General features: G+C 44.0%; 1 protein-coding gene across 1 annotated transcript; it reads right to left on the bottom strand.

Moving 5' to 3' along the window:
• Nucleotides 1–56,399: 56,399 nt before the first annotated feature.
• On the bottom strand, nt 56,400–68,879 carry FUNDC1 (FUN14 domain containing 1). Its single transcript, XM_039251908.1, has 5 exons — nt 68,695–68,879; nt 67,845–68,001; nt 63,734–63,809; nt 59,021–59,149; nt 56,400–56,920 (listed from the first exon to the last, which is right to left on the bottom strand). Exons 1-5 carry the CDS (start codon nt 68,720–68,722, stop codon nt 56,843–56,845), a joined length of 468 nt encoding a protein of 155 aa, XP_039107839.1. The 5' UTR covers nt 68,723–68,879; the 3' UTR covers nt 56,400–56,842.
• Between the last annotated feature and the right edge of the window lie 3,210 nt (nt 68,880–72,089).

Genomic DNA, 72,089 nt, shown 5'->3' with positions numbered 1-72,089 from the left:
ACTGAATACCATTCCATTTTTATCGAGTCACCTACTGAAGGACATTTTGGTGGTTTCCAAGTTTGAGCCATTATGAACAATTATGCCATAAACATCCACAGGCAGGCTTTTGTGTAGATGTAAGTTTTTGACTCCTTTGGATAAATACTAAGGAGTGTGATTGCCGGATGGTATGACAAGAGCGTATGGGGTTGGTTTTAGCTTTGTAAAGAACTGCCAAACTATCCAAAATGGCTGTACCATTCTGCATTCCCACCAGCCATGAATGAGAGTTCCTGTTGCTCCACCTCCCTGCCAACATTTGGTGTTGTCAGTGTTCTGGATTTTGGCCATTCTAATGGCTGTGCAGTGGGAGCTCATTTTTATTTGCATTTCCTTAATGACATATGATGCTGAGCATCTTTTCATATGTTTGCTTGCCATCTGTAGATCTTCTGTGGTGAGGTGCCTGTTCAGGTCTTTTGCTCATTTTGTAACTGGGTTGTTTGTTTCCTTATTGTTGAGTTTTCAGTGAGTGGTCTTCTTAACTACTGGTTTTTCTTTTCTTTTCTTTTTAAAAAATTTTTTTAATGTTTTATTTATTTTTGAGAGAGAGAGACAGCGAGAGAGAAAGAGAGACAGCGTGAGCAGGGAGGGTCAGAGAGAGGGAGACACAGAATCTGAAGCAGGCTCCAGGCTCTGAGCTGTCAGCACAGAGCTCAAGGTGGGGCTCGAACCCACAAACCATGAGATCATGACCTGAGCCGAAGTTGGACACTTAACCAACTGAGCCACCCAGGTGCCCCAACAATTGGTTTTTCAAAAAGCCAGATCTCCAAGTTCTCCCAGGGCATTAGCTACAAGCCACCACGCCATCCCTTTACGTGTTTCACAGACCTTCAGCTGGGATTTTTCCGTGTCTTTTCTGACTCTCATGGAAGTTTTGTGATCTGTGGGCATGGACTATGGAAATGCATGGGGCACCATGGGCGAACTTGCTTCTGGGTCCAGCTGATAACAAGAGCTGCAGCCAGTGCATCTGCTCAAGCCTGCTGGCAAAGGAACATTCACAGCCCACCGTGCTGTTGCACTTGGGACAAAGAAGCCAAACAGTAACAACTGCCAACACTTGTTTGTAGTCACATCAGGACCCCCCAGGATCCTGTTCACCTCTTTCCCAGACCCTCTGAATCTCATGTTTTTATTTACTTTCATTTATTTTTAATTTTTTTTCCCAGAGAATGAAAGTGCAAACAGGGAAGGGGCAGAGAGAAAGTGAGAGAGGGAATCTGAAGCAGGCTTCATATTCGGCACGGAGCCTGATGTGGGGCTCAATCCCACAACATTGGGATCATGACTTGAGCCGAAATCAAGAGTCCATCATGTAACCAACTGAGCCACCCAAGGGACTCCAGATTCTCACATTTTTAAAGACACTTGGGCAAGAGGAAGTTGGGAGAGCAGAAGAGCATTGAGACTCTAAGCTGGATCCAGCAACAGTTGAGATTGCATTCGTGTCTTTGACCCAGATAGTGAGTGTGCCCAGAGTTCTACCCAGGGCTTGTGAAGAATGTGGGGGGAAAAAAAAAAGGCAGAAGGTCTTCAATCCAGAAAGGAGGGTAGAAAGAATCAAAGAAAAGACCAAATATGGGACTCGATTGGTATGGGGATGAGTGTGTGGAGTCTGATTCTTCTACTTGCTGATCTGGACTTGAAGTATATAATGAGCTTCTTTCTGCTTTTCTGACTATGAAGTATGGAGCACTTTACATCAGCCTGACCACCTGCAGTTATGACAAGCATCAGACTCTGATGAGGACTTCATTAAAGAAAAGAGAGATAATTACCAAAGAAGCTGAAGGAAGGTAGTAAGAAGAGAAAAAAAATAATAAAGAAAGAAAAAAGATGACACTTTCAACAGGGAATTGAACAAGAAGTGAACAAAGCCCAGTTTTGCCTAAACTGGTTTTACAGGTCTCAGTCTTGGGAGGAAGAAGAAGATGAAGAAGAAGGAGGAGGAGGAGGAGGAAGAGAGGGGGGAGGGGGAAGGGGAGAGGAAGAAATGCTCATGGGGCACTAAGTGATAGAGAGATGGTAAAGATATTTCAGAAAAAAAAATACAGTAAAACTGTGGATTGCATGTAACTTGTCGTGCGAGTGTTCCACGAGATGAGCAAACATTTCTAAAAAATTTTAACTTGGTAAGTGAGCGATGTCTTGCCATATGAGTCGCATGTGACACTGACCATCACATGATCACGACTGAGCCAACGGTTCTTGAAATTCACTTTGATATAGAGTGCTTTGGATCATAAGCCTGTTTCTGGAACGAATTATGCTCGCAAACCAAGATTTTATGGTAGGCTCCCCCCAAAACAGGCCTGAGGAGTGTCTCCCACCCCTTGCTCTCAATCTTCTGCTCTGCTTCTGACAACAATGTGTCCAGGAGGTCACTGCCATGGTCTCTCTCACCGATTACGTCAACTTCAATGAGTCTCCATAGGGAAGACCCCTCCATGGTATGGATGATGAAAGAGATTCCAAAGGGGGTGGGATTGGGCCAGAAATTCAAATCATTCCTTCCTTCCTCAGAGGCCTGCTGGTGCCCTGGAGAGGTGCACTGAGGAGCCGGTTCAGGCTTCCAGAACTGCTGAAGGAGAGTACAAATGAAGCTCTTCACCCAGGATACTAATGCCATCCTATTGGGCATGGAAGTATTGAGCGGGGAACTGGGCAGCAGGGTCCATTCTGAGGCACATGGCCATGGGACTTCATCCCTGCCCTGCAGCAAGGACGTCCTGCTCCTAATTGCTCCAAAACTTCTCTGGGAACCAGGGGGATGGGGTGTATCTGAAGGAGCCTCTAACAGAAACTTCAAGAAGTTATTGGCAGGGCAATGCCAGAGCAGATGGCCAAGTACCAGGATGAATGCCAGGCACACACATAAGCAAAGCTTGCAAAGATGCTGGAAGAGGGGGAAGACAAGGGGCAGAGAGAACAGATGTGTTCTGGTGAAGAAGAAGAAAAGGGGAACGGAGCCTGGAAGAAATTCCGAGAGAATGCTAAAATCGGGGAGGTGCCCTGTCAGGCGGTGGTTGGGGGGGGGGGGGGGAGACAAGCACCATTCTGTGGAGTACTGTGTGCAAGCTTTTCTGGATGCTGAGGTCCAAACTCTCTGGCCCCGAGGTTGGGCGCAGGCCAGGTCTCTGTGTAAGGAGAGCAGACCACACCTCGGGCCACTGACGTCCATACTGCTCAAGAAGAAAACAATGGCTGCTTCAGAGTCAAGGTGAAGGAATCACAGACTAAGCCTCATAAAATGGTTCTCGGTCCTACTGGCCAAAAATGGCAGCCGCCTTGCTTTGCACAGGAATCTCAGGTCATTATGGACAAAGGTAAATAAGGAATTTTCCAAAGCCCAGCTCTCGGAACCCTCACTCTCTAGCTCTCTGTAATCACCCTCAGTTTTCTGGCAGAACGGACACTGATACCGGGGCAGTGTGAGGAGAAAAGTCCCAAGAGTTCTGGCTGCAAATAGTGCTCCTGCCGGGTGCCAGTCAGTAAAGCTTTCCAGAAGGATGGCCGTCTAGAAACGTCTCAGCACCGCGAAGCCTGGACCCAAGGTGGTCTGGTATGCGGCGGTGGACAGCACGGAAGCCTCACTCCCGCACCCCCACCAAGTTCCATTTGGCAACAGCCTCCCCGGTTCCAAGCCCGGCCTCATCCTCCACCTCCCTGAGTCACAAGGCAAGACGACATTACAACTCTTCAGGGTTAGCCTACAAGTCTGTCCTTGCTGGCTCTGGTGCCCAACGTGGGGTTTCTTTTAGCTGCTTCCCTCTGGAGGAATGGCAATCCAGAGAGTTCCATTCCCTCCGGAAAATGTGCTCCTGTGTGCTCCCACCCCCCTCCACGGGACCGTCTGCCAATGAACATGTCCCAAGCCCACAGTGACCAAACCTCGACTCCCCAGAAACTGGCCTTGGTGGTCCACGTGGGGATTCTGGTGATAGAAGCCAGGGAGGAACAGAGGTACTGACTTCATCCAGGAAGCCCACCGTGGTTAGCAGCCTGTGCTCCTCGAAAGGAGCTTAGCTGGTGCTCTGGGCACGATCTGTGTCACTGGGTGGGTAATGGGGAGACACAGATCTCGGGAGGGAGAGAGTTCTGGGTTTGGAATATAGGAGCCTATGTGTATCTGCGTTTCAGCTCTCTGGTACCTCAGCTGACAAAAGCCTGGACTAAAGCCATAACAGAGAGAAGTAGCTTTGTTTTTTTTTAAGTTTATTTATTTTGAGAAAGAGAGAGAGAGCAGGGAGAGGGGGAGAGGCAGAGAGAGAGAAAATCCCAAGCAGGCTCCGTGCTATTAGCGCGGAACCCAACGCGGGGCTCGATCCCACAAACTGTGAGATCACCACCTGAGCCGAAGTCGAGAGTCAGAGACTTAACCGACGGAGCCACCCAGGCAGACTGAAGCTTGGTGTTTTTGAAAATCTATTAGGAGCACTTAATTCATATTTGTTGTGGGGAACCAATTTCTCCTCCGGACTTGACAATGAAGCTCTTTTGAACTACTTACACATCGATCAATTGCAAGACAATTGTGATCGAATTTGTAAAGGCACTTATTTGGGGCTCCGATTCGTCACCATGAAATGCACTGGATAACATAGCACTGTTCCTGGCCTGTCATGTGTTAGAAAGACATAATTCCAGTGCCTTTGTTGGGGGGGGGGGAAGAATTATTCACATCCATTCCAGGCCCCTGACCACTTCTCTTGGAGCTTTCTAAGCGACAGACTATACATTAACATGAGGGTAACGTGCAGTGAAGCGTGTTGGAGCAAGGACAGACCAGGACAGATATTCCAGACTCCCCAGGTCACCAAGCTGTTCACCAAACAAGTGACGTTTTCACAAGGGTCTTTAAGATGCTTGCTTGTGCCTGTGAGGTTTGTAGCACAAGGTGCATTTGAACTGTCTGTTCTAAGTGATTTCAAATGTGTCACATGGAAACAGTATTTTATGGTTATGTAATTTATGCAAAATCTTGAACATGGTAGACTCTATAGAACAAATGACTCATTTTCTTCTACAAATAAATTGCAAGGGTGGGGAGGGGGGAGAAGAGGAACCTATAAGCTAAAAGAAACCGAAGACACATGTCAACCAAGTGCCATGTGTAAAGTTTGTTAGGATACGGACTTATAGGAATCGACTTAAAAAAAAAGTAGGCAGTGGGGAAAATTGGAACACTTATTGGGTATTGGATGACAATGGGGAATTGTTTTAAGTTTTTAGGTGTGGTAATGGTATTGTGGGAAGGAAGGAAGGAAGGAAGGAAGGAAGGAAGGAAGGAAGGAAGGAACAAACGAACGAACAATAGATGGATTTAGCTGGCCTTTGCTCTTAGTTCCTGGGAGCTAACCTCTAAACCCCTGAAATTTCCTAAGTGATTGGAGAGTCTTGACTATTCACAGTGGGTGCTTCAGGTTTTTCACCCTGATAGTTTATGCTAATGAGATGACTCAGGGCAGGGGCTGGCCATGACAGAAAGGCCAGCCATGTAATTAGAGACTTGGGGCTGTGAGTCACATGTAGCAGCTCGACCTCTGGAGCAGAGGGGGCCTAGAGATTGAGTTCAACCACACGGGTGATGATGCAATCAATCGTGCCTACATAAGGAGACCCCAATAAAAAGTCTAGACGCCAAAGCTTGGGTGAGCTTTCTGGGTTGGCAGTACTCCATATACATATGGCCACATGTCAGTGCTGGGAGGGTAATATATCCTTGACGACATGGAAGGTTTACCTTTGGATTCTCCCAGACCAAGTTTCCGTCCTATGTGTGTCTTCTAATTTGCATCCTTTGCCTATAATACATGTGACTGTGAATATACTAGGTTTCTGTGAGTTCCCTGCATCTTCCTAGCAAATTATCAAACCTGAGAGTGTTTCTGGGAAATCTCTGAACTTGCATGTGGTGTCAGAAGTCTTGGGAAGACTTGGCAGTCTGAGAACGGTGTCCTTAACCTTGAATTTGGCTAATCCCAGGCAGAAAGAAAAGAAGTCATTGCCTTTCAAGATACACGTGTAAAGATTTACAGACAAACTGGGATGGCTTGGATTTGCTGAAAAATAATCGGCAGGAGGGAGTGGGAAGAAGGCAGTTGGGATATAGTTGTGACAAGATTAGCCATGTGAAACCACAGAAGTAGGGTACTGGGAACACAGGAGTTCATGAGATCATTTTCTCTACTTTTGCATATGTTGTAAATGTTTCCAAAATGAAAGTAGTGATCCATTTGGGAAAAAAATACAGATCCTTACCTAATATCGTGCGGTAGACAGAATTCTAAGCTGGCCCCCAAGATTACAGAGCCTATGGTACACCCACAGCTTCTCCTAGTTATTTAATCAAACACAAACCTAGGTGCTGTTGTATAGGAAAGTTGCAGATGCAGTTAAGGTCCCAAATCAGTTGGCCTTAAAATAGGGAGATTGTTCTGGGTGGGTCTGACCTAATCAGGTGAGCCCTTAAAAGGGACAGGGCTCTTCCTAAAGAAGAGATTCTCCGTCAGAGAGATTTGAAGCATGTAGAGGGATTTCACACGAGAGAGTTTCCTTGCAGATGGCTTTGGAGACGGGGGAGGGGGGAAGGCAAGGGATGTGGATGGCCTCTAGATCAAGCATCCTCTGGCTAACAGCCAGCAAGGAAATGAGAACCTCAGTCCTACAGCTGCAAGGAACTAAATTTTGCCACAACCAGGTGAACTTGGAAGGTGAGCACCCAGATGGCCAACAATTAGATTTCAGCCTGGTAACATCAGCAGCAGAGAACTCAACTATTTTGTACTGGACTTTGGACCTCCAGAACTGTGAGCGGATACGTGGCTTCTATTCTCAGCTGCCGTTCAGAGCACCTTGTGCAACAGCCGTAGAGAACAAAAAGACACGATCAACAAAAAGACATTCCAGTGGTGAAAAAGGAAGCTTTACAAAGCTTTGAGCCACATTTAGGAGAATATATCTGTGAGCATGGTAGATATAGGGAAGGACTTAAGAAACAGGCAAAAGGCAAGATCAATAAATTCAACTAGACTAAAAGTACATACTTCTGATCTATAAAACGCTCCAAAAGATAACACAAAAAGAAAATCCATGGACTAGAAGATGCAATTTGCAAGACATAAACCTCCAAAGAGCGTTTTAAAACATTTTTTTAATGTTTTAAAAATTTATTTCTGAGAGAGAGAGACAGCATGAGCAGGGGAGGGTCAGAGAGAGAGGGAGCCACAGAATCTGAAGCAGGCTCCAGGCTCTGAGCTGTCAGCACAGAGCCCGTCGCGGGGCTCCAACCCATGAACCATGAGATCATGACCTGAGCTGAAGTTGGACACTTAACCAACTGAGCCACCCAGGCGCCCCAGAAAGAGTGTTTTTTAAAGAAGACAAATCAATAGGAGAAAAAACCCAAATAAGCCAATAGAACAGAAATTGGTAACTCACAGAAAAGGAAGCTAAAAGGCCAAAGGATACATGGGAAGCTATCTATTATGACTATTCATCAGACAAATACAAATGAAAACAGTAAGGGAGTGCAATTTTACCCCCATTGGACCATGAAAAATTAAACGTTCAGATACTCCTGAATTTCAGTGAGGATGTAGAATAACCAAAAATCTCCTGTCCTGCTGATAGAGGTGTAAATGGGTACAGGCATTTTGGAGAACCATGTGATAATACCTAGTGAAATCAAAGATGTATATACCCTTTGACCCAGCAATTCTAGTTATGGAAATATATGCTAGAGGAAATCTTTTTTTTTTTTTAATGTTTATTTATTTTTGAGAGACAGAGACAGAGCACGAGCAGAGGAGGAACAGAGAGAGAGGGAGACACAGAATCCAAAGCAGACTCCAGGCTCTGAGCTGTTAGCACAGAGCCCAAGGTGGGTCTCAAACCCGTGAACCGTGAGATCATGACCTGAGCCGAAGCTGGACGCTTAACCGACACAGCCACCCAGGGGCCCCTCTAGAGGAAATCTTATACAGCTATGAGTATCAGTGCAACATTATTTGTAATATGGAAAAACTGCAGACCACTTAAAATGTCCATGGGCAGGAGAAGGAAGTTAATTACGTTTTCATTTTTTTTTTCAATCCTCAATATGCTACTTTAATCTTGACTGCCAAGCCATCTGCTAATCTGTGAGAGAACCACACCAATTGAAAACGAATTTCACTGGTTCTAAGAATTACCCGTAATTCTCACAATTGTTGTCATCCACAGAAAAATGTTTTTACCGACTGTGATCTTCAAAGAAGGCCTCTGAGCCGACAGAGATCAAAAGTGCCCGATATATCTGGAAATGCACTTCCGCCCAAGGATGAAATGACTTTCTACAGAGAGCTGGAAATTGCTGAGCTGAAAGAGAATATGGGTAATCCAAGTGAGGCAAATAAAATGCTTCTAAGTTACTGAAAAAGGAATATTCTTTTGAAAGCTACTCCCCTGGACCACGTGAGAATTAATTTCATTTCATGAGAAACGCGTTAAGCTGAGGTTAGCGTCTAAAAATCAGTCTGTGGATTCCTCCAGACACCCCAGCATGGGGTATCACGTATCTGCTATTTAGGACACTTCTAGCTTTTTAAGTTACCTTCAAACTTTCCATCTTCATCTGGGTTTTATTTATACCTTCCTATCTCAGATGGCAAATGTCTGAATAAGATACCGGCTGGTAAAAGCGTTAGATACCCTCCAAAAGTCCTTTTGTATGGACTTAACAATGTAAAGAAAATAGAGAAAGGGGTTTTGGTTCCTTAACCGCCCATGACAAACTTTTATTTTTAAAGGGTTTTTGTTTTTTCTTTTTTCTTTTTTCTTTTTTTAATATCCATTCCAGACCAGATGTATATTCCTTTGCTTACATTGGATGTTTATCAGGGAGTACACGCACAAGAAACACGCACACATCGTATTACTTATAATTGTATGTCTTGGACACTATCCAACACCTTCCATTATAATAATTGACGGAACAGAACTAGACAAGAGATATCTTTCCATTTTGGTGATAAATTGCTACAATGGAGTGATAGTTTTGAATTCAAAGACTATATATTTCCTGAGAGATTTCCATCGCAGAGTCATGTATGAGACGCTACAAAATGTATGTGAGTTTGATGAACAGTTTTGTGAATAATCTTATCCCATAATTACCCAGCTTTATCACTTTAAGTTAAATGAAAACGCTTTGTGGCAGAAGGTCTGTATGAATAGGGGAGTGTTGATTTTTTGTGGTCATTTGCTCAGTGTGAATCGTTGCCACATTGTGACTTGCAAAGCCATTTTCTTTGTGCTGATTATCCAAAAGCGAGTTCAAAGTGCTTTTCCGTTTACCTGAGTGTGCAAAATCAAACACTTGATTGCTAAGTCAAAGTGCTGAGCAAAGGCTCTAGATTCTTTCAATTCCAACTGTCATGACTCAACATGATGACTGTTTTATCAGGCTAAAGAAGACTCTACCGTTTAAAGCAAATACGGAGCTCAAGGCAATAGAGCGCGTCAATAGAATAAACTGACGAGAGAGTAGAATAATATATAAGAGCCTATCTTAGTATCTTTAGTGCTGCTGTGACAAAATACCATACACTATATGGCTTATAAACAACAGATATTTATTTCTCACAGTTTTGGAAGCTGGAAGTCCCAGATGAAGGTGCCAGGTGATTTGGTGTCTGGTGAGAGCCCACTTCCTGGTTCATAGGCGGCCATCTTCCTGCTGTGTCATGTGGTAGGAAAAAGCCAGGAAGTTCTCTGGGCTTAATAAGGGCACTAATCCCATTCTTGACAATTCCACTCTGATGACCTAATCACTTCCCAAAGGCCTCATCTCCTAATACCATCATCTTGGGGATTAGGTTTCAACATATGAATTTGGAGAGGATACAAACATTCGTCTACGGTAGACCCTTTAAACAAATATTCAGGAGGAGAATGGGGGCAGTACCATAGCCTAAGAAGTCAGTACAAGAATGAGTGGGCTTGCTCACTGTAGCCCCGCTTTCTGGGCCAGAGCCTCGTTCCTACTAACCTGAGCTCTCCTTCCCCCATCATGTGGCCAGGACGTTGCCTCCCTTTTGGCAGCCTTCACACAGGGTTTATATTGCTTTCTGTTCTCCTGAGAGAATTCAGCGGGGGCAAAGCAGTCAGAAGCAACTTGGATTTTCTGAAGTAGATGTAGGGAGGGATCACGTCACGCCTGGCAGAACAAATTCAATGACTCGATTCTTCTTTCCCATGCCCCGCTTCTTGGGAAAGTGGGCCACAACACTTGCCTCTTCTTGACTTGACTTCCCCGGCCCGCCACCTCTTGCGCTTCTCTCACTGAGTAGGGAAAGGGTTACATTAGGCAGAGAGAGAGAGAGACCTTCGGGAGGCCGGATGTGGCTACAGCTGGGAGGCTGAGGAAGTGGCAGCAGCACCTGAGTTTGGGGAAGAGGGTGAGACACACGTGTTCTGGACCCATCCGGGCTAGGTGCCATGCGTGGAGTCTCACACGCTTTCTGACAAGGTCCCCGGAAAAAGCCAGGGACAGAAATCTCCAGCACTACCCACTCAGGACCCCTCTCCCTCCTGAGAGCTCTGTACTTTCTCTCAATAAACTCTACGGCTTTGCTCAGTCTCTGTTGTCATCCATCCACGAGATTCATTCTTCGACTCCGTGAGACAAGGACCAAGGTCCCTTCCACCCTCCTGTAATGTTTGGGTGTCGAAACCCGGGAACCCGTCAGAGAGTGAGTAACAGAGAACTCTTTCCTTTCCTTTTCTGAATGGAGGATCTCCTTACCAAGACTCAAAATCAGGCACCTGTTGGCCAGTTAAAAGCTGGTAGCACAGCTGCTGGTCCTTAGTCTGAGGTGAAGGCTTCTGGGTAGAGGTTTGGTCAATCCCCTGTTGTGAAAGGCAAACGTTGGCCTAACCCTAACCAGTTCCCCTTTCTTCTCTTGGCTTAGTCTTTCTTCCCCTGTCCTTTTTAGATGCCTTCTAAAGCCTCTCCAACCCCTGATAATCAACATGCTCCAGCAATTAGGGACTTGTTTGGTGAGACATAGGTTTTCCTGCCAGATACAACTCAGGCTTCAATGTGGCCAGGACTCTAGGCTTCGAACATCAGCAGACAATATTAAAGTCATCTCTTGGTAGCCCCTGGGTTTTGAACATTAAGAATGGGAACACGGATCTACCACCAATACCTGCTTTCTGCGCAATAGCAGTGGGAACCTTAATAAGAAACGTTGTTGAAGCTCTCTGGTTTCAGCAACAAAAAGATAGAAACCATAATGTTGCTAGGTGTTGAGACTTATACCCTTCAACCGGGACCCGCCGGCTGATAGGACCTGAGGCACACAGGAAGGAAGGATGCTTGAGGGTGAGGCGAGGAAATAACTGACTGTGTGGACTAGATTCCATGGGTTAGGGGTGCAAGCAAATTGGTACGACCAAGAAAGGAGGGCCCAGTCAAGAAGGCTCTGAAGAATGAGGTCGTCAGGGACCATCTCAGTTACAGGAAAGCTTCATCCGGGGGACGCACATAAGGACCGGCAATCCAGCACTCGGAACCTGCCCTATGGTTCCCATCGGGCACCCGAGACACATAAAAGGATGGAGATCGGCCCTGGGGGTCACGGCCCGGGGAAGCCTCCTCCATACACAGCACATGCCTCCCGTAATCGCCCCAGCTGTTTGCTTGCACCCATAACCTTTACAAATAACAAATCTTGAATCACTACCCTCACCAGCCCCTTAAGAGATTTAGAAGGATCCAGAGGCAGGAAGGAAGGGTTGAGTGGGAGCTAAAGCAGTGGGTCAGAATTGCTACCCCCCACTCACCCAATCCTTCTTTGACCCAGGCCATCCTCTCAGCTTGGAGAAGGAGGATCAGGGACGCCTCAATTGTAAAGGGGAGAGCTGATATGCTGGGACGCCTTCATAGTCACCTCTCTAATATAACAGGTACGGAGGTCCTTGAGGTTGTTGACTCCTACCGGGATCACGAGATGGGTAACACACCCTTCTCCGTGGGGACTCCTCTGGAATGTGTTCTGAGAAGCTGCGAAAGATTTGATGCACAAATGCTCCAAAAGAAGAGCATGAAGTTCTTTCTGCTCCCAGGCTTGGCCTCAATATCGCCTGGGGGTTGGAGAGTCCCGGCCCCCTGAGGGAAGTACTCAGTACAGCACTATCTTACAGTTAGAGCTGTCTTGTAGAAGAGAGGGGGGATGGTCAGTAGTTCCCGATGTAAGACCTGTAAGTCAGGTGCCCACCTCCGGCCCCTTCTAGAGGCCTAGAAGGGCAGGTACTGGCAGACTTGCCCCCTGAGGCCTCTTCTCAGGAAAGGCCATATGTTAGACCCTCATGTCCTCCTGATCCAGGATGGCCAGGGACGAGAAATCCTCCCCCCGAAAGGAAGGCACATTCAATGTATCCATTGACCGAAATGCCTCATGGGGAATTTGGCCCCGTGAGGCTTCCATTTTCCTTGCAAGATTCTAACCAAATAAAAAGGACCTGGGCACATTTGCAGACAATCCTGGTCAATATACAGAAGTGTTCTAAAACCCAACCCAGGTTGCTGGAGAAAAACATAGGCCATCCCTAATGACGGGGACTCTGACACACTCTTTCACTCTTTCTCCTAATAGACTCCGGTGACCCCAACCATATGTGGGGGCTCCTTTCTCATTCATTTCCCAGGTCAATGACTATGATGATTAGAGCCAACCATCTCTGGTTACTCTACCTCGGATGGGAGACCTTAAGGAATATTCCCAAGCAGCTGCCAAAACTCCTTTTGTTTCGGGGAAATTCCCTGTCTTCTCTAGCCAAACATGGACTGCCTAATTCCACTTATTGGTGGGGAAAAAAAAAATCTGTATCTGCTCCTCTGTCTGAGCTGACAAGCTCTGGGACCAGGAGACCTCTCTCTCTGCCCTCTGGCCTTTTATCAGCCTCCAGGCTTCTAGGTGACACCACACATCTTCTGTCTCCTCCTCCCTCTCCACCTGTTTCTGCACCACCTGGGTGCGGCTCGTAACTGGCTCCTACCCCGTCTTCCACGCCTCTGGCACCATAGTCTCCTCGTCCGCTTGCTCTCAGGGTGCGAGGAACACCCCCTTAGATTCACACCATCCAATTCAGTCTCCTCATTGGTAAAAAATGACAATGGGGAAGTTTTAAGTGGACACGGGTGGAACGTAATTAAGATGGACATGTCTTTCAGGGCGCCTGGGTGGCTCAGTGGGTTAAGCGTCCAACTGCGGCTCAGATCACAATCTCGACGTTCACGAGTTCAAGCCCCACATCGGGCTCTGTGCTGACAGCTCAGAGCCTGGAGCCTGCTTCGGATTCGGTGTCTCCCTCTCTCTCTGTGCCCCTCTCCCACTCATACTCTGTCTCTCTCTCTCTCTCTCTCAAAAATAAGTAAAACATCAAAAGAAATTTAAGATAGACATGCCTTTAGCGTTATCGCAGTACATATATGAAAATTTTCTACTTAGTTTGCTGAAGGTCAAATAAGCTCATGAATACCACTGCAGCAAAAGGTGTCAATAAAAAATGGCTTAAAGTGGTGGTTAATTGTGTCTGTCTCAACGTTTTCACGGGTCTCATTGATAAGATAGCTTTCAGGGTCTTTGGTAGCCTGAAACTTAAGCACTTTGCTTGGATGATAACCTGGGCCAAATTCATTGGACATTTAGGCCCTTTCCAAATCAGATGAAGTACTGAAGCATTGCTTGCTAAACATAGGTTTGTGCTTTTGGCTTCTCATGGCAAAAAAAAAAAAACTAAGGATATTTAAATCTGCTGAAAAACATGCTTTGTGCTTAACTGATTCATTAAGTTTGCCATCTTAAAAAACTCTGATATAACAGTCTACAATTGGTTACTACTTAGTTTTTACTGGAGACTAAGGTTTCTAAGAGTTAAAATTTGGGTAACTGTCGTTAAGACTGATGGAAATAAGGAAAGTAACTCTGTAGGTAGAGAAGTAGGAGATGTGTGAGAAAGATATAAGGATTGGGAATACATTTTTTTTAATTTTTAAAAAAATTTTAATGTTTTATTTATTTCTGAGAGAGAAAGAGAGAGCATGAACAGGGGAGGGTCAGAGAGAGAGGGAGACACAGAATCCGAAGCAGGCTCCAGGCTCTGAGCTAGCTGTCAGCACAGAGCCCGACGCGGGGCTGGAACCCACGAACTGTGAGATCATGACCTGAGCTGAAGTCAGACGCTTAACCGACTGAGCCACCCAGGTGCCCCGGGAATACATTTTTATTGAAGGTAAAAGAAAGTAATTTTATCCTAAATGAGACTAGTTGGAGAAAAATGGCTTCGGTGAAAATCTGAAAGCAAAGGAAAGTTGTAGAAGGTTTGTAAAGGGAAATCCTTTTTTTTTTAATTGATTAATTTTTAAAAATTTACATCCAAAGTAGCTAGCATTTAGTGCAATAATGATTTCAGGAGCAGAATCCAGTGATTCATCCCCTACATATAATGCCCAGTGATCATCCCAAGTGTCCTTCTTAATGCCCATCATCCATTTAGCCCATCCCCCACCAAAACCCTGCCAGCAACTCTGTTTGTTCTCTGTACTTAAGAGTCTCTTATGTTTTGTCCCCCTCCCTGTTTTTATATTAGTTTTGCTTCCTTTCCCTTATGTTCATCCGTTTTATATCTTAAATTCCAAATATGGGTCAAGTCATATGATATTTGTCTTTCTCTGACTAATTTCACTTAGCATAACACACTCTAGTTCCATCCACATTGTTGCAAATGGCAAGATTTCATTCTTTTTGATGGCCGAGTAATACTCCATTGTATATATATATTCCACATTTTCTTAATCCATTCATCCGTCGATGGACATTTGGGCTCTTTCCATACTTTGGCTATTGTCTATGGTGCTGCTATAAACATCGGGGTACATGTGCCCCTTTGAAACAGCACACCTGTATCCCTTGGACAAGTACCTAGCAATGCTATTGCTGGGTCGTAGGGTAGCTCTACTTTTAATTTTTCGAGGACCCTCCATACTGTTCTCCAGAGTGGCTGCATCAGTTTGCATCTCCACCAGCAGAGCCAAAGGATTTGCCTTTCTCCGCATTCTCGCCAACATCTGTTGTTGCCTGAGTTGTTGCTGTTAGCCATCCTGACAGGTGTGAAGTGGTATCCCGTTGTGGTTTTCATTTGTATTTCCCTGATGATCAGTGACGTTGAGCATTTTTTCACGTGTGTGTTAGCCATCTGGATGTGGGAAGGGAAATCTTTGGAAAGGAATTTTATATGTGGTCAGGATGGACTAAGGTTAAAATGAATGGATGTTGGGGCTCCTGGGTGGCTTAGTCGGTTAAGCGTCCGACTTTCGCTTAGGTCATGATCTCGCGGTTCGTGGGTTCGAGCCCCACGTTGGGCTTTGTGCTGACTGCCAGCTCGGAGCCTGGAGCCTGTTTCAGTCTGTGACTCCCTCTCTCTCTGACCCTCCCCTGCTCATGCTGTCTCTCTCTCTCCTAGAAAAAAAAAAAAATGAATGGATGTTAAAAGCACACTGGTGTAAGATTAAAATTCTGCTTTACTCTCTGTTAAAAAGGCAGAGTTTTCTTGGATTGTTGGTCTGCTTTTGATTAAAAAAAAAAAGTAAACAAAGGGTTTTATTCTTTTTTGTCTGCCCCCAAAGATGGAAAGAACCATAATTTTAACCAAAAGGGCAGGACAGCATACCCTTCGGAGTTGCTTTGCTCATACCTTGGTTAAACTGCCCTTCCTTTGGATCCAAAGGCTGGAGAGATGGTGGCAATGGCCTCCCTACTGGCCTCCAAATGCTTCACATTTGTGTTGTTTCTGTTTAGCAAAGGAATGGGTGTCTGTGCCGTATGAGGGATGGATGACTACGACATATGAAGCGCTTTTACCGGGATACGTGGAGGCCATTTTGCTACACTGAGCCCAGTGTATGTCAATTTGCAGCAACCTAGATACTATAAAATGGATATCCACACGGCTGGGCTATATTAATGTGGGCGTTGATGAAAAACGCAGGGGAATAAACCTCAACTTTGGCTCTTTTAGCCTCCCTCAATGGCTGATTTTATCCTTACAAAAAACTGGTTTGCGCCGTTATTTTGAAATATGTTTGTAAAGAGGATTACTGCTGGGCCAAAATAAAACGAGTGCATTCTTCTACACCCAGGAAAGTCTTGCTTGGTCACAGTCAATGCTCCCAAAGTCCTGCAAGTGGGAAACGGAGGGGTAGGCGAAATCGAGGAAGACAGGTCACCTCTTGGAGACAGGGTCAAGCCTGGGTAAGAGCGACTACTCCCAGCACCACATGAGACTGACAAAGCTTTTGGCTGCCAGTCGCATAGCCAGCCAAACCATGGGGTCAAGAGATGAGACTTCTCCTGGCCAGCTATCGTAAACTAAGATAAGGGATGCCTTTTCCTTCTTTTCCCTATAGATGGGCAATTCCCCAAGCAAGGCCAATATTCCTTTGGGATGCATTCTGGAAAATTGGGATGATTTTGATCCCCAAACCTGGAAGAAAAAGCAACTCATTTTCTTTTGCACTGAGGCTTGGCCCCAGTACAAATTGGCGGTGGAAACTTGGCTTCCAGAGGGGAATATCATTTCTGACACTATCCTACAACTGGACTTGCTTTGCAGTCGTGAGGGGTTATGGGGAGAAGTCTCCTATGTTCAATGTTTGGGGACCTTAAGAAAAAAATCAAGATATGTGTAAGCAATGTCAGGTTGATCTTGACTCAATGGCAACCCTGTCCAAAGTCTAGCAAACTAGCGAGGGGAAACAATTCAGGGCCCCTCGCCTGTACCCAAACCAGACCTAGAGAAGGAGGAAGGGAAGTCTTTCCCCTCATGCTTTTCCACCTCGGGTCCTTGATCTATATATCCAGACTTAAGAACGTGAACTTCTGCTCCCTGCGGCCCACCTTTCCGGGCCCTCCCCCATGATGTGACAGGTGTGTTTCCCCTACAAGAAGCTGGAATGGTGGGAGGAGGGATCCAGGGAGGCACCACCATGATAAGATTACAAGTACTTTTTTCATTACAAGATTTATGGCAGATAAAAAGAAATCTAGGTACAATTTCTGATGATGTGGGTAAGTATATAGAGGCTTTTCAAAATATTACGTATGTTTTTGAGTTGACCTGGGAAGATATGATATCTTGGTTGAAACAGACTCTTAATGAGACAGAGAAGAGAAGCATGGTGTTCTTGGCAGCAGCTGAGTGATGGGGATGAGGAACTTATTAATTATCACCGGGCTGCAGGTCCTATAGGGAATTTCCCGTTTCCTACTGGGGCCCAGGCAGTTCCATCCCAAGATCCTAACTGGGACTATGACCTTCCCATTGAGGAAGGATATCACCACTACTTCCAAGCTTGTGCTTTGGAGAAATAAGGAGGTCTAAGGTTAAGCCCTTAAGTTATGCTAAATTATCCCCTATTTTACAAACACAGAATGAGAGCCCAATAGCCTTCCTGGAGAGGTTGAGGGAGGATCTCATTAAAGATATAACTGTCTTCCCGGACACCCCCCGAGGCTGAGACAATTCCAAAGGACAAACCTGTCATTCAATCGACTACAGATATTTAGAGGAAGCTGCAAAAATTGGCTGTTGCCCCAGAAGGGACCCTGGAAGAGCTCTTATGAGCCTGAGAAAGGAAGCCTGAGAAAAAATCCGAAGCCTTAACCGTGGCCTTACACACTACGTCAGACCAGACTTCCCGAGGTCCTGCCACCAAATGCCACTTCTGTGGCCGTTCAAGGCACTGGAAACGAGACTGTCCTCTGAAGGGACAGTAGAAGTCAAAGCCCCGCAAGCCACGCCCCTTGTGTGGAGACAATCACTGGACGTCCCTCTCTCTTTTTTTTAATAGTTTATTGTCCAGTTGGTTTCCATATAACACCCAGTGCTCATCCCCACAAGTGCCCTCCTCCATGCCCTTCTCCCCCCTCCCCCCTCTCTCCCATCTGCCCTCAGTTTGTTCTCAGCATTCAAGAGTCTCTCATGGTTTGTCTCCCTCCCTCTCCCCCACCATTTCCCCCCTTCTTCTCCCCCATGGTCCTCGTTAAGTTCCTCCTAATCCTCCTATACGTGCAAACATATGATATTTGTCCTTTTCTGCCTGACTTATTTCGCTCAGCATAACACCCTCAAGGTCCATCCATGTTGCTACACATGGCCAGATTTCATTCTTTCTCATTGCCATGTAGTATTCCATGGTATAGATAAACCACATCTTCTTGATCCATTCGTCTGTTGAAGGACACTTAGGCTCTTTCCATGTTTTGGCTATTGTGGAGAGTGCTGCTCTGAACATTGGGGTCCATGTGCCCCTATGCATCAGCACTCCTGGATCCCTTGGGTAAATTCCTAGCAGTGCTATTGCTGGGTCATAGGGGAGTTCTATTGTTAATTTTTTGAGGAATCTCCACACTGTTTTCCAGAGATGCCTGCCTGGTGACCATAAAGAATCACTGGATGTCTCAATGCCCTCTGGGACCTCCACCTGTGAGGGCTCAGATAACCAGTTTCCCTGAAAGGGACTGATGGCGACTGAGGCTCTCTGGGGTGGCTCCCAGGAACCATTTGTCTCTTGGAAGCCCAGAGCCTCAAGTAACTCTGGAAAACTCCAGTAACTGACAAGCCAGTTGACTTCCTTCTTTTTTTTTTTTAATATTTTTTATTTATTTCTAGGAGAGAGAGAGGGAGACAGTGTGAGCAGGGGAGGGTCAGAGAGAGAGGGAGATACAGACTCCGAAATTGGCTCCAGGCTCTGAGCTGGCAGTCAGCACAGAGCCCGACGCGAGGCTCAAACCCACGAACCATGAGATCATGACCTAAGCGAAAGTCGGATGCTTAACCGACTAAGCCACCCAGGGGCCCCCAGTTGACTTCCTTCTTGATACCGGAGCCACGTTCTCTGTCCTCCTTTCCACTCCCGGCCAACTGTCCAAACCAAGCCTTGATAGTTAGAGGCTTCTTTAGAAAACTTACGATAAAATTTTTCTCTCAGCTCCTGGGATGCCTATGGGGGAAACCTAATTTTTTTCTCATTGCTTCTTGATAATGCCAGAGACCCTTACTCCCTTGCTAGGAAGGGACATCGTAACTCAATGAGAGACTGTAGCGCTACTAACTCCAGGACAGGTCAACAATTGTGTGAGTCTGGGGGAATTACTGGATATTGTAGGCTGTGGATACCAGGGTTCAGAAAAGAGCTCACCCGCCATATCAATTATTATTTATTTTTATTTTTATTTTTTAAATTTTATTTATTTTTGAGAGAGAGATAGAGACAGCGTGAGCAGGGGAGGGTCAGAGAGAGAGGGAGACGCAGAATCCGAAGCAGCCTCCAGGCTCTGAGCTAGTTGTCAGCACAGAGCCTGATGCGGGGCTCGAACCCACAAACCGTGAGATCATGACCTGAGCTGAAGCCGGATGCCCAACCAACTGAGCCACCCAGGCACCCCGCCATATCAACTATTAAAGGAGACTCAATCCCACCTACTCTCCCAAGGAAATGAACTGGGGTCTGACTCATGGACACTGTTCCTAGCCCTCGGAATGGTTACAAAAGCAGGGCAAATACTATTACTGAGCTCACAGAGCTAAAAGATCATTAAAGCACTGCATCAGGCCTTTCATTTAGGGAGGGATAACACTTATCAAATGGCCCAAAGGATGTTTACTGGGAAAAATTTGTCAAGGACAGTTCAGCAAGTAGTATCAGCCTGTGAAGTCTGTCTTAGAAACAAGCCGCTCTTGAGGTGCCCGGGTGGCTCAGTCGGTTAAGCGTCCGACTACGGCTCAGGTCATGATCTCACGTTCGTGGGTTCGAGCCCCACGTCGGGCTCTGTACTGACAGCTAGCTCAGAGCCTGGAATCTGCTTTGGATTCTGTAACTCACTCTCTCTCCGACCTTCCCCTGCTTGCGCTGTCTCTGTCTCTCTCTCTCTCTCAGAAAAAAAAGAAAAAAAAAAGAAGAAACAAGACTCTCAACCACAGACTTGCTCTCCCAGGCAATCAAGGACCTGGAGGCGCTCCAGGGAAGACTGACAATTAGATGTCACTCAGATGCCAAGGTCAAAGGGGTCCCAACATCTGTTGGTATGGGTTGATAATTTTACTAACTGGGTAGAGGCCTTCCCCTGAAGAATGGAAAAGGCACAAGAAATAATGAAAGCTCTGCCTTATAAAATAATACCCAGGTTCAGCTTACCTAACAATTTACGAAGTAAAAATGGTAAACGGCTGCCTTGGCTCTTTCTCTGCTTGGACTCCCAGCTGTTGAAAAAGTTTTACGCCATGAAATAAAGCAATCTGCTGACGCAGCAGGACTCTAAATGAAACCTCACAAGTATTAGATGCCTTAAATCAAAAATTAAGTAGGGGGACCTGGGTGGCTCAGTGGGTTAGACATTCGACTTTGGCTCAGATCATGATCTCTCGGTCTGTGAGTTCGAGCCCCGCGATGGGCTCTGTGCTGACAGCTGGGAGCCTAGAGCCTGCTTCGGATTCTGTGTCTCCCTCCCTCTCTGCCCCTTCCCCACTCGTGCTCTGTCTTTCTCTCAAAAATAAAAATAAACATTTAAAAAAATTAAGTAAAGTTAGGTAGGGCTGGACTCCTGGAAAATGGAGCCACCATTAATTACTTGCTGCTCCTCCATCACCTGGGTTGGGAGAGATTCCCTGACATGTGTTATTTCAATATGTCTGATAATCCCCATAATCTCACAACTGATAGATGACATTTGGGGGCAACTGGACAAAGTCAAGGTCTCTCTTGGATTGTTTGACTGGGATTGGGAACTGGGGGCATTGTCTTAGAGATGCCATCTTGGTGGTCGGTGTAATCTTTAGTTTGTGTTTTATCTCTTTGCGTCTGCCAATGTTTGTGCCGCATCATGCCTGTCACCCTTCTGGTGGAGCCATCCTATGGGCCACTCGACCGACCCTTGGGTAGACTCCGACTGCTGTGCCCCCACACTGTCCGTCAGCTTGAAGAAGCCAGAACGGTCATCTTCCCTGTTCCCTAACGGCAGTTAGGGGGCCTGTTCTAGGGGGAGGAGTGAGTAGGGAAAGGGTTACATCAGGCAGGGGGAGAGAGTGACCTTCAGGGAGGCAGGGTGCAGCTACAGGTGGGAGGCTGAGGAGGCGGCAGCCGCAACGGAGTTTGGGGAAGAAGACGATGATATAAATGTGCCATGCATGGAGTCTCACAAGCTTTCTGATAAGGTCCCAATAAAAAGCCAGGGACAGGGGCACCTGGGTGGCTCAGTCAGTTGAGCATCTGACTTCGGCTCAGGTCATGATCTCGTGGTTCGTGGGTTCGAGCCCCGCGTCGGGCTCTGTGCTGACAGATCAGAGCCTGGAGCCTGCTTCACATTCTGTGTCTCCCTCTCTCTCTGACCCTCCCTCACGCTTTGTCTCTTTCTCTCAAAAATAGATAAACATTAAACTTTTTTTTTTTTTTAAAGCCAGGGACAAAAATCCTTAGTGACTGCCCAGTCGGGACCCCTCTTGCTCTTGAGAGCTTTATACTTTCTTTCAATAAATTCCATCACTTTGCTCACTGTTGTCCGTGAGATTCATTCTTCAACTCCGTGAGACAAGGACCATCATCTCTCCTGCTCTCTGATAACACCCTGGGCTCCAGCTCCTTGCCTCGTCTTCGGCATCTCAGCTAATTCTTATATAAAACAGTTTAGGGGCGCCTGGGTGCCTCAGTCAGTTAAGCGTCCAACTCTTGATTTTTGCTCAGGTCAGGATCTCATGGTTCGTGGGATCAAGCCCTGCATCCCACTCTGTGCTGACAGTGCAGAGCCTGCTTGGGATTCTCTGTCTCTCCCTCTCTCTGTGCCCTTCCCCCACTCTCTCTCTCTGCCCTTCCCCTGCTCTCTCTCTCTCTCAAAAATAAATAAATAAACTTAAAAAAAGTTTTTTTAACCCCAGAAAACAGTTTAACCCTCTTGCGAGTCCAATTTCGTCTCCTGCTCAGCAAACAAAGCGTCCTGCATTTAGGGGACCCAAGCTCCTTAGACTCCAGTGAGGGCTTATAATTAACAACAAATACAAAAAAGGTTTTGCGTCCCCTCACGTCTACGGACCTGCCCGGGCTCCTTCACAATTTTCAAAGATAATGCAAGTAAAAAAAAAAAAAAAAAAGTTTTTAAACCATACGGTGCTACAGACTTTTTTTCAGTGATTATTAATTCTAACGCGTCCATTTTACAGATGATACAATTGAAGCCCAGAGACGTTAAATGACTGGCCCAAACAGTTAGTGGTAAAAGACCAATTTTAAACCGGGTATACAGCCCATGATCCCAGGATTCCTTGCACTAATCAGAACTGCCCCGGGTCATTTGTGGGTTTCTGGAGGCTGTGCTTCCTCGGACTCCATTAATTTGCAATTCAATGGGACCTTTTTCTTTGGGCCCTTCCACCATACCACACCCACGCACGCCCAGGTGACCACGCACACAGATCTCACGGTTGAAGAAACGGAACAGGAAACACTATTTACTCTTTTACTAATCCATTGATTCAACAGATATGTATTGACTACCTACTAGGTTGCAGGCACTATTCTAAACTCTGAGGCTAGAGCAGTAAACAAAATAGATGGAAAATCCATGCTCTTGGGAACTTTGCATTCCCGTGGGGAGAAGATATGATAAACAAATATCTAAAATGTTGTAACACAGAGGGTGGTGGAAAACACTCTGTCGAAACATAAACCAGGAAAGGGGCATAGGGAGTGTCGCGGGGGGGGGGGACGTTTGAAATTTTAAATAGAAGGATCAGAGAAGTCTTCGGGGGTGGGGGGGTGACATTGGAGCGAAGACCGAAAAGAGATGAAGTGTCAAATGATTCCTGGGAGAAGAACAGTCTTGGCAGAAAGACCAGCCAGTAAGAAGGCCTTTCATGGGAAGCAGGTCTGGTGTGTTCAAGGAGCAGCCAGGGGCCAGAGTGGTGAGAACAGAATGAACAAGGGGAAGATCAGCAGAGGAGGGCAGAGAGGGGACAGGAATATCATTGTGTAGCCCCTTACAGGCCACAGTAAGCTCTTCAGCTTTAATCTGAAGGACAGGGAAGGTTACTGGAGGGGGTTGAGCTGAGGAATGACTTCTACCTTCCCTATCACTCCAGCTACCTTCTCCCTCCAACACCACCCACTCAAAGGTTCAGGATGAGGGTGTCACATCAGTAGGTCCTGGCGGGAAACTGAGGAGCCCCTTCTGCTTTCACTGAGACACCTGCTCTTTAAAGCTGTTTTTATTGGGGGGTGGGGGCGGCTGGGTGGCTCAGGTGGTTAAGCGTCTGACTCTTGATCTCAGCTCAGGTCACCATCTCATGGTTCGTGGGTTGAAGCCCCGCATCAGGGGCACAGAGCCTGCTTGGGATTCTCTCTCCCCCTCTCTGCTCCTCCCCCACTCTCTCACTCTCTCTAGCTCTCAAAAAAATAAATAAACATTTTTTAAAAATCTGAAATCTGTCTTTCTTGGCAGGAAAAAAAAAGAGGAATTGGAGAATGTTCGAGAATCTGGGGGAAGTGCTTTCCAAGACCTCCGTGGGTTACCTAAAATCTCTTTGCAGAACAGGAGATAGAGAAAAGTAGGAGATATGAAGTTAGGAGAGAGAGCTGACCCAGGTGGGTTGGAGGAAGTTAAGAAACAGTGGGCTATCACACAGGTACAGTAAGAGGTAGGGCTAGACCACAAGGAGAGACTCCTCGCCCAGTGCTCCCAGTGCCACTGCATACTGTTTATATAGCATACACAAAATATGTAGAAAACCCAAAAGAGATAAGTGGGGCTACATCAAACTAAAAAGTTTCTGCACAAAATGAAAGGCAACCTACAGAACGGGAGACAATATTGGCAAATCGTGTATTTCATAGAGGGTTAATATCCCAAAATGCCCCAAATATACTCAAGAGCAAAAACAAAGAATCTGATTAAAACATGGGCAGAGGAAACAAATAGATATTTTTCCAAAGAAGACCTACGGATGACCCAACAGCTACATGAAAAGGCTTAGTTACCAAGGGAGATGCACATCAAACCACGCTATCACCTCACACCTGTCAGGATGGCTGAAATCAAAAAGATAAGAAATGGCAGGTGTGGGTGAGGATGCAGAGGAAAGGGAACCCCGGGGCACTGTTGGTGGGAGAGTAAATTGGTGCAGCCATGATGGCAAACAGTATGGAAGTTCCTACACAAATTAAAGGTGGAACTATTGTATGATCCCGCAATCCCACTTCTGGGTACACAGGTGAAGGAAACAAAATCGAAGAGATATCCGCACCCCCATGTTCACTGCAGCATTACTTACAATAGCCAAGACGTGAAAACAACCTAACTGCCCAGTGGTGGACAAATGGAGAAAGGCAATGTGGTGCATATATATATACAACAGAATAGTATTCCGCCATTAAGAAGGAAGTCCTCCCATTTGTAACAACGTCGATGAAACGTGAGCGCGTTACGCTAAGTGAAATAAGTCAGACAGAGAACGGCAAAAACTGTATGATCTCACATATGTGTGAAATCTTAAGAATCCAAGCTCATAGATAAAGAGAACAGATAGATGGTTGTCAGAGCATAGGAGTCGGAGGTGGGGGAAATGGGTGAAAGTGGTCAAAAGGTACAAACTTTCAACGATAAGATAAGTAGGTTCTAGGGATGCAATATACAGCATGGTGACTATAGTTAACAATATTGTATAGTTAAAAGTTACTAAGAGAGTCAATCTTAAAAGTTCTCATCATAACAAAAAAATTGTAACTATGTGAGGTGATGGGCGTCAATTGAATTTATTGTGGTCATCATTTCACAATATATACAAATATCGAATCGTTACGTTGTACACCTGAAACTAATAAAATGCTATATATCAATGATATCTCGCTGAAACGAGGGGAAAAGTAAAATTTCAGTTTGTGGAAAGGAAAGGAAAGGAAAGGAAAGGAAAGGAAAGGAAAGGAAAGGAAAGGAAAGGAAAGGAAGAAAGAAAGAGAGAGAGAAGTGATGAAGGAAAGAAAGGGAGAAAAAGAAGGAAGAAAGAAAAAAGAAGGAAAGAAGGAAAGGAAGGAAGGAAGGAAGGAAGGAAGGAAGACAGGTGAAGCCTGTACAACACAGGGGATGTATTCCAGAAGAGAAATTCCAACCTCAAGGAGCCCAAATCTCTTATAATAGGCAGTAAAACTGCCTGACCTTTGCTCCAGGAAGAGACATTTCTTTTATGACACAGGACAGCAAACAAATCTGCCCTCTGCTTTGGAGGGAGACACGATCTTTCGAAGTGGTTTGCTATCCAAACACCCTTGGAAACATTCTGGACCAAAAGCTCTCTGTTTTTGTGAGCAGCCCTTCCGCTCCGAAGATGGGCAGACGTACAAGAGACTCATGGTGAATTGTCTCCCAACCACGTTAGTCCATTTGAGCTGAAATAGGCATTGTTTCCTGCATTCTTCACACGAGGAAGAGCGAGGCCCAGAAGTTCATTTGTCTAGGAGTTTACGAGGCAAGGTCTGTGTGAGCCCTATGCCCGGGCCACACCCTTAGGGACGTAGAGCAGATAACAGGGACTCACTGTCACACACAGAAGATACAAACACCTGAAAGGCACAGCCGTGGCCCGGAAGGACTTGCAACTGGGGAGACAGAACGTGTCCTCCACGTCCCTGACAAGTGCAGGTGGCACGGGTCAAGGGGCCCAGGGTCACCTCTCACCTCTAACCAACTCCACCAGGGATGGCCTTTCCTCACTTCTTTCTCTCCCTCTCTTTCTCACTCTGTCTGCCTGTCTCTGTCTCTCGCTTACATAAGCACGCACATGCACGAACAAGTTAACAGATATAATGTCTTATAATTTGCTCTCTCTTTGGTGTTTATCTGCCAAAAGTGAGTAAAATAAATGAAATATTAAGGAAAATGGCTGTCTTTCCTCAGAGACGTGTTTGCTCCTGGCTGTGTGTGTGTTTTAATATTGCATACTTACAACATAATCTTATTTTTGGTAAATATAATCGTTCTGGGTTGCTGTGAGGTAAACATCCCAATATTTTGGATCGTTCCATAAAAACCACCCTGATCCAGGACGCCTGGGTGCCTCAGTCAGGTAAGCGTCAGACTCTGGATTTCAGCTCAGGTCATGATCTCGCGGTTCCTGGGTTCGAGCCCTGCATTGGGCTCTGTGCTACCAATGCAGAGCCTGCTTGGGATTCTCTGTCTCCCCTCTCTCTGCCTCCTTCCTGCTCGAGTGGGCAAGTGCTCACTCTCTCAAAATAAATAAATAAGCTTAAAAAGAAAAAAGCACTCTGATCCTAGGGACCCCCCCCCTCCTCAGCCAGCCACAGAATCTTTGGTAGGAGCTCAGGCTGAAATGTGGTTTGTCCCGTCTGAGGTTTTAAAAACCGAGAATTAAACCAGTTTTCCTGAGGCGGAGCAGCTATGGAAGGAGAAATATGGTGACCACACAAACAGCTATGCAATGGGGAGTGTGGCCCTGGCACTTTTTTTTTTTTTTTTTTTTGTCAAAGCTCCCCAGAAGAACCATAACGGGTATGGGATTTCTTTTGGGAGGTGATGAAAGTATTCTGGAATTAGATAGTGGTGATGGCTGGACAACTTTGGAGATATGCTACAAACCACAGTGGGGGAGGAGTCAACATGGCAGAGAAGTAGGGGGACCTGAAATTCCTTTGTCCCTCTAACACAGCACCATTGAGGCCAGAAGACTGAGAGTTCCAAGAATCCAGGCTACAGAGCGTCAGAAACCCCTCCAGGGGCCCACGGGGACAATTGGGAGGGCCATAGGTGGGTGACTGCAAATTGGAAGAGATAAAATGGGCCGCATAGGCATGGAGGGAAGGGATCCCCTTCTGCGGGGAGACAAAAGGAAGAGAAAGAGGCTGGGGGAGTGTAGGATTGAATTTGGACCAGAGAAAAACCACACACTGGAGAATGGAAAAAATGGAGAAAGAAACCAATTTCTAATTGGATCCAGGGTCGTGGGGCTTTCTCCGGCTGGGGCTGGCCGCCCTGTGCGCGTGCCTGGGGAGGAGGGAAGCCTGCCCCGGGCTGGGTAGTGAGGTCAGAGGCACAGTCGGAGAGAGCAGTCCCCTCCCTTGAGTGCTCTGGAAAGAAGGCTAATAGCCTCTCCAAGGACAAAAGACCCCGCAGGTGCCTGTCAGCCAGAGGCCTTTTGTCAACTGGGCGGAGTGGCTCTATCCCGGAACTGGGGCACATGGAATGCATCCTTTAAGACATCAGGGTTTGAATCCCAGCTGAGCGCCTGGGGGGCATGGGAGACTGTGGAGCAGGACAAAGTGGCCCGTTCGCACCCATGAGGGTGCATGTCCGTGAGGACAGCCTGAACAGAGTAGTCTGGGGCACCTGGTCCAGGGAGGAGAGACTGGGGTGTGGCCATTTTTCTTCCCATCACCAACAAGGCGGCGTTTCAGTTTCAGGGAATGGACAGCGGCCCACAGTGGAAGCGGAACCTGCCTACACCAAACCCCACCCCTCCACACCTGGTAACTGCCTATCTACGGGAGAGAGATTGACACTGACGGAACCAGACAGTCTCTTCTCCAGACCAGCATAGGCACCAGTTCCAAGCTACCATCAGAAATCGGCCCAGTGGTTGTGCATTTTCTGATTTGATTCTTGGTCAATTCTTATTGACCTTATCATTCATATATATATATATATACATACACACACACACACACACACACACATACATATATATATTTTTTTTTCTTTTTCTTCCTCTTAGTTATCCCCTTCTCCATTCTGGTTATTCTGGTTGCTGGTTTGTTTAAGCAGACATTTTTAATCTATTCTTTTTATGCCTCTTCTATATCTCCTTCTTTATTTTCCTCTCTTTCTCTCTCCATCTCTGGATTAAGCTGAATAGTTTCTCTGATTCTCTGCCTGTCAATTTTTTTTTCTTTTCCTTTCCCCCCACCCCTGTCAATTCTATCTCTGTATGGAATAAGGTTTCTTCCACCACCACCACCTTTTTAAAATTTTTTCTAGGGTTACTTCAACAAACAAATCAAAGGACACCTAATGGAAGGTCCAAACCATCACTAGGAGTAGGGAGACAAGGCACCCAGAGTCACAACAGAGAGCACGCAACACACTTCGAAAACACTTTGTGAAGGGCCAGGCCTTGGACAGTGTATGACCCTTTTCTAATACAGTAGTGCCAAAAGGTGCAAGACACATAACAAGCTATTAAAACACATAAAGGACAGAAAACTAGCCAAAATGATGAAACGGAAGAATTCTCCTCAAAAGAAATGAAAGAGAATTGCTCAAAACAGATATAAACATTATATATGATCAAGAATTTAGAATAATAGCCATAAGATTAATAGCTGGGCTTGAAAAAAAAAAAAGCATAGAAGACAGCAGAGAAACTATTGCTGCAGAGATCAAAGACCTAAGGAATAGTCACAACGAATTAAGAAATGCTGTAAATGAGGTGCAAAATAAACTAGATGCAGTGACAACAGGATGGAGGAAGCAGAGGGGAGAATAAATGAAATAGAAGATAAAATTATGGAAATAATGAAGCCGAGAAAAAGAAAGATAAGAAAATACTAGACCATGAGAGGAGAATTAGAGAACTAAGTGATTCAATGAAACATCATCATCATCATCATCATCATCATCATCATCATCATAATTGTATGATAGGGGTTCTAGAAGAAGACAGAGAAAGGGGCAAAAGGTTTACTTGAACAAATTAAAGCTGAGTACTTCCCTAATCTAGGGAAGGAAGCAGACATCCAAATCCAGGAGGCACAGAGAACTCCCTTTAGATTCAACGAGTAGGTCTTCCCCACGGCGTATCATAGTGAAACTGAAAAAATACCAAGGTAAAGAGAGAATTCTGAAAGCCGCTAGGAACTAACAGGCCTTAACTCACAAGGGTAGACACATAAGGTAATAGTAGACCTGTCCAGTGAAACTTAGCAGGCCAGAAGGGAGTGGCAGGAAATATTCAATGTGCTGAATAGGAAAAATATGTAGCCAAGAATCTATTATACAGCAAGGCTGTCATTCAGAATAGAAGGAGAGACAAAGGCTTTCCCAGACAAACAAAAACTGAAGAAGTTCATGACCACTACATCAGCCCTGCAAGAGATCCTAAGGGGGACTCTGTGAGTGGAACACTGCAAAGACTATAAAGGACCAGAGACATCACCACAAACATGAAACCTACAGATAACACAATGACACTAAATCCATATCTTTCATTAATAAATCTGAATATAAATGGACTAAATGCTCTGATCAAAAGACACAAGGTATCAGAATGGATTAAAAAAAAACAATATCCATCTATATGCTGTCTATAAGAGACTCATATTAGACCTGAGGACACCTTCAGATTGAAAGTGAGGGGATGGAGAACCATCTATCATGCTATTGGATGTCAAAGGAAAGCTGGAGTAACCATACTTATATCACACAAACAAGATTTTATTTTTTTATTTTTTTAATGTTTATTTAATTTTGAGAGCACGCGAGAGAGACAGAGTGCTAATGGGAGAGGGGCAGACAGAGAAGGAGACACAGAACTCGAAGCAGGCTCCAGGCTCCGAGCTGCCAGCACAGACCCCGACGCAGGGCTCAAACTCATGAACGGCACGATCACGACCTGAACCAAAGTCAAACACCCAACCAACTGAGCCACTAAGGTGCCCTAGACAAACTAGATTTTAAATTAAAGGCTGTGACAGGAGAAGAAGGGCATTATATCATAATTTTGAGGTCTATCCATCAAGAAGAGCTAACAATTGTAAATGTTTTTTTTTTTTATTTTTTAATATTTTATTTCTGAGAGACAGAGAGAGACAGTGTGAGCAGAGGAGGGTCAGGGAGAGAGGGAGATACAGAATCTGAAGCAGGCTCCAGGCTCTGATCTAGCTGTCAGCACAGAGCCCGATGCGGGGCTGGAACCCACAAACCGTGAGATCATGACCTGAGCCGAAGTCAGATGCTTAACCGACTGAGCCACCCAGGCGCCCCAACAATTGTAAATGTTTATACCTCCAACTTGAAATATCCAAATATATAAATCAATTAATCACAAACATAACCAATCTTATTGATAACAATACAGAAATTGCAGAGGACTTTAATACTCCACTTACAGCAATGAACAGATCTCTAGGCAGAAAATCAATAAAGAAACAATGGCCTTGAATGATACACTGGACCAGATGAACTTGACAGATATATTCAGAATTTTTCATCCATAAGCAACAGAATACACATTCTTCTTGAGTGCACACAGAACATTCTCCAAGATAGATCACATACTGGGTCACAAAACAGTCCTCAAATATAAAAGAACTGAGATCACACCACGCATATTTTCAGATCACAATGCTATGAAACTTGAAATCAACCACAGGAAAAAATTTGGAAAGCCTCCAAATGCAAGGAGGTTAAGGAGCATCCTACTAAGAATGAATGGGTCAACCAGGCAGTTACAGAAGAAATTGAAAAATATATGGAAGCAAATGAAAATGAAAACGCAACAGTCCAAACCCTTTGGGATGCCACAAAGACAGTCATGAGAGGAAAATACATTGCAATTGAGGCCTCTCTCAAGAAACAAGAAAAACCTCAAATACAAAACCTAACCACACATCTAAAGGAACTAGAAGCAGAACAGCAAAGAAACCCCAAGGCCAGCGGAAGAAGAGAAATAATAAAGATTACAGCCAAAATAAACAATATAGAGTCCAAAAATAAGTAGAACAGATCAATGAATCTAAGAGCTGTTTAAAAAATAATAATAAACAGAATCGATAAGCTCTTAGCCAGACTTCTCAAAAAGCAAAGAGAGAGAACCCAAAATAGATAAAATCACGAATTAAAGAGGAGAGATCACAACCCACATCATAGAAATATAAACAGTTATTAGAGAATATTATGAAAAATTATATGCCAACAAGCTTGACAATCTGGAAGAAATGGACAAATTCCTAGACACCCACACACTACCAAAACTCAAACAGGAAGAAATGGAAAATTTCAACAGACCCATAACCAGCGAAGAAATTGAATAAAAAAACTCCAACAAATAAGAGTTCTGGGCCAGATGGCTTCCCAGGGGGAATTCTACCAGGCATTTAAAGCAGAGTTAATACCTAGCCTTCTCAAGCTGTTCCAAAAAATAGAAACGGAAGGAAAGCTTCTGGACTCATTCTATGAAGCCAGCATTACCCCGATTCCCAAACCAGACAGAGACCCCCCCCTAAAAAGGAGAATTACAGGCCAGTATCCCTGATGGACATGGATGCAAAAATTCTCAACAAGATACTAGCAATTGAATTGAACAGTATATTAAGAATTATTCACCATGATCAAGTGGGATTCATTCCTGGGCTGCAGGGCTGGTTCAATATTTGCAAAACAATCAGTGTGATCCATCACATTAATAGAAGAAAGGATAAGAACCATATGATCCTGTCAATAGATGCAGAAAAAGCATTTGACAAAATACAGCATCCTTTCTTAATAAAAACCCTCAAGAACGTCAGGATAGAAGGATCATACCTTAACATAACATAAAAGCCATATATGAAAAGACCACAGCTGATATCATCCTCAGTGGGGGAAAAACTGAGAGCTTTTCCCCCTGAGATCAGGAACACGACAGGGATGTCTACTCTCACCACTGCTGTTTAATATAGTGTTAGAAGTCCTAGCCTCAGCAATCAGACAACAAAATCAGATAAAGGCATCCAAGTTGGCAAAGAAGTCAAACTTTCACTTTTCGTAGATGACATGATACTCTACATGGAAAACCCAACAGACTCCTCCAAAAAACTTCTAGAAATGATACATCAATTCAGCCAAGTCGCAGGAAACAAAATCAATGTACAGAAATCGGTTGCACTTCCATACACCAATAATGAAGCAACAGAAAGAGAAATCGAGAAATTGATCCATTCACAATTGCACCAAGAACCATAAAATACCTAGGGATAAACCTAACCAAAAGTGTGAAAGAGCTATATGCTGAAAACTATAGAACACTTATGAAAGAAATTGAAGAAGACACAAAGAAATGGAAACACATTCCATGCTCATGGATTGGAAGAACAAATATTGTCAAAAGGTCAATACTACCCAAAGCAATCTACACATTCAATACAATCCCGTTAAAAATTGCAATGGCATTCTTCTCAAAGCTAGAACAAATAATCCTAAAATTTGTATGGAACCACAAAAGAGCCCGAATAGCCAAAGTAATGTTGAAAAAGAAAACCAAAGTGGGAGGCATCACGGTCCCAGACTTTAGCCTCTACTACAAAGCTGTCATCATTAAGACAGTATGATATTGGCACAAAAACAGACACACAGACCAATGAAATAGAACAGAGAACCCAGAATTGGACCCACAAATGTACAGCCAACTAATCTTTGACAAAGCAGAAAAGAGTATCCAAAGGATAAAAGCACCATCTTTAACAGATGGTCCTGGGAGAACTAGACAGCAATATGCAGAAGAATGAAACTAGATAATTTTCTCACACCATACACAAAAATAAACTCAAAATGGATGAAGGACCTGAATGTGAGACAGGAAACCATAAAAACCCTAGAGGATAAGACAGTCAACAACCTCTTTGATCTCGGCCACAGCAACTTCTTACTTGACACATCTCCGAAGGCAAGGGAAATAAAAGCAAAAAAGAACGATTGGGACCCCATCAATATAAAAGGCTTCTGCACGGCAAAGGAAACAATCAACAAAATTAAAAGTCAACCGACCAAAAGGGAGAAGATATTTGCAAATGACATATCGGATAAAGGGTTAGTATCCAAAATCTATAAAGGACTTACCAAATTCAACACCTGAAAAACAAATAATCCCGTGAAGAAATGGGCAGAAGACATGAATAGACACTTCTCCAAAGAGGACATCCAGACGGCCAACAGACACATGAAAGGATGCTCAACATCCCTCCTCATCAGGGAAATACAAATCAAAACCACATCGAGATACCAACTCACATGGGTCTGAGTGGCTAAAATTAACAACTCAGCAGATGTTGGTGAAAATGTGGAGAAATGGGATACCTCTTGCACTGTTGGTGGGAATGTAAACTGGTGCATCCCCTCTGGAAAACAGGGTCGAAATTCCTCAAAAAATTAAAAATAGAACTCCCCTGTGACCCAGCAATAGCATTACTAGGAATTTACCCAAGGGATACAGGAGTGCTGATGCATAGGGGCACATGGACCCCAATGTTCATAGCAGCACTTTCAACAATAGTCAAATTAATTAAGGAAAGAGGCCAAATGTCCATCAACTGATGAATGGATAAAGAGGACGCGGTTTATCTATACAATGGAATACTACATGGCAATGAGAAGGAATGAAATCTGGCCATTTACAGCAATGTGGATGGAACTGGCAGGTACTATGCTGAGTGATAAGTCAGTCAGAGAAAGACAGATATCATATGTTTTCACTCATATGTGGAACATGAGAAAATTAACAGAAGACCATAGGGGAAGGGAAGGGGAAAAATAGTTACAAACAGAGAGGGAGGGAGGCAAACCATAAGAGACACTTAAATACAGAGAACAAACTGAGGGTTGATGGGGGAGCAGGGGAAAATGGATGATGGGCATTGAGGGGGGCGCTTGTTGGGATGAGCACTGGGTGTTGTATGTAAGCGATGAATCATGGGAATCTACCCCCAAAACCAAGAGCACACTGTATACACTACATGTTAGCCAACTTGACAATAAATTGTATTTAAAAAAAAAACAACACAGTGTTGTATACCTTAAAGGGTGGGTTTTATGCTATATGAATTCTATCTCAGAAAGAAAGAAAGAAAGAAAGAAAGAAAGAAAGAAAGAAAGAAAGAAAGAAAGAAAGAGAGAGAACAAAGAAGAAAGAAAGAGATCATGGGATTGGGCTCCACATTGGGCTTTGTGCTGACAGCGTGGAGCCAGCTTGGGATTCTCTCTCTCCCTCTCTCTCTGCCCCTCCTCCCCTCACTCTCTCTCTCCCAACATAAATAAATAAACACTAAAAAAAATGGGGGAAAAAAAAGCCATCCATGGTGACCACCACATGGGAAGTACAATATACAGTGAGGGTAGGGTGATGGCTCAGAGACTATATGTTATCCTGTCTGTCACTTATAGCCATGGGAGTCTAAACAAGCCACGTAACCTCTGTGGATCTGTTTCCATATATGAGAAATGTGGTTCGTAATACTTGCCCTACCTACCGCACAAACTTGTATGAACAAAACAAACGTCAAAGAGCTTTGAAAACTATAAAGTACTATACAACTGTAAGGTGTAGGACATAGAGAGGCACATGATTTTCAACAAAGGCACAAAAGCCATTCTACAGGGAAAAAAAGGAGTCAGTAAATGCTGATGGGGCAACTGGGGGAAAAGAAATTAACCCTGACCCCCCACCTCACGCCATACAAATGTAAGATGTGACCTTTTTCACTTGTAGAAACATTAAACACTCTTGAATAAATAAAATGAATCATTCATTAGTAAATAATGTTATGATTTGATTTTGCTGAGCTACGTCAACTGTAAACCACTGACTCCACAAATCACTGCAATTACTACCATTCTCTAAGAGGGTCATTCAAATGATGTCTTAACATTGTTACCAAGGACGTTTTTTAATTTTTTTTACATTTATTTATTTTTGAGAGAGAGACAGACAGAGCACAAATGGGGGAGGGGCAGAGAGAGAAGGAGACACAGCATGCGAAACAGGCTTCAGGCTTTGGCCTGTTAGCACAGAGCCCGATGCCGGGCTTGACCCCACAAACCACAAGATCATGACCCGAGCTGAAGTCCCATGCTTAACCGACTGAGCCACCCAGGATTTTTCTTTTTAAGTTTACTTAATTATTTTGAAAGAAAGAGAGAGTATAAGCAGGGGAGAGGCAGAGCGAGAGAAGCCCAAGCAGGCTCCACACTGTCTGCGCAGAGCCCTATGCAGGGATCAGGACCTGAGCTGAAATCAAGAGTCAGACGCTTAACCGACTGAGTCCCCCAGGCTCCCCTGTCACCAAGGATCTTAAACATTTCTTTCTTTGCCTGACTCCTCAGGCTAACCAAATATGAAATAGCAGATCAAAGATGTAGCTCTTCCTGGGGCGCCTGGGTGGCTTAGTCGGTTGAGCGTCCGACTTTCGCTTAGGTCATGATCTCGCGGTTCGTGGGTTTGAGCCCCGCGTCGGGCTTTGTGCTGACTGCCAGTTCTGAGCCTGGAGCCTGTTTCAGTCTGTGACTCCCTCTCTCTCTGACCCTCCCCTGCTCACGCTGTCTTTCTCTCTCTCTCCTAGAAATAAATAAAAATCTTTAAAAAAAAAAATGTAGCTCTTCCTTATCAAACAGATAAGATTAGTTTTCTGTACCTTAGCTAGGTGGGGCAGGAGTAGGGTCAAGGGGAAGGGAAATCATCCTACAGGTGGAGCCACTCAAGTGAAGGACATGAACTCTGGGTTCACATCTTGATAGAATCAGGGGGTAAAAATACGTTAGTGGTTTGGCTGCAGATGACACTTTCTGAAGCCCAGTGTTGGAAATGCACTCAGATTTTGAGGAGGAGAGCAGCCTTCCAGCCCCTGTGATAGCTAGAGCTCCTTATCAAGAACAGAAGTACGAAGAGTTATAGAAATTCCCTACATATAAGACGCTAATTAGAGGGGCGCCTGGGTGGCTCAGTCAGTGGAGCGTCCGACTGCAGCTCAAGTCATGATCTCGCAGTCCACGGGTTCGAGTCCCGCGTCGGGCTCTGTGCTGACAGCTCAGAGCTTGGAGCCTGCTTCACATTCTGTGTCTCCCTCTCTCTCTGCCCCTCCCCCACTCACTCTCTGTCTCTGTCTCTCAAAATAAAATAAAGACATAAAAAAAATTAAAAGAAAAGACGCTAATTAGAGTAGATACTCGAAGTTAAGGCGTTTGCATTCTCCTCATCTCTGGATAAGATTCCCCTCTCAGAGAGAGCAAGGAAGGAGAGGGGGCAGAAAAAGGCAGGAAACTTCAACAAGTAACTTGTGAGGCGATCGGTGAAAGTGAATTTCTTTGTTTTCTTATTTCTTTGTTTATTTAATTTTATTTAAATCCAAGTTAGTTATATAGTGTAACTATATATGGCTTCAGGGGTAGAATTTAGGGATTCATCACTTACATTGAACACCCAGTGCTCATCCCAACAAGTGCCCTCCTTAATGCCCGTCACCCATTTAGCCCATCCCCCCCAACCACCACCCCTCCAGCAACCCTCAGTTTGTTTCCTGTGTTTAAGAGTCTCTTATGGTTTGCCTCCCTCTGTTTTCACCTTATTTTTCCTTCCTTTCCCTAGTTCATCTGTTGTGTTCCTTAAATTCCACATCTAAGTGAAATCATAGATTTGTCTTTCTCTGACTGACTTATTTCACTTAGCATAATACCCTCCCGTTCCATCCACGTTGTTGCAAATGGCCAGATCTCATTCTTTTCCAACGCCCAGTGATACTCCATTTCTCTTCTTCATCCATTCATCACTCGATGGACATTTGGGCTCAGTGAAAGTGAATTTCTAACCAATGGCCAACATCAAACACTTGCATTATGTAAAGTTTTCACTCTTATTTTTCATATTCCCACTGCCCCGGCAGTAGAGAATCCTTCAAATTCTGGCCTTTACTTACTGTGTTAGTTTCCTAGGGCTGCTGTGACAAAGTACCACGAACTGGGTGGCTTAAAACAGCAGATACTTGGGGCGCCTGGGTAGCTCATCATTTAAGCATCCGACTTCAGCTCAGGTCATGATCTCACAGTTCGTGGGTTCGAGCCCCTCATCAGGCTCTGTGCTGACAGTGCAGAACCAGCTAGAGATTTTGTGTCCCTCTCTCTCTGCCCCTCCCTTGTTCTCTCTCTCTCATTCTGTCTCTCTCTGTCTGTCTCTCAAAAATAAATTGCCTTTAAAAACACCAAAATAGCCAATACTTATCACCTCCCAGCTCTGAGGGTAGAAGTCTGAAGCCATGTCCGCAGGCCCAAGCTCTGTGTGGAACCTATAGTGAATCTTCCCTTGCCTCTTTTTAGCTTCTGGTGGTTTGCCAGCAATCTCTGGCGCTCCCTGGCTTGTAGCTGCCTAACTCCAGTCCCTGACCCGTTACTCCATGGCATCCTCTCTGTGCCTCCCTGTCTTCACATGACCATCTTTGTATAAGGACACAAGCCATACTGGATTGGGGGTGCGCCCCACTCCTGTAGAACCTCATCTACTGCGTCTGAATTAATTATATCTTCAACAACCCTATTTCTAAATGAGGTCAGATTCTGCGGTACTGGGGGTCAGACTTCCAAAATAGTTTTTTCCTTTTTGGGGGGAAGCCGGGGCACAATTCAAGCTATATAACACCATCAGAGAACATTGACTCATGCCAGGAATTGCACATAGGATCCAAAATAGATTTCCCTACCTGGAGGGAGAAACCAAAATTCAAAATATTGTAAATCATTGTAGGGTCCAAAAATCTTTAAGTTCAGTTTCTATGGAAATAATTCAAAGGCGGGGGCGCCTGGGTGGCTTAGTAGGTTAAGGGGCCAACTCTTGATTTCAGCTCAGGTCATGATCTCACGGTTTGTGGGTTCAAGCCTTGCATCAGGCTCTGTGCTCACAGCACGGAGCCTGCTTTGGATCCTCTGTCTCCTTTCTTCCTCTCTCTCTTTCTCTTCTTTTCTCTCAGAACTAAATAAGTGTTTTTTAAATTAAAAAAAAAAATAATTCAAAGGCAACTTGAATATTCCATTCAGGTGGATGACAGGGAGCATGCAGATTAAAAAGCGGACCAAATGTCCTCAAAAATTAAAGGCAGCACATTAGCAAAAGAGAAAATGAAGCAATCGGTGGTTTACTCTAGTGTCAGATCATGGTTGGGTTTAAAGCAGCTGACCGTGTCAGCAATGTCATAATCACACCATTTAGTTCATTTATGGTGAGAACGGTGTCTGAGCCCTTCCGGGAGCCAGTCACACCACGAGAACAAGACAGATGTTGTAAGAGAAGGACAATTTATTTAGGCTCTCCACTAATGTGAAAATTTAATCTTCAACCAACAAAATGTACCCTGATTCAATTCTTCGTGGACCGTGCAACTGAGCGAAACCACACTGGATCCCATAGCAAATATTCTGTGGAGAATTGAATTTTTGGAAATCGAATCATAACATAGAGCCAGCAAGCTTTGTTCGTAGAGGGTCAGACAGCAAATGTTTCAGGTTTGATCTCTGTATGGTCTCTGACAACTCATCAGCTCTGCTGCTGTTGCCCAAAAGAGGCAATGGATCATATGTAAACTAATGGGCAGTGTGGCTGTGTTTCAATAAAACTTTATTTACAAAACCAGACAGCAGGACAGAAGGAAGACCATGTCAAGACACAGTTAGAAGACCGCTATCTATAAGCCAAAGAGAGAGAGGCCTCAGAAGGAACTGGATCTCCTGACCCTTGGTCTTGGATTTCTAGCCTCCAGAAGGGTGAGAATATAAAGTTTTGTCGTTTACAACACAGATGCACAAAACCAGACAGTGAGCCAGATTTGGTCTGTGAGCTGTAGTTTACTGACCCCTGGTTTAAACCTACTAGAAAGGATACCTTATTAGGTAAACTAAACTTGTAAAGAGTTCTTTATTATATTAAGAAGTCCTTTCCTCCCCCTGTCTACTACCCCCGCAACACTTTTTTTTAAATATAAATTGAATCTAGATGACCAGATTTGCTTTAAGCAAAGTCAGCCCATACTGAACGTCATTTCCACTGGAAAGAATCTTGAGCAGTGATTTTGCTCAGGCTCCTAACATGACATAGACCTGTGTCTAAATTGCCTCAGAAAGAGAGTTTGATCATCTCATCTGAGATCTAAGGACTACAAGAAAGATAGACCCATAATTGCCTTAATAGTCCATATTCTCAAAATAAAATTGTGCCTCATATCTCACCCCGATTTCTTGCTGCTACTTCAAACCATTCTTTTTGACCTGTCTTCTACAGAGAGAATGAACACCCACCTTGTCGCTCCCTGCAATGTTACCCACCTCTGGATGATAATTCATAGTCCGCCAGAGATAATTAAGGTTCACTTGGCTATAGGTGGCCTGTCCCTGCGGGCAGCTCCTTAAAGCCACAGGCATTTTCACAGAGGCAGTGATGGCTTAGCATGGTGTCTACAATCTCTTTTGCCTCTTTTGGAGAGCCTGTATCTCTTTCTTTCCCGCAACACTCCCACCAGGAGCTGCAAATATAAAAACAGCAACAACACACACACACACACACACACACACACACACAGAAAAGAGGAAGAAAGACTAAACGCTCACAGAACTCGTTACAGTATGGATTGAAAATATCCACTATTTAGCCAACGCATTAGGCTTCTTCTGTAACACTCAGGTGGAAAGCTTGGAAAATACAGCTGACCTCTGAGAGCCAACTAGCAAAATCCATATAGAACGGCACGGGTCACCTGCAGGAGGAATGTGACAGGATTGTCACAGACGACACTCCTCGGGGCTGGTGGGCACGGTGTTACCGTGAAGCTTCAGGGCCCCGTCTGGGGTAGGAGTCCCTACCATGTGTTCGTGCAGTCAGCCATTTCTATGAAATTTGCAAGTCTGTGTCTCAGTTAGGGCTGCTAAACGAAGTACCATAGACTGGGCGGTGTAGACAACCCACATTTATTTCCAACAGATCTGGAGGCTGGGAGGTCCTGGATGAGGGGCAGGCAGGATCAGTGTCTGGTGAGATCCCGCCCCCGCCTCCTGGTTTGCAGATGGCTATCTCCTCCTTGTACGCTCAACATGGCAGAGAGCAGAGAGAGGGAGCTCTTCAGGGTCTTTTGATTTTATGTACTTATTTTTTTAATGTTTATTTTATTTATTATGAGAGAGAGAGAGAGAGAGAGAGAGAGAGAGAGAGAGAATACCAAACAGGCTCCACGCTTTCTGCACAGAGATGGGGGGCTCAAACTCACAAACTGTGAGATCATGACCTGAGCAGCAATCAAGAGTCCGAGGCTTAATCGACTGAGCCCCCCAGGTGCCCCCAGGGTGTGGGGGAGGCCGTCTTTTTACAAGGGCACTAATCCCATCACGACCTAATCACTTCTCAAAGGACCCACCTCCTAATGCCATCGCACCAGGGGTTAAGATTTCAACATATGGCTTTGGCAGGGACACAAACAGTCCATAGCACTCAGATAGTATAATTAGGGTGCCTGGGTGGCTCAGTCGTTGAGCCAACTTCGGCTCAGGTCATGATCTCATGGTTCGTGAGTTCGAGCCCCAAGTCAGACTGTGCTGACAGATCAAAGCCTGGAGCCTGCTTTGGATTTGTGTCTCCCTCTCTCTCTACCCCTCCCCCACTCTCTCTCATTCAAAAATAAACATTAAATGTTTCTTAATTAAAAAGAAACAATAATAAAAATAAGCAGGTAATAATCTGTTTCTCTGATTACCATAAACAAGAGACTCTCCAGCATAGGAGAAGAAAAAGTTTCCCTTGAGCCCTTCAGGGTCCCTGGCTAGGTCTGAAAATGAAACTGATGAAGATAGATTAACAGGAGAAAAGCATACAAATTTACTTAACGTAAGTTTTACACGGCCAAGAGCCATCCTAAGGAAAGGAAGACCCAAAGAAACAGACCTGAGGGGCACCTGGGTGGCTCAGTCGGTTGGGCAGCCGACTTCAACCCAGGTCATGATCTCACAGTTCGTGGGTTCGAGCCCTGCATCAGGCTCTGTGCTGACAGCTAGCTCAGAGCCTGGAGCCTGCTTCGGATTCTGTCTCCCTCTCTCTCTGACCCTCCCCTGCTCATGCTGCCTCTCTCTCTCTTTCTCTCTCTCTCTCTCAGAAATAAATAAAACATTAAAAAAAATCTCAAAAAAAAAGAAAGACCTGAGTGTTTGTATACTGGCAAATTTGACAAAGAGCAGACAGTCATGGAGATGTACAATAGGTCAGAGGGTGTGAGGTAAGTGTGGCAAATTGGAGAAGTTAGCAAGGCCGTTTACAAGTCCTCTCAGTTCCCTTTGTCTTTGGAGCTATGGACATCCCTTTCCTCTGGGTATAGAGTGGGTACCTCTCACATGGCGGCCTTAGGACTTGCTTGGGGGAGCGGGGGTCAGAGTAACCTTCTTGCTTCTGCTGTTCCCTCAAACTCCTTTGATTTAAAATATTCAGTACACTACGGTGTCACATTTTAGGGCAGCGAGTCCCGAACCCAATCACCAGTCTTTGTTAAAAATAAAGGCATTCACTGAAAAAGATGATTAATGTTTTCCCAAGGTTGGCTGTAATACATTACTGCTCTTCCTCAACTTGAACAGCGCACGGGAGGCTCTATTTCAGCCCTACACCTTACATTAGTTTAGTTTTTGAGAAAACAGTAGACCTGCCTGTGATTCAAAAACCAAAATAAAAGCATGGCTATTGAGAAGTCGCACTCGCACTGTGATTCCTTGAATCCCATTTCCTCCTCCACCACGTATAGATAACCACTCTGACTTCTTTCATATCTATCTTCTCCTTTTCCTAAGTAAATAGATCCAAGCCCATATGCATACATTGCGTATAGCCCCACCTCTTGCTTTCAGAAAAGCTAGCATTCATTACTCCACCTTGCCTTTCTCATTTAATAATAAAGCCCTTTGAGTTACACAAAGCATTTTTGTAGCTAAAGAGTATTCCACCATGTGAATATAGAGATCTTCCTCAACTTACAATGGGGTTACATCCCAATAAACATTGTAAGTTGGAACTACCATAAGTCAATAATGTAGTTAGAGGCGCCTGGGTGGCTTAGTCAGTTAATTAAGCATCCGACTTTGGCTCCGGTCATGATTTCACAGTTCCTGAGATCAAGCCCCGCATCAGGCTCTGCACTGACAGCATGGAGCCTGCTTGGGACTCTCTCTCTCCCTCCCTTTCTCTCTGCCCCTCCCCACCCCCTCTCTTCCAATAAATAAACTTTAAAGCAGAAAAATGCATTTAATACATCTAACCTACTCAACAGCATAGCTTAGCCTACCTTTAACATGCTCAGAACACTTACCTCAGCCTCCAGTTGGGCAAAATCATCTAACACAAAGCCTAGTTTATAATAAAGTGTTGAATACCTCATATAATTTACTGAATACTGTACTCAAGTGAAAAACCAAATGGTTGTCAGTGTGTCGGTTGTTTTCCCTCATGATTGCGTGGCTGCTGCCAGCTGCGGCTCAGGAGAGATTACTGCACCACCTGTCACTAGCCCAGGATGAGATCAAAAGTCAAAATTCAAGGTAGAGTTTCTACTAAATGCATACCACTTTTGCACCATCTTAAAAGTTGGAAAATCCTAAGTTGCACCATCTTAAGTCGGAGACTGTATCATGATTTATTTTTATTAAAAAAATTTTTTTTAATGCTCTTATTTACTTTGAGAGATAGAGAGAGACTGAGCATGAGTGGAGACGGGGCAGAGAAAGAGAGAGGGAGACACAGAATCGGAAGCAGACTCCAGGCTCTGAGCTGTCAGCACAGAGCCCGACGCAGGGCTCGACGTCATGAACCTCGAGATCATGACCTGAGTTGAAATCGGACGCTTACCTGAGTGAGCCACCCAGGCGCCCCTGTCATGATTTATTAAATTTAGTCACTAATTAATGGACACTGGGGTTGTTTCCACACTTTCGCTATGATAAACAATGCTGCACTAAATAATTTGATACCTATGTCAAGAACATTTAACATCTTCTATCTCTTGGGAAATAATATTATGCATTTGTTTTCACCATATGCTTCTCCGTTTCTCAATGTACAATGAACACATATTCTTTTTCTAAGGAGAAGCAAGAAATGTTCTTATTTTTATAGGACATATTTTGAAGCACCCAACTCTTTCTGCCAACAACAGTTTGTAGTTAGGCTTCTGAGAGATGCAGAAAGTCGGCAGCTAGACACGCCCACACCCATAACATTCCCGGCAAAACCTAAAAATAAGTACCACCACTAAGCACAACGAGAGATCACTGTCCACAATGAAGGACAATGGAAACTCTCAAATGGTTTGCCTGTATCTCGTGCTACCTCAAGACGTTCTGTGGTGCTTATTCTCTCCCCTAACCATAGTATCCCTTCTGTTTGCCCATGACACAAAATCAGCCTCAAACTAGTTAACACCCTCCTTCCTCACTCCCCCACTTAGACTCATCACTCACGTTTTTCGTTTTCTCCCAACTGTTTTTAGAGGTATGCTAAACAAACCGAAAGCAGCGCTGGGCACAAAGGAAACCAACGCACACCTGTATTCCAAAACAGACCCTGACATTGCGAAATCATTTCTTCTTGTTCTGGGTTTAAATGTTACTTTATACTTCATGATTGTCTTTTGTTTTCCAATGTGCAGATTTTAATGGACTGTGACCCGTAATAGACTTCATTTTCCTGCATTCAAGTTTCACTTACAAAAGACACAGTAAAAGTTTTCCTGGACTTAGCAACCAAAAGAAACGGAAAGAATGTTGTTTTATTTCTGAATTATACATATTGGAAAATTTTTAATTCGAGAAGGCTCTTTTTCTTGGGTCCTTCCACATCCTTTTTACTTGTTTTATGTTGCAATGATTTTTTAATTATTGAAATTAAAGAATTTAAAGAATTAAAGAACTACTAAAATTCAATTGAAATACTGACGCACTCAGTATTTACTGAGAACCAACGATGTTAGATGGCATTACTTTTTTTTAATTTTTAATGTTTATTTATCTTTGAGAGAGAGAGAGACAGAGAGACAGAGAGTGACAGGGGAGGGGCAGAGAGAGAGGGAGACACAGAGTCTGAAGCAAGCTCAGGCTCTGAGCTGTCAGCACAGAGCCCAACATGGGGCTCAAACTCATGAATCACGAGATCATGACCTGAGCCAATTGGACGCTTACCTGACTGAGCCACTCAGGCACCCCTGTTAGATGGCATTCTTAAAAGAGAAAAGTTCAGGTAAGGATTTGGGTGAAACTAGAACTATTATTCACCAAGTAAAAGAATGATAAACATATTTTATGATAAAAATGGACCAGAGAATACTCTTCAGCTATAAAAAGGAATGAAATTTTGATATACGCCACAACATGGATAGACCTTGAAAACATTTTGCTTAATAAAACAAGGCAGAAATAGAAGGACAAATATTGCGTGATTCCCCATATATGAGGTACTTAGGATAAGCAAATTCATAGAGATGGAAAGGAGAACAAAGTTAGCAGGTGGGGGAGGTGGGGTAGGGGAAGTTATTATTTAATGGGTGCAGAGTTTATGTTGAGGATGATGAAAAGGTTTTGGGCACAGATAGTGGTGATGTGTTCACAGCACTGTGGATGTATTTAATGCCTCTGAACTGTTTGGTTACAAATGGTTAAGATGATAAATATCATGTTATGTATATTATACCACAATAGAAAAAAAAATCAATTTTAAAAAAGTGGGCAAGGCAAAAAAAATGGATCAGGATTTCTGGTCCCATGGGAAAGACTGGACACACATGTAACACTCCATTCCATCCCATAATGCCCAAATTCCACTGATATGACAGAAATCACGGTTTTGTTGTTATTGTTTTCATGTTTATTTATTTTAATGTTTATTTATTTATTTTGAGAGAAAGAAAGAGAGCAAGTTGGGGAGGGGTAGCGAGAGAGAGAGAGAGAGAGAGAGAAAGAATCTCTAGCAGGCTCTGCACTGTCAGTGCAGAGCACGACGCGGGGCTCGATCTCACAGACTGTGAGATCATGACCTGAGCTGAAGTCAAGGGTCAGATGTTCGACCGACTGAGCCACCCAGGTGTCCCGAAATCATACTTTTTAAAAAAAGAAAGACAATTCTAGGCATAACTTAACAAGGAAGGCTCAAAACTTACATGAGGAAAATTACAAAACTCTTCTAAAAGACCAAAAGTAGAGATGACACAATGGAAAAACACCTTAGCTTGGGACAGGCAGACCTAACATCATAAAGGACATCCATTAATTCCAAGTTAGTATGTATATTTAATACAATCACAATAAGATCATCCGAGTTTTGTTCCCTGATGTTGATTATAAAGCACTTTAGGGAGGACAGGCAAGCAAGAATCGCCAAGACCCAAATATCTAAATATCCAAGTAAAGTAAGAATCTAAGAAGTAAATATCTAAGAATTCATACTGATATAGATAAGTGATTGTATAGGTAAATGGGGAGGAGACCAATGTCTTGTGCATTATTTCATCTAATTTATATAGATACTCGATCTCAAAGAAGTAGAGCCTAACTCCCCACTCGTTATATGGGGGCTGCACATAGTGACTTCCTTCCAAAGAGGACAATATGGAAAACGGGAGGTGGGGGTGCGGAAGAGTACCTTTACAGTGAAACAATCTGACAAACACTACCTCAGCCAATTGATCAAGGTCGAACATCAACAGAGATAAATCACGTTGATAGTATGTACCCTTGACATGAGGTGATGTGATGAAAATGTCACTCTACCTCTGTGATCTTCCTCCCAAAAGCTCACAACGCCAGTCTAATCATGAGAAAAACATAAAATTCCTTCTGCCATGGAAAAATGACCTCAGGTCAAACCTAAGATCTGAATGAAGCATGTGCTTTAGTTACCAATAATGTATCACCATCGGTTCATTCATTTTAATAAATGTGCCATGCTGGTATATGGTATGAATAACACGGGAAATGGTGTAGGGGATATCGGAACTCTACAATCTTCTCAGATTTGTTTTCCGTAAATCTAAAACTGTCCTTAAAAATAGTGCATTGGAAAGAATGCTGCCTGAAACACTTTTGTAGATGTCACCACGTGGCCTTTGCCATAGGTTACCTGGAGAATATACCTAGAAGTGGAATTCCTGGGTCATAGAACGCAACTTCACTAGATATTGTCAAATTGATCTTATATTGCTTGTACCAATTTTCACCCCCACTGTCACTGTATAAAAAATCAAATTCCACCCTCCTTTCCCGGTAATACATGAACCCTCAATGATTTTTATCATTTTCAAACTCTTCCTTAATTTTTTGAAAATTTGCTGGGTAGAAACATGATACAACAACAGGGATAGTTGTTGTAACGTGCATTTCTGTGATTCATGTCACAGAACTGTGCTGAGTTGCCTATTGTCTTTTACATTTTAATTTGTAGTTCTTTCTATATTTTAGAATATTTGCATGTTCTATAGGTGTGAAATGAGTTTTCACATCCTTGATTTTAAACATTTTTAATGAGGTCTTTTATGCCAACAAACATTTTAATGACATTACTTTTTCTTTTTGATTTTTTTTAACATTTTTATTATTGAGAGACAGAGAGAGACAGAGCGTGAGCAGGGGAGGGGCAGAGGGGGGGGAGACACAGAACCCGAAGGAGGTTCCAGGCTTCGAGCTCGAGCTGTCAGCACAGAGCCTAACGCGGGGCTCAAACTCACAAACTGCGAGATCCTGACCTCAGCCGAAGTCAGACGCTTAACTGGCTGAGCCACCCAGGCGCCCTTAATGATACTACTTTTAAATATAGTCAAATGTATCATTTTTTTCTTTTATGGTATATACATTCCATTGCTGCTTTGAAAAATTCACCCTATTGAAATAATAAAGCATTCTCCTGTATTTCCATCTGAAAAAAAAATAATGCTTGCCTTTTTTGTAAGGTTTTATTTTATTTTTCAAGTAATCTCTACACCCAACGTGGGAGTTGAACACACAACCCCGAGATCAAGAATCACACACTCTACCAGCTAAGCCAGCTAAGTGGTCCAATGACTCTTGTTTATTTTAAAACAAAACAAACTTATTATAAAGCTTTGGACACTTAAAGTGGGGCATTGGCACATGAGCAGAATATCCAGAAATGGGTCTGCCTGAGTGGCTCAGTCGGCTAAGTGTCCGATTTCAGCTCAGGTCATGATCTCGTGGTTCATGGGTTCGAGTCCCGCATCAGGCTCTGTGCTGACAGCTTGGAGCCTGGAGCTTGCTTCCGATTCTGTGTCTCCCTCTCTTTCTGCCCCTCCCCTGCTTGCTCTCTCTCTCGCTCAAAAATACTAAATAAGCATTAAAAAAATAAATAAAAATAAAAATGGTATTGGGGTAACTTTTTCGCTATATAGAAAAATATAAAACAGAATCTGATAAATTCCAAATACAGCAGAGATATAAAGGTAAAAAATTGTAAACCATACATGCCCAGAAGAAATCCCAGGTAAATTCTTCTGTACTCAGGAGTGCAAAACACCTTCCTAACTAGGAATCAAAATCCAGAAACAAGGGGGAAAATATTGCTAAATCTGACCACGTAAAATTTCAAAAATCAGAAAGGAAAAAAAAAAAACCCTATGCCCCGAAACACCCTAAACCATGGAAAAACCAAACGGCAACTTGGGGGAAAAATATGCAACTTGTGTTGCAGATAAAAGTTAAATTTTCCTTTGAGGATTTGTTTAAAAAAAGAGAAATAACAGGCCGTGTGCCCCATAGGAAAATGGGAAGGAGAAATGAACACACATTTCCAGAAAAAGAAATGCAAACGGTCCTTAAACATGGAAAAATGTTCAAACCTGCTGGATACTAAAAAGAGGCAGATTAAGTTTCACAGGGATACCATTTCTCACCCAGCTGAACAGCACACTGGCTAGAGCCTCTGGCACAATGTCCAACAGACGCTGTTAAAATCAACTTCCGGTCTCATTCCAAATCTCCATACTTCACCATTAAGCGTGATGTATGCTTTTTGTAGCTACCTTTTATCAGATCGAGAACATTCCCCTCTTAGTTTGTGGAGAATCTGCATTTTTTACAATAAGTAACTGTTTAACTTCATCAAATGCTTTTTCTGCATCTGATGAAATGTGGGGTTTTTCCCCTTTATTCTCGTAATGTGGCGAAATACATTGATTTTCAAGTGTTAAACCGATCTCTCAGTCCTGAGATGCATCCCGCTTGGTCATGATACACTGTCTTTTCTTACACATCGGTGGATTTGATTCGCAACATCCTTTTCTAGGATTTGGGGGTTTATAATCGTGGGAATATAAGCTCTTAACTTTCCTCTTGTATTGAGGAAATACCTCACCTTTTTGTCACCTTTTGGTATTGAAGTTATGATGCCCTCATAAAATAAGTTTGGCAGTGTTTCTGCTGCTTCTATTCTTCGGAAAAGTTCGAGTGAAACAGTTTTAAAGTAATCTCTACACCCAACGTTGGGCTCAAACTCACAACCAACTGAACCAGCCAGGCCCCCTTCCTTTTTAAATTTATTAAATGGCGTTATTTCTTTAAACGTTTGAAAGAACTCACATCAAAGCCATCTGGGCCTGGAGTTTTCATGATGGGCAGCTTTAAATTGCAGATTTAATGTCTTTAATAGATACAAAAATCTTAAGGTTTTATTCAGATTCTATATCTTCCTGGATAAATTTTGGTAAATTGTGTTTTTTGAAAACTTAATTCGTTTCATGTGAATTTTCATATTTGTATCTAGGAGTAACCAAAGAGCTGATGAGAAATGTTCTCTTTTAAAAATTTTTTTAAATGTTTATTTATGTTTGAGAGAGAAAGAGACCGAGCGTGAGCAGGGGAGGAGCAGAGAGAGAGGGAGACGCAGAATCCAAAGCAGGCTCCAGGCTCCCAGCTGTCAGCACAGGGCCCGACGCAGGGCTCGAACTCACAAGCTGTGAGATCATGACCTAAGCCAAAGTCAGATGCTCAACCGACTGAGCCACCCAGGCGCCTCTGAATGTTTTCTTTTTTTAAAGAAATTCAAGTTTAAAAATTATTTGTTCAAAAATAAATTATTAAATTAGAACATCACTTTTTTTTTTTACCCTTTTTTTTCTTTAAGTAGGCTTCACGCCCAGCACAGAGCCCAACGCAGGGTTCGAACTCATGACTGTAAGATCAAGACCCGAGCCGAGATCAAGAGTTGGCCGCTCAACGGACTGAGCCACCCAGGTGCCCCAGAACATCACTATTTTGTAACCCCAACTGACATCATGGATCTAGGCAGTCATTATTAATGGCTGCTCAAAATATTAAGTGATAAGCCGATGGGAAATTTTATAATGGGTGATTTAGGCTGACACCGCTTGAACCCGCTGATCAACTTTAGTGCTCCCCAAAGAGAAATAACCAGAAATGGTGTGTTGCATCTTGTGATAGAACATATAGTTGACACAAGATACATACCACCACCTATAAAATGTTCTTGGCCCTCCCCCTAAGCCAAATCACACTTGAATCTAATGATGTTTGTTCATTTAACCGTCAGTTGGCAGGTAACACAGGAACCCCACAAGGAGGCAATTGGCAACAATCAAATACAGGAAGTGCCAGGAAAATGACCTGGTTTCTTTAACAAATAAACTATAAGGGGGAAAAAAAAAAGGAGCTGGGGTGGATAAATGAAGAGAATTAACCAATTTGACAGCAAGCAGACACAGTGTTTGGACCTCGTTCACGGATTCGAAGAAACCGACCACAATAGAAAGAAAAAAAGCCTTAATTAAGATCATTGGGAAAATTTGAATCCGAGAGGATATTCCATACTATTATGGGACCATTGTTAAGTTTTTTGGTGCGATAACAGTAAAATAGTTTTTTTAAGGGCCTTTATCTTTTAGAGGTATATAACAAGTATTTATTGGTGAAATGATATATCTGGGATATATTTCAAAATATTGCAGGGCACTTACCCAAAAGGTAGTGGGAGAGTGCAGCTGAAATAAGACTGGCCACGTGTTGGGGGTGCTTGGGTGGCTCAGTAGCTTGGGCGTCCAGTTTCGGCTCAGGTCACGACGTCACAGTTCGTGAGTTCGAGTCCTGCTTCGGGCTCTGTGCTGACAGCTCAGAGCTTGGAGCCTGTCTCAGATTCTGTCTCCCCTTCTCTCTCTGCCCCTCCCTCATTCACGCTCTGTCTCTCTCTCTCTCTCAAAAATAAATAAACATTAAAAAAAAAGATTTGCCACGTGCTGATGATTGTGGAAGCTGAGTGATGGGTATATGGGATTTAGAAATGGCCATAAGAAAGTTTTTAGAAACCCTAACAGTGCAGGAAAACAAAAGGTGCCATTCACAGACCAAAAATGTGAAATGTGAAACACTTGAAAGCATACGGATGAGAAGAGAAGTCAGAAGACAGGAAACCACAGATTAAGTTATCAGAAGGGTTCCTGCCAACGCAGCTTCGAGAAAAGGGGGTGGGGCAGTATGCCCTCCCAGAGTTATCTACTTTCAAAACTCAGCAGCGTGAGAGTTGGAACAATTAGGATCCTTTCTCTCGATCTGACCCTTCCCCGGCCCCCTCACCTGAATAGGACGTGCCGGGAGGAAAAGAATGTTCTCTAAAGAAACTGGCCCTAATGAGGTCAGGAAAGGTGGCCAAAGTAAGATTGGCACTATGACAAGGACAAGAAAACAGAGAACAGCCGCCTCCCTCTAGCTCTCCAGTAAATTCTCCATCGAACTGCACTTCCTACTATTCTCTGCCCCCCTACCTACCCACAAGGCAGGCCCGCCGCGCTGCAACCGGGCCTCTCGCAGAAAGTTGACCTTCAGAGCTAAGGGGAAAATCCCCTGCATCAGTCAAAGCAACCCTTGGATTCATAAATACAGACCGGAAGCCAAGAGTTGCCAGGTCCTTGAGAAAAAACCAACCATACAAACAGTGAAAATACCAATGGATTGTGATGAAAAAGAAGCTTCCAGGGATACAAAAAAGGAGGAGGGCGCCTGGGTGGCTCAGTTGGCTGAGCATCTGACTTCAGCTCAGGTCATGATCTCCTGGCTCGTGGGTTCGAGCCCCGCGTCGGGCTCTGTGCTGGCAGCTCAGAGCCTGCAGCCTGCTTTGGATTCTGCGTCTCCCTCTCTCTCTGCTCCTACCCTGCTCGTGCTCTCTCACACAAAAATTAAATGAACATTAAAAAAACTTTTTTTAAGTACCATTTGCTTAAACAAAAGACATGAATCTTCCGAATGAAAGAACCTAGGGAATGTTGGTATAATGAGAGAGAAACATTATTCCTTTTTCAGGATTCCGAATCCCTCCCTCTCTTATTTACTGAGCACTTATTTGGGGCTCTCAATCTCACAGTCTAGGGAGTGAGTTTAGACCCCTCCTACCGACCGGCCTTGGTTTCTAAAGGCTCTACGTGTATCCTCTCTGTAATGAGAGCGCACAGCAAAAGGACACTGACATGGGTTTTTACAGCTAACTCCGTTTCTTTAAAACTCACATTTAGAGACACATTTATGAAATTTCCAAACTCTGAGGCAAAAGAAAAAAATCTACAAAGCTTTCAAAGAAAAGAAAAAAATACAAAAGTAAAGGTGACTCAGAAAGGTTCCAAAGCCGACTGACATCGCGCAACATCAGATAGTAGAATACAATGGAGCAGTGTCTTCCAAATTCTAAAGGGAAAGTATTGTCAATCTTAAATTATAGGAGAACAAAAGATATTTTAAGCATACAAGAACTCGGAAAGTTTGCCTCCCACACCTGCAGGGATTACTCAAGAAGAGTTCAGCCAAAAATATAAGTAATCCAAGAAAGGCTGCATGAGATATAAGACACAGTGCGTGCTGGGGGCGCCTGTGTGGCTTAGTCGGTTAAGCGCCGACGTTTGCTTAGGTCATGATCTCGCGGTTCGTGGGTTCGAGCCCCGAGTCGGGCTCTGTGCTGACTGCCAGCTCAGAGCCTGGAGCCTGCTTTGCATTCCGGGTCACCCTCTCTCTCTCCCAAAAATAAACATTAAAAAATTGTTTTAAAAGAAACGCTAGGTGCTGAGTCTGTTCCAGACTGGGGTGGGGCTGGAAAGATTTGAAGGAAAACGAAAAGGGGCTTTCTTACATCTTGAGGCTTGGAGACTTCTCTACTGAACGGTGATGTGTTGGAAACATTTCCTTTTCGGTGGCTCTAATCCCACTGCTGGACTCGGCGTAGAATGATATTTATGTGAAATCGTATTGTGAATTCTGTTCTTTTTTCCTTTTGAAGTGCGATTATGGACACATTCGGATTGACTTTTACCGTCTCTTTTTATGCTTCGTACTTAGTTTCCTTTGTGCTTCTTTCTTCTTCCTCTCTTGCCTGCATTGCTTATTGGTATGTTTGACATGTGACTTGTTCACAACTAATAATAATTCATTTAGGGATTGCTCTTACAATTTTAATACGCGTGCCCACTCAAGAGGTGAGGTTCAAGTTCAGTATGAGAACTTGACACTACAAATCCAGATACATCAGTTCTACATTCGTTGCAGTGCCCGGCCACCCCCAACAGACAGAACTATTGTTTTACACGTGCAATGTTTGCTTAGATTTACCCACGGTAGTGAAGACTGTCGCTGTCTCCCCTAGATCCCTTCGACTGAGCCAGTACATGTACTGCCCGGCTATTGTGTTAACTGATGATGGCAAATGGCTGCACCATTCGCTGGAGGGCTGCTCTCAGCGACAGTGCATCCCAGGTCGGGAGGTTACCCATCCCAACTCCTACAGACAGACTGCAATCACTGCCTGACTTACATGGGGATACAAAACGCCAGCTCCTGGGGCGCCCGGGAGGCTCAGTCGGTTAAGCGTCTGACTCTTGATTTCGGCTCAGGCCATGATCCCACGGTTCATGAGATTGAGCCCCGCCATGACAGCACAGAGCCTGCTTGGGATTCTCTCCTCCCTCCCTCTCTCTGCCCCTCCCCCACATTCTAAATAAATACATAGAAAACAACCAAAAAAAAGAAAAAAAAGCCAGCTCCCTTGCCACCACGGGGGACAGCTCTGTGGTGGCAGTATTAGTCTTCTAATGCTAGATATACACAACTCTGAGATGGCCTCTATGAATATCCGTGTGCATACTTGCGCTCCCACGCAGTATTTCAAAAAAAGTGGGATCACGCTCTTTGTAACCTGATTATATCACTAACATATGGCTCTTTCCAGATCAATTGATACAGCTCTACATTCCTCTTAATAATTGTACAGAATTCTGCAATTTGAATGTACCATTAAAAGTAGTAATAACTTAACAAAACTCAAGAGCCCGGATAGTAAGAGGGAAGAGAGGAGTTCATTTTCCTCATCTTTAATTACAAGGAGTTAGCTAATATTATCTAAGTTGGTAAAGAAGGGTAGCAAAAGTATGGTATGTAAAGTAATAAAGGCATCTACTAGAAGGACAAAATATATCAGCCATCAAAAAAAGAAAGTGGATATGCCCAAAATTCCTTATGCTTCAGACTGGACATACAATATATACTCGCCAAACCTGGACAATAAAAGTAATGTAAGTATATAATAAAATGCATACAAAAAGGACTTTTAATAATGGCTGTCTCATAAAAGGAGATGAGGCTGGGCACTTATATCTGTCACCATAAATGTACCTGCTATTATAAAAAGATATTCATAATATGGAACTGAAAGTAGCTATTTATGAAACAGTGCATAAACTACACTCAAGTTTTATACAACATACATATAATGTGTTCATGCACAGGTAGAAAAGACACCACAGGCTATGTACCAAATATGGACAATAGTTATCTCTAAGTACACCGTATTATAAACATTCTACATATATATGATACACATGTGTATATACGTGTGTGCGTCTGTGTGTGTGTGTGTGTGTGTATATGTGTGTGTTTGTATTTTTTTAAGTAGGCTTCACGCCCAGCAGAGAGCCAAATGTGGGGCTAGAACTCACAACCTGAGCTGAGATCAAGAGTTGGACACTTAACTGATTGAACCACCCAGGCGTCCCTCTATGTATTCTTTATGCTGACGTAATTTCCTATAGTGAGCATATTTCATTTATATTGTATTTGAAATAAGAAAACACCTTAAAAATAGTCTTTTTTTAATGAGGGGTTGGGGAGCCCCAGAAGAACAAAAAATAAAAACCATTCGCTACATCCTTAAATATCTCCCAAAGCCTAGGCCACAAAATACCTATATTCCATACACTCAAGTTCAAATCAATCTTGCAAAGAGTCTTTATGCCCTCAAACATTAAAAAAATATATATATCCCCATCTGACACGAACTCTGACACAGCAATGTGCTGCCCACATACTCATTCGCCCACTGCCAACACTGGCTGAACACCTACCTTGAGCAAAGTGTGCCACGGTGCGCGTCAGCAAGCTAGACACGAGCACAGAGGACTGCCTCAAGTGGCCTACTACCTCATGGGGAGACGGTGCATATGAGGCAGAATCAGGGGCCCTAACATCGAAAAGACCGTATGGAGGGCACGGATATTATTTCGCCTTTGTCTGTAAATAGTTTTAATCAAACCAACGGATGCGTGGAAAGGTATAGGTGAAAATGAAGTGTCATCTTTTTCAGTTTCCATTCACGTCTGGACTCTGAACGTAGTTATCCCTAACCATCGCTAGCGGTTATCCCTACGTATCCCTAAGTGGGGATCCCGATCCTTATCTGCCGCTAATCATATGCCACGTTCTCCTGGATTCTTACAGGATTTCCGGAGAGGAATATCTTCATCTCTAATTGAGGGCAGAGAACTCTGCACCCCCACCATCCTAGCGTGGCAAGCACAGGGCAGACACTACAAGTTATTTCCCAAACGAACAACCTGAGCGAGCTCTCTGAGCTCCCCACAGTAGGCTGCCTTGCTGTAGCAGAGGCAAACATCACACAGATGCGGCACACGGAAGTGTAGCCGACATTCTACCTGTTGTAGCATATTTCTCCCTTTAATTCCACAGCAGTGGAAGGCTTGGCAAGGCCAAAATCGAGAAAAGCTCAAGGATAAACCAAGTATTTATAAGCAAACTCACTTCATATTAAGAAAGGCTGGGGGCGCCTGGGGGTCGCAGTCGGTTAAGCGTCAGGCTTCTTTTTTTCCTTTAATTTTTTTTAATGTTTATCTTGAGAGAGAGACAGAGCACAAGCGGGGGAGGGGCAGAGGGAGGGGGAGACACAGAATCTAAAGCCGGCTCCAGGCTCTGAGCTCTCAGCACACAGCCCGACGCGGGGCTCGAACTCAGGAACAAGCGTTGGACTCTTGGTCTCCGCTCAGGTCATGATCTCACGGTTGGTGAAACTGAGCCGGGCTGCGGGCTCTGCGCTGACAGCATGGAGCCTGCTTGGGATTCTTCCCTCCCCCTCTCTCGGACTCTCTCCTACCTGTGCGTGTATGCGCACACTCTCTCTCTCTCTCAAAATAAATAAACTTAAAAAAAAGAGAGCGAGAAAATCTGAGTTTTACTGAGCACCGTATCGGGGGCACTAATGAGAGTAAAGGAAGAAAGTGAAGATGAGTCCCACGTTCAATTCTAAGGAGTCTTGTGATCATGGAACGCACACGCAGATGGTAACCAACCTTGAAAGTATGGAACGCCTCATGTTTACCACACACAAAATATACTAGGGGGACTTCCTATCAAAAGGAGATGGTCTAAACACCTCTAAAAATCTTCCCAACCTGAAGACCCCAATACATGTCGTTCTGCTGTTTTTCCAACTCCAGCGTAGAGTTCCATGAACGAGACAAATAATACAGAAAGCTTCTCTGGGCAAAGGAGCCTCTCAGGGAGTGTGATCTGGCCCAGAGAAACAAGTCCACTGGCCTCATGCTCAACACGAGGCTACCAAAACCTGAAAGTCCTAGCGCTTACCTCTCAGATTAGATCGGAGAGAAAATTCTCTTTAAGTGACAACTGCATAATGACATAGAAAATCAACGTTCTTCAAACAGAAAATTCATACCACAGTACGAAGTATTTTAAAGGGATTTTTTTACCTCTTTGGGAAGAAGGGGCCAAAATAATAATTAGGATTTTTAGAAATGAGAAAGGAGGTTCACTCAAGGTTAATAAAATGAATCAGTGACCCAACTACAGTTTCCCTCAGAATAATTAGCTCTGCCTGGGCCGCCAGGATAAATTAATTTAAAAAGCTGACATCCAAGAAATTTTTACAACTACAGACATCAAAAAAAAAAAAAAAAAAAAAAAAGAGAGAGAGAGGGCGAGAGCTGCAGACATGAGTATTTCCTTAGAAGAGTCTTCCTTGAAACAGTTTATTATAGTTATTATAGAAGCAAAGTAAGAATCGCAGAAAACCACCACCTAAAAATTGGTATTGAACCTGTTCACTATCTTTAATAATTCTATTACTTCTAGATCCTTCCACAAAAGGGCACTACAGTTTTTCAGTTTACGGCAAATATATCTTCAAAAAGAAAACAGCCAAACTTAACGTGGAGGCAGTAAGACAAAGTTTTAATTACCGGCACTGTACTACAAAGCAAAATGAAGAACATCTTATTTCAATAAAATAAGGATAAAATTTCACGGGGAGATAGATCCAGCACGTTAGTTTTTTCTCTGTATATCTACATCCGAGGGGGGTACTTTATAGCCTAATTTAAAAACAAAGGCAAATATTAAAAAAATAAATGAAAGCCATGTTTTGCTCAGGAATACTACTGTACACATAACCACACAGGCTGTTTTCACAGCGGATACTAGTTTGCCAAAACTTCAACGGCAAAGCACTAAGTCATGAGTCTGGTGGGGCCCACCTAGCTGTTTCTTGCTGCCCTGGAGAATCTGATGGGGGGTAATGTTGACAAGCCACCTTGTTGCCACCGTTCTCTTCGTAAAGGTGACTCCACTGTGACCGAACATTCATCTCCTTAAGATGCCAGGCCGAGCAGAAAGCCTCCCACGAAGCCACTGGATATCACAATGTTCTGTTTGATAAATTCTGTTGCCTGAAACAGAAGTTTCAGCAAAAGAAGACTCTTAATTGTGCCACAACATGGACGAAACCTTGAAAATGCTACGCTAAGGGACACAGACAGAAAAGGCAAAACGCTGTATAATTCCACCAAACGTGAATAGCGAAATGCATCACGACCGAGAGTAGGCCAGAGGCTGCCAAGGGCTGGGGAGAGGGGTTACTTGTGGGAATTACTGCTCAGTGGTTAGAGTTTCTGTTTGCGATGATGAAAAAGTTCTACACGTGGCTGGTGGTAATGTTTGCACAGTAGTGGGAATGCACTTAATACTCCTAGATTGTGCATTCTGAAATAGTTAAAATGGGGGCGCCTGGGTGGCTCTGTCAGTTAAGCATCTGACTCTTGATCTCAGCTCAGGTCTTGATCTCCAGGTCGTGAGTTCAAGCCCCGCTTTGGTCTCCATGCTGGGCGCGGAGCCTACGTAAAAAAACCAAAAAAACCAAAAAACCCCATACTTATATATAGATATATATATAGTTAAATATAAATACATATAGTTAAAATGGCCAATTTTATGTTCTGTATATTTTGCCACAATAAGAAAAAGAAAAAAACGATGCAAATTAAAAAAAAAAAAAAAACCACACACACACAAACCACTCTTAATCACTGAATCTGGTGCCAAGTAACGTTTTCACAGCTGTTTTCCCCAATCCAATAACCGTTTGGCAAAAGTGCTTCTACACCTAATGCTACAGGTGCCAAGCACCGCACAAGATGCCAGGATTGCCCAGTACAATCTGCAGGAGCGTAGAGTCCCAGCCAGACGCGGTTAAGCTTCTTGGCTACCGAGATAATAGGTATATCGGCAGCAAAAATCTCACAGGGGACGTGAAGCTATGGGGCAGACACAAATGAATGCGAGGTATTAGCACAGATTTAATAAATGCCCACAGCAGGCACAATGATTTTTATGAACAGTCCACTTGGCCAGCAAGAAGCAAGGTACAAGGATCAAAAACACATCAGCCTGATAAAATGTTTAAGCCAAGTAAAACCATGCAAAAGCAATCAGACAAAGCCAGACTGTGGCGTATTCTGCCTAGATGCTTCAAAAATGTCAGTGTCAGAAAAGATGGGGGGGGGGGAAGAAGCCCCACAGATGAGGGGACTGTTGGAGACCAGAGGACACTTCCCATACATGACAACCAAATGCAATATAGAATTCCTGACTCGGGGGAAAATGTATAACGGATATTTTGTGGAAAAATTTTAACATGGACTGTACATTAGGAAATACTGCATCCTGTTAAATAGGGCAATTGTAGTTGTATAAGAGAATATCTACCTGTTAGAAGATATATGCTGAATACTTAAGAGTGAAGAGTAATGATGTAGTAAACGATTATGCAAAAAAAAAAAAGTGTAAATCACACATACACACTCACAGAGGGAAAGCAAATGTTGTAAAGCGATTTGGTAAAGCGGTGGAGGGTATCTGTCCTTCAGCAAAGGGGATCTGAAAAGTCCTTCAACTTTTCAATTGGTCTGAAATTTTTCAACATAAAAAAGTGGGGGTACTAACAGAACAGAACAGAAATGAAGGCAAGGAGTATTCAATTCAATTCTAACCAGCGTATAAGACAAAACACACATAATAACATTAATAAAACTATTAATAAAATATACACCTTTTCAAAATATTCCACCTCATGAAAAAAAACAGGTAGTTTTCCTTTTACCACACCCTGTCTACACATGTACACATTTGTGTAAAACCAGAAGAAAACTTCTGGAAGGGTGATGTTATCAGCTTTTACACGCAGATCAAAGTAGGTGGGAGAGGGGCAGGAAAAGCTATGTTATTTTTTTTTTTAAGTCATCTCTACATCCAACATGGAGCTCGAACTCATGACCCTGGGGATCAAGAGTCACATGCTCTTGCAACGGAACCATCCAGGCGCCCCGATGACGACTGACTGAAATGGTGGCTTGATCCCAACAGTTTTTACTTAACACTCTAGACATGACCAAAAACATCAACTTTTTAAAAAGATAATCACTAATCACATTTTCTGCTAAGCAAAACTCATAAAGGAAAAAAAAAGGAGTCAAAAATGTACATTATCTTACTTCTTCAATTATATTGTTGATTTCAGGTGCTGCCTTATTTGCTCGTTTCTTAATCTGTCTTTTCGCTTTGTTTACATCTTTTTCAACTCTCTTCCAGTCAATCTGCACATAGCCACTGTGACTGGCAACCTGCAAAAATAGAATAAAAATGGTTCATTCTAAACCAACTAGGCTATTGACAACTCTATTGCCCAGGAATATACGGACATTTAGATTTCAAGAAGTCTATGAGGCTTATAGGTAAGATATCACAATTTACTCATTTGATAAGTTCCTATTCCGTGCCAAGCACTGTAACTATAGTCAAGAACAAGGGAGACCTAAATCCCCACCCTCAGAGAGCTCTGGGTCCATAAGAGAAAGAAGATATTAAGTGTAATTAATTATTTAGATACGACGAACACTATATTAAGAAAACGTATATTACATGATGGGAGAAGATTCCAAAAACTGTATTAGAACCGTACTACAATTCTGTCGTAACTTTTAGAGTTTGAGAATTAGCTAAGAAGACACAGAAACTGCCTAAATTATACAGCTAAGAAAAAAGTATCTTTTAATTAAATAGATGTTTAACCATAAGGGATCAGAAGCCAATCAGCTATTAGGTCACTAAAATCTAAAGTAGCTTGATAAAGGCTCTTTACCAACTCTGACTCTACTACTGAAACTAAGAACACTTTCTGGTAATCGCTTTTGAAAGTGGAATACAAAAGAAATATGCTCTATGCAAGTTTCGTGCCATAATTCCTTTGAATACAACCACAGCTAAATGCACATTAACTATAAGAAAACCCTAATATAGTACTATGGGGAAACTACATACAATAGCGCAGTGTGTAAGCCACTACCATAAATTAGTCTCTCCAAATAATAAAATCAAATAGAAAGAATCACAAGAGCAGCAAACAAGTAAGCCATGTACACCGTTATAAATCACTTCTATCAAGCTTATGCTTTCTTTGTGATCTTGTAAGGCATCACTTGACTTCGAACCACAAATAAAATACTTCATATAATAAGTGTCTGATTATATATATATAACTTTATATATAATTTTATATATATATATATGAGGCTGAATGGGCATCTTAAGTTCCATTTTCACTGTGAATGACTCCCTGGAAGAATTTATTTATCCACATGTCTTCCTGGATTTATTCACCTATAATCACTTCAACCTCCAGCCTAAGCCAAAGAGGGGTGATCAAATCAAATGGCAAGTGCAAGCTTCTCCTGGCGGTACCTGACACGGCAACTTGGGTCACAGGCGAGGAGGTGACGGTGAGCCTCTGGGAACCTCCCGTACACAGCAACTCTAAACCCTGGTGAAAATACGAGGGCGCCAGAAGTAACAAAAGCAAGCGGATTTCAAAGGGAGTTGAAACTTGCAGGAAAGACAACGTAAGGGGAGTTGACCATTTTTTTGGTTTTACTCCGAGGGCAGGATGCACAAGCAGGGTGGTGAAAACTAAGCGAAAACATGCCACCTTTCTGGCCCAAAGGACCAGACGCCAGAGTCAACGACGACAACAATTGCCAGAAACGAGAGAGCTAGATGGGGGGTGGGCCACATTCAATGGGTAAACTCCACCCAAGTCCTGAACTGCACATCCATAAGGCAGAGCCATGCAATCTGGCCAAGGCTGCCAGTATGGACCTGAGATCTGAGCTGCTACCGACCTCAGGTGAGACAGTCTGCCATTTGAGTCTAACCAACTCAACTGCCCGCTAAAAGCAAACTATCAATACTCTTCAGAGAACCCAGAGTTTCCACAGCAGGACATTCCCAATCCCCAGGATCAACTCCAAGCTTTCTTGACATGGGATAAAACAAGAAAATGTGGGCTAGTCTCCAAAGAAAATTGACACATGCCAACCTGAAGAAGAAAAAGATACTGGAATTATCAGGACTTTAAACCAGCTATTAGAACTATGCTTGACGAGGTAAAGGAAACCGTGCTTGTAATCAATGAAAAGATAAGGAATCTCACCAGAGATATAGAAAATCTAAAAAGAACCAAATGAAAATTCTAGAATTGGAAAACACAGTATCTGAACTACATTTATTAGAGAGGCTGGATGGTAGAAAGTAGATGCCAGGACAAAGAGTCAGTGGACGTGAAGCCAGATCACTAGAAATTCTATGATTTGAAAAAAAAAGACTGAAGAAATAAATAAACAAAACCTAGGACATTATCAAAAAGCCTAATATGCACATAATCAGAGTCATAATCTCTCCCTATCTCTCTGCCCCTCCCCACTCATACTCCCTCTTTTCTCCCCTCTCAAAAGTAAATAAACATTTTCTAAAAAAGAGAAAGAAAGAAAGGTAGGTCAAAACCTTCCCAAACACGGTTAAACACATACATTTACAGATTCGAGTTCAGTGAACTCCAAGTAATGATCTAACACGATTATGAAATAACAATGCTCAGATGATGCAGGGGTTGGCGGGGGGCACAGAGGAACATAAAGCAGGCAAGCGTGTGAGACTGCGGGGAGGGGAATGGTGGGCAAGGAAAGTTCAATAAATGAGAGTTAAATTCTCATATTCCATAACAGGAAGCCACTAGTCAGTACCTCAAACCGAGAGATCAAGAGATACTCAATTAACTTGTCTAGGAAGAAGGAAATGACTACCTTAAGAATCAGCTAAGGGTTCAAGTGGTTGCGTCAAGGGAGGGAGAAATGGGGAGGGTGGGTGGTGAGGGAGGTAGGGAGTTACTCTAACCTACGAGTCTTGTACGTGTATCTGACCCTTTGAATTAGGGGCACATAAACAACTGCCAAAAAATAAAAATTCAGTTGAAAAGATTTGCATGCCACTGTCTGTTTTAAGATGGCACTGTGATAAATAACTGGAAGACACTTAACACCAAGTTACTAGAAGAGTTTTAAGTTCTAAGTCAATAAATATCTTTTTGTCTCTCTCTTTTTTTAAGGTTTCTTTCTTTTTGAGAGAGAGAGAGAGCAAGAGAGAGCACGCGTGCGCACGCAAGTGGTGGGGGGAGGGGGAAACAGAGGCTCTAAAGCAGGCTCCGTGCTGACAAGTAGCCAGCCCGATGCGGGGCTCGAACTCACGAACCGTAAGATCATGACCCGAGCCAAAGTCGGCCGCTCAACCGGTTGAGCCACTCAGGCGCCCCTACGTATAAGTAAAGGTAACAAAAATACCGAAAGCAGGCCTTAAGAACAACGGGCAATCAGCCTAAAAGTCCTGTGTTCTTCTGATTTCCTCTTTCAGTTTCTTTCTACAGAGTTTTCCAGGGGAGTCATATTTGTTGGAAAAGCTGGTTCGAGGCAGACCGGTCCCACAGTCATCTGCTTAGTGACCTCAAAGACTGTGTAGATGAGGCACGGAGAAGCAGGAGGCAACAATGGCAACACGTGGACCTGAAGGGTGTCTATCGAGTGGACTGGAACCGACTTTGGAAAAAGTGACCGAGTGGACTGAAATGTATTAATTCTCTTTATTCTGTGAACATTTCAGGGAAAACTCTGCTTCAGCTCAGTGCCCTTTTCCCTTCCACAGAAATGACAACTGAGTTTTCAAAAGAGCTGTCGAATGAAATATGTTCTTGATTCTATACAAACAAGTCAAAGTCAGCTTAAGTATAACTGTCTTCTGTACACATGCTGGCATATCCATCCAAAGGCCTAAGTTTAGATATGAACCATATTCCTCTTTACCTCCCACCACAATAGGCAATTACTCCTAATAATGCCACTGATAGAAAATACATATTTTTAAAAGCTGTTTAGAAAAAAATCACACACACACACAGATAGCTGTTTAGTAAACAACTCAAAATCTATGCCTAACACATACAAATGCAGTCCCTTTGCACTTCAGGCAATGACACTGGTTATTACATGATCAATGGCTTTTGTGCTCAAGTCAGATGTTGGCTGCTATGAACATCTATCATTTTAAAAATCTGGTACAGCTGATAGTCCTCTGTATCTTTAAGATTACTGCTAACATTCATTCCCAGAGATTTTCAGTTTTGGGATTTACTATATTTGATCTTCAGGGAATGATATTTTTGGAAAAATATATGCCAAACAGACATGAATGCCAGACAATATCCCGATAAACATCCTCTAACTGCAAAGCGTTTTAAAACCTTATGCTTGGAGGAGCATGAACAAAAACTAAAATTTCAAATCCCCGCTGCTTCAGAAATGGGATTACGAATGCTTTTTTAAACCCAATTTTCCACTTTCTAGATTATTATGGTCCCCTAGTTTTAAAAAAACAAGTTAGCAATTGCTAACAGCAATTTCCTCTGGGAAGGAAAATTGCATGGCTAGGAAATGGGGAAAAGAAAGAGACCTTCTGAATTTTACATACTGTCTCAACTTTAAATATATGCTTAAAATGGTCAAGATGAGGTTGTATTATAGATGAAATGTTTATTTTGCTTCAAGGGAAATTTGGGTAAGTAATAAAAAAAAAATGAGGCACCTCAAACCTGGATAGTTGTCTTTTTTAACGGGGATCTTTTTAGCTGGGATCCAACTATGGTTACAGAATGACAGATGTCAGCTTTCAAAACCCATTTTTGTTTTCCCATAAGCTGATACCTAAAAGAAAACCTGCTCGACCATCTATGAAAATGGACGAGAATGAAATGGCTAAACTTGGCCTGTGCAGTTCCCAAGGGCTACATATGTACGCGGAGGCAAAAATCCAAGGCGTGGACATACCTGGAGTAGAAGAAAGCCACCACCTACTGCGGTTGCTGCAAGCTTTCCAACCTTCTGGAACAAAAATCCCGCACACCTTTAATGAAAGAAATGACAAAAGATGAGAACAGCCCGTGATGTCCTAAACTCTCTCCCTCTTCTCCTTTTCATTGCTTTCCTAATAAAATCTTTTTTTCCACCTAATAAAATCCTAACATCTTCTCGTTTCTTTTGATCATATCCCTTAGCTGCTCAGAAACACTCTGTGTTTCCCTCGTTATATAGGCCAAGTCAAAAGTGCATAATCCAGGGGCGCCTGGGTGGCTCAGTCGGTTACGCGTCCGACTTCGGCTCAGGTCATGATCTCGTGATTTGTGGGTTCAAGCCCCGCGCTGGGCTCTGTGCTGACAGCTAGCTCAGAGCCTGGAGCCTGGTTCAGATTCTGTGTCTCCCTCTCTCTCTCTGCCCCTCCCCACTCGTGCTCTGCCTCTCTCTGTCTCAAAAATAAACTAAAAAAAAAAGTGCAGAATTCAGCACGCCTGGCTGGTGCATTCGGTAGAGCACGTGACCACCGGTTTTAGGGTCGTGAGTTTGAGCCCCACCTTGGGCCTCGAGCTTACTTAAAAAGAAAAAAAGTGCACGATCTAAACTGCAATATGCTTCAAAATCAGGGATGGAGAGAAGAGAGTAATTTCTAGGAAAAAAGACTGGCTACTAAAACAATGTTGAGTACTCGGGGTCTCGCTGTGCTCTTCCTCCTATATTTGTAGAATTTGAAATTCCCCTTAAGAGAGATTTTTTTGTTTTAATGCAGTCAGGATGTCCCATACACCTGGCCAACCCCCACTCTACCCAACACTTCTTGCTCCAATCCCATTAGTTTCCAAACAGGTTATTGCCATTGCTCAAACTATTAATCTCCCTGCTTCTAGGGGTTTCTCCCTAGCTCTGCTCATCCAAAGCTTTTCCACCCTTTCAGGTCCAGCTGAAGTTCCAGCTTCAGGACTACACTTAGGCCCACATTTCTCATGGCTTCTTGGGGTTTTTTTTTTTTTTTAATGCTTATGTATTTTTTTAGAGAGACAGAGGCAGAGCGCAAGAAGGGGAGGGGCAGAGAGCGAGGAAGGCACAGAATCGGAAGCAGGCTCCAGGCTCTGAGCTAGCTATCAGCACAGAGCCCGATGCGGGGCTTGAACCCACGAACCAGGAGATCGTGACCTGAGCCGAAGTTGGACGCGTAACCGACTGAGCCACCCAGGCGCCGCTCTCATGGCTTCTTTACTGGCATTTATATGGATGTCTATCTATCTCTAGAGTAAACCTATTTTGTCCCATCTATCCTGTAAGAATGTCTGTCCATACTTCTTTTCCGATTAATCCTCTCCTTTGGGAAGCTCATACCGCCTTCAGTATTCCAGATCCATACTGCTGTAAACGAAGCCCAGATTTCTAACTCTAGCCTTCTGAACTGGATTGAAGAGTATCCTCTCCCCCCACGCCTACATTCACATCCTTCCCAGCATCTCTGAATGTGACCTCATTTAGATTAAGGGTTGCTAACGATGTCATCAGTGCGGCCGGTGCCACACGGCAACATGGTGGGCCCGAGATCCAGTATGACTTCATCCGACATGTCACAGAGACACCGAGAGGGGAGAGAGCCACGTGATGACGCAGCCAGAGATTGGAGTGCTGTGTCTGCAAGCCCAGGAACACCAGGGACGGATGGCAACCAGCAGAAGCTAGGAGAGAAGCCGGGGGCAGATTTTCCCTGTGAGCCTCCCAGAAGGAACCGACTCGGCTGACACCTTTCACACTTGTAGCCTCCAGACCTGTGAGAGAATACGTTTCTCGGATTTCTAAGCCACCTAGTTGTGGTACTTTGCTACAGTAGCCCTAGGAAACGAATATACCTTCACAAATGGACATTGTACACTCACAGGGGCTTACCACATATTCGAACGTCCCAGGGCAAAAATCCTCTTTCCAACCAAATCCACTGTGGCTAAGGTCCCCCATGTGTAAGCGACAGCGCCATTCCCTAGGCTGTCCCGCTCCTGGTCACCTCGGACTCTGCCTTCTTCCTCACCTTCGGGGGCCAGCTCATTGCCAATTCTATGTGCTCTGTCTCCGGAACACCATTTGCCTGTCTTCCCGCTCTCAAGGACATCACTGCCTTGCTTCCAGACCGCACTAAGGGCCCTGTGGCGAGTCTTCAAGCCTCCCATCTCTCCCAGCAAACACCCACCCGGACACTTCTTTATCATCGAAAACCTCTAACTACCTACACTCGCATATAATCTTAGCCTCCCATGCCGCGTCCTGAAGTGGTCTGACATGTTAACTGCTTAGACTAATGCTTAGTAACCACTCCTCCTTAACGCCTGCCGCAACGGTACAACAGTTTCATACCTTAAGAAAATTGCAACACTTTACGACGCCGAATCCAGGGTCATTGCCACAAACCACCTGCACAGCCTTAGAGTCCTACCAAACAGCCCCTGGGCCGACGCTGGTTATAACCCAAACACAGGTATTATTATGAAGACCGTGGCCCTCAGTAGGGGAGTCAGCAACAAAGGCTCCGATAAAGGAGCGGAGGGGGCAAGAAGCAGCCAAATCACACCTGCGGGCCAGGGACGGACTGTGTCCCCACAAGCACGTCTAGCCTTTGCTAGATGGCACGAGCCTCTAAAATACAGCTACTAAGTGCCCCCGCTCTGTCTCTAGGACATCCGAGCAAACTTCTGCCAACGAGGCGAGAGCACACAATGATGTGATAATTCTACCGCTCCATTATTTTTTAGTCTCTTTTAAGATGGGGCTTTGAGGCCCATACTCACATCACCCATGGCACCAAGCAGTGAGCTGAGCGGAGCAGAGGACCAGAGTGTCTATTATAGGGAGTCAAGGTACAAACCAACTGCGGCGAAATAACTGAATCATCAGGGCCCTGACCAGGCATCTCCTTCTAATTGCAGGGCTTTTTCATTAGCAGCATTAATAAGTATACATGAATAAATGCCGCAGCTCTGCACCCCAGGATCTCCACCATGCAGGCTTCTACCACGAAACGGCATTTGCAAAAAGGCGTAAAGGAGTGAACCGTCATTCCAAGGTACATGGACATCGCAAACCAAAACATGTCATACTTATCGAGTTTAAATATGGACATCTTTAATGTAAGACAACCTTAACTTAGAATCTAAGAAAAAAAATGATTACTCACAAGCTAAGCACACCCCACAGACGACACACATTCTCCGCAGTCATGAACATTTTCAAAATAAAGGGTCATACCTGTTTGGTCCTTGTTATCTCACTAATCTTTTGTTCCGGAAGGGACAACGTGATGTACAGTAGCAATTACGTAATCACGCGGTCTAAACCATTAACTGGGTAGGTAGGTTAATGCTTATTAACTGCTCCTCCTAAATGCAGTCCACAATATTATTACCAAGTACGCAATCAGTCCTGTAATCCCAACGAAGACCCGCTTTAACTCCTATTCTTCTTGAAAGTATTATAATAATCCAAATTCGCCCACTGAACATCCACTGGACCATCTGTATCATAATCAATCATTTTCACCGAGGAGGATTCTCCACGGCTCTCTACAGGGCTGACAATCCTGGACACCGGTCCCACTGCGGGCCCCCTCCAAGGTTTTTCCAGTTGTTAGCATCGACCAAGTGAAAGTTATTTACATGTAACGAACCCTTATACGTTTCTTCCTCTTTAGCCACTACCATCGAATCAGATGCAGGCCAAGTAAAAGTTATTTACATGTAATTAACCCTTACACGTTTCTTCCTTTTTAGCCACTATCATCGAATAGGATGCACTACATATGCTAAATTTCAGGAGGTGGAAAATACAGAAAGAATCAAAGGACGGGATAGGAGGGGATAGTGGCGCGAGTGGCGGGCCTGGGGAAGCGGATCACCAAAACCAAACACTGAGTCTCCTGCGTGTCCATCATACCAATCATATCACAGAGAAAAGCCTCAAGGTAGGGATCTTCGGGGATTAGCACTGTAAAGCCATTGAATGTGCACAGTAACTGGCCTATTTACAAAAGGGCGGCAGGGAGGCTGCCCGTGAAATTTAATGAAGAAGATGTTGTTCTCACCAGCCAGTCACTCCACCCATTACAATCTGGGTGGCTACTGAGTATTTTTCAACCATAGGTCCGGAACGGTGGCCAAACACTCGATTCCACCAATGGTGTCTTCTTGCATACTCAGTTAGATCCAACACTTCGTAAGACTCGTCATCGCTTTCGTACTCTTCAAAACACAAAATGGAAAGAAAGGAATTTAGAGGCGACCTAAAGTCAGAAACGTCCCGTATGGCTTTTAGCTGTTAGAACTCACTGGCAGCGTTGGCCGAAGGCTAAAAATGCCCAGAAGATAACCTTAGTTTGTTGCAGCCAATCCCTGTCCAAAAGGGCCCAGCATCTCCTTTCCAAAGGCCCGAGGACCGGCCTAGGGGCCGGAATTGGAGCCACGTCGGAGTTACACAGAAGTGAGGGGTCGCCCACTACCCCGCCCCCCACAAATGGCAATAAGGTCAGGTCAGAGTTTCACACCAAGAAGGGTCACCCCCAAATCTCAATAGGGTCAGGGCCAGAGCTACATCCCGTTTCATCGGTGGGAGAAACGGGGGCGGGGCGGGGGAGCGTCCTCCCCTGACAGAACCCGTTAGGGGCCTGGCGGGATGAAATCACTTCAGTCAAGGCCAAAACCACGTTTGAAGATGGAAACGAAGGGTCAGAGGTGAAGGTGAGGCAGGAGGTGGGGCTGTGTTAGGGACGGGGATCCCCTTCCGCGGGGAGGGGAGGGAGTCTAGTTCAAAAGGGGTGCCACCAAAGACCAGAGCCCCCAGAGCCCTGGGGCAGGGGACGGAAGAGGCGCCCCCGGGAGCAAGGTCGAGAGCTGTGAGCCGCGTCTTCGATACTACTTCGCGTCCCGGGCGCTCACCTTGGGGAGGGGGGTTCCGGGTCGCCATGATACCGCCGGCGGCCAGCTCTGAAGGTGGTCCCCGCCCGCCCGCCTGCCTGTCCCCACGCTACTTTAAGAGACGTTCTAGGCCCAGGTGAAAGTCTATGGTCTCTTTTCTCCGCTCCCCCTCCAGGCGCGCTGTCGGGTCCCCGCCCCTCCTCTCAGCGCAGGGTCTTCCGCGCAAGCGCAGGGCTCAGCGGCGGGGGGGTTGAGGGAGGGAGGCTGGCCGCCGCGCGAGGGCTTGTGGGAGTTGTAGTGCGCTGCCCTCTGCACCCCTGGTTTCCCACCCCGCCCCCACCCCTCCTCGACTTTCAGCAACTCAATTCTGCGATTTTGTCTTAAAGGGCCCCCGGGCTGGAGGAGCCGGCGGCCTCACGAGACAGCGTGAAGCGCGATCCAGCTTGGCGTTCTCAACACTCGTTCCGAGAATGCAAGCGCCCGAGAAAAAGGGCTTTTCAAAGCAGATAAGAGAAGCCCTGTTTCAAACCACACTTTGGTGAGAAGGCGCGGGCACATCAACCGATGGAAAATTTTTCTAACGTGCTGCTGCTGGGAACTGGAACCTGTTTATCCGCTCCCTGTCCACATGTTTCCTGCCAGGAACCCGAGGGAAGGAGAGGAAGGGCCTAGGCATTGACCTGACACGATATTCAAGAGGACATAGTTTTTTTAGCATCGTTTTTATTATTTAAATCTGAAAGAGGAACGAGGTCAAACTCTTCCCCCTGAAGCCCCACCGGATTCAGTAGAATGAAAACCGTGTTGATTACCAAGCGGCTAACTCAGGTTCACATAAACCAGTCCCTAAACTAGTTTTTGAACTTGCATTGCACAAGCTGTACAATTAAAAAAAAAAAATTTTTTTAACCCTCTCCTTATTCGTTGCAATGGGAAAGCAAGGGATTCTGGTATAGATCGTGTGGGAGCCCTTGGGAGGCTGCCCCGAAATGTACTGCAATGGCATAGTGATTATTTTGAATGGAAGCCACCCGGATAACAACGTGAAAGGATATTCAGACCCTCCTCTGTCCCCGCCGAAAACAGGAAACAAATCTCCCATGTGAAAACTACCTTCCCTGGGCTAAGAAGTAAAAAGACAGCCTTATCACCAGAGATAGGAACTTTAAAGCCGAGAAAGCTGGAGAAACAAACCTTATTTTTTTCCCCCTAGTCTATTACGTCAGCCTGAATTCTGCTTAGAATTCCTTACTCGGGAAAGCTCCCAAACACCTATTTTCTTTATCTTGTCAATTCCTCATGAAATTGTCTTTGTCTAAAATGTATCAAAACTGCCTACCTTGGGCATTTCTTGAGGGTGTCAATTTCATTATTGAACCTTTGTGCCCCCGTAATAAAACTGTTTTCTTTGTTTGTTTCCCCTCCTGCTCCCCTGTCTCATAGGAATTTAATTCTTAAACCAGCTGGAAGCAGCCTAGGGGGAAAGAAGGAAATTTCTCCCTCCCAGACGGTTGCATTACTTAAAATATTGACTTGCATAATTGCACGGAGCTTTTCAAATCCTTGTGCTCTATTTTTTTAAAGGAAAATGAGCCCTTTTTTTTTAAAGTTTATTTATTCATTTTGAGGGAGGGAGGGAGGGACAGAGAGAGAGAGAGAATGAGAGAGAAGGATGGGGGGGCAAAGAGAGAGAGAGAATCCCAAGCAGGCTCCGCAAGTACAGGGGCTCAGACTCCCAAACCGGCTTGAACTCACAAACCAGAAGATCATAAAATCAAGATGCTTAACCGACTGAGCCCCCCAGGAACCCCCAAATCCTGGTGCTTTAAATGCAAAGTTCATTCTCCTCAGCCTGTGGCTCCCAAAATTCAGTTTTAAGACTGGCTAGAGATATTAGCCTTCAAAGACAGTTACTTTGTGTGAGATTCCACTTTTCAGAAACAAAACAGCTTTAAGGCTTTCTTTCTTCAGATGTCCTCTCTGAAGTATTTTTCCAAAAGTTAACAGATCTGAGTTCATACGCTCCCTCCCTCACTCCCTCTCAGTTGCCCATCCTCTTCTAATGAGGTGCTAACAAATGGAGACCTGGCAAATGTGGGGTCCCTGAAAGAGAATGGAAAAAAGAGAAAGGAAAATTACAAATTGGAAGAGCAAAATAGAAGGTTGACTGGGCCAGAGACGTCCAAGTGACACTTTCACATAGTTCTAGCAACATCTGCCAACTACAGAAAGAAGCCAATTTCCGGTTAAGGAAGGCACTGTGGTATTTAGAATCAAATGTTTATGGGGTGCCTGAATGGCTCAGTCCATTAAGGGTCTGACTTTGGCTCAGGTCATGATCTCATGGTTCGCGTGTTCAAGCCCCACGTCCAATTCTGTAGTGACAGCTTGGAGCCTCCTTCGGATTCTGTCTCCCTCCCTCTGACTCTCCCCTGCTTGCTCGCTCGCTCTCTTTCTCTCTCTCTCTCAAAAATAAATAAACAGTAAAACAATTAGAATCAAATGGTTATGGGGAAATCAGGGAGAAAATGGAAACAAAACACTGCCTTAAAATGCCAAAGAGTAGGGGCACCTGGGTGTCTCAGTGGGTTGAGCCTCTGACTCTTGACGTGGGCTGACTCTTGACTTCGGCTCAGGTCCTGGTCTCACAGTTAGTGGGTTCAAGCCCCGCATCAAGTTTGGGATCTCCAAGCTTGGAATCAAGCTTTGGATTCTCCATCTCCCTCTCTTTCTGCCTCTCCCCCTCAATATAAATAAATAAACATTAAAAAAAACAACAACAACAACGGAAGATGCCAAAGAGTAGACCTATGTCTACCAAAATATATCCACAGGCAAATTAAAAGGCAATAATTTCTCCAAAGGCCTTAAGGGCTGAGAAGGGACTTTTTAATGTGCTTCTCTTCCTTCTTGCAGTGATATATACCCTTGCCATTCATTACCTTAAGAAAGTTGCTTGTAGAACGTATTTTTCTAGTGTGAGTTTTTTCTTCCCACTAGCGAAAAAGCTGTCATTTTGTTGGTCAATGACAAATGGCTTAACGTGTGGGTTGTATACACAGACTCTTTAAAGGCGCTATAATCCTCCTAATGGGCTTGCAGGGGTGGTTTTTTTTTAATCCCCGTTTTAAAGAGTGTATTATATATATTTTTTTATTCTGCACTAATAAACATTTTCATTGTGGACACTGATATCCTGTCTACAGCTATACCAAAACATAATTTGGGTAGTTCCCAGCTTTTCGATGGATAGTGTGCCAAAAGTTCATTAGAGACTTATTTGAAATTGAGAACATTCTCTTTTTTTTAAATTTACTTATTTTGAAAGACAGACAGTGAGCAGGCAAGGGGCAGAGAGAGAGGGAGACAGAGAATCCCAAGCAAGCCCCGCATTGCAAGTACAGAGCCCAACTCAG

Source organism: Hyaena hyaena, unplaced genomic scaffold (assembly GCF_003009895.1).
Source record: "Hyaena hyaena isolate Hyena2069 unplaced genomic scaffold, ASM300989v1 scaffold_402, whole genome shotgun sequence".
NCBI classification, from domain to species: domain Eukaryota; kingdom Metazoa; phylum Chordata; class Mammalia; order Carnivora; family Hyaenidae; genus Hyaena; species Hyaena hyaena.
This window is presented reverse-complemented; position numbering and strand designations above follow the sequence as displayed.

Excerpts from the sequence above, each read along its gene's own strand:
- FUNDC1 (XM_039251908.1), bottom strand. The coding sequence starts at position 68,722 with ATGGCGACCCGGAACCCCCCTCCCCAAG. Across the intron at positions 63,810-67,844 it reads ATGGGTGGAGTGACTGGCTG|GTGTGCGGGATTTTTGTTCC; the intron begins GTGAGAACAACA and ends CTTTCATTAAAG. Across the intron at positions 56,921-59,020 it reads TCAACAATATAATTGAAGAA|GCAACAGAATTTATCAAACA; the intron begins GTAAGATAATGT and ends CTTCTGTTTCAG.